Raw genomic sequence first — 51562 nt, 5'->3', positions numbered from 1 at the left:
CACTCTTTTATTTTAATTAAATTATTAGTATAATATGAAAATATTGTATTTTATACCTCATAATTTGTTATATTAAACCTACTTATAATTATTTTTTACATTTATAATTTTTTTTATATATGATGATGGTTATTTTTAATTTTATTTTAAAAAAAAAGTTTTCTCATTAACCTAGTGTCTTAAATTCGTCATTGCGTGCAGTATTTAAAAAAAAATCGCACGAATTGCCTTTTACTCACTGGTCATAATAAGATGTTCACTCTTAGATGGTTGAAAGGAAATTATACTTTGAAGTTATATCAAAAATTGACTTAATTATAATAAGGCATATTATACTAGTTGAAAATAAAAGTAAAAAAGAATTATGAGAAATTAAATATATATATATATATATATATACTAGCAATGAAAAAATCAATTGTCTAAATTATACTTTTGTTCTCTTTGTAATATCAAGTTTGTAATTTTAGTTCTTTTATTCTTAAATTTATGATTTTAGTCTTACAATTTTATAAAATTAGCAATTATAATCTCCACGTTAAATATTTATTCATTGATTGTTAAATATGTAATGTTCATTGTGAGTTAACATTATATAAATAACACAATAATTAATATTTAATAATATTTAAATTAAATTATACTTATAATTCACCTTTCCATATATTTATCACTTTTAATTATGTGATAAAAATGAGAATGAAAAGTAATATTTTGGTTTGAAAATATTGATTATTTATGTCATCTATTTAATGTTTAAAAATTTAATAATCAAATGAAAATGAAGAAATTGAAATTATGAATTTTATAAAATTGAAAGATTAAAATTGTAAATTTAAAATTAGAAGATTCAAAATTGATTTAATATTATACAAACAAATTATAATCAAGTCAAAAATGTAACAGGCAACTTTTTTTTAAGTAATTAGAAACACTGAGTAGAGTATATCTATCTGTCAAAAAAAAATATTTAATGCCTTTTTGCCCTTAAGGACACTACTTAGCAAAAGTTATAGTAAGAGTCATATGTTAATTAATCATGTAATTCATTGAAGAAATATTTTTTCTTTTTATAAAAAAATATAACATTTTAATGACTTGTACATATAAAAATAAATAAATATTTTCTTTATTTATAATAAAAAAAATGGTTTAATAATGATATATATTATGAGTGCAAAATAGTTTTACACTATCATCTAATCACAATTTATATAGATGAGCTGACTCTTATAATAATTAATTAAAATTCATAAAAATTGTAATTTTTTTATTAGTTGACTGTGAAAAAAAAATTATACTTACAAAGTATAATGATTAAAAAAAAATTCAAAAGAGATTAAACTCAATTGATTTTTTAAAGTTTTGTTTTTGACTGTTTTGCTAATAATAGAGAAGCTTCGGAGAATATTCCTAGTTTTGTTTGAGAAAGGAAAAAAATTGTAGAGAAAAAAAATAATAGTAGATCCTAAAAGAGTAAAAAGAAAAAAATTCTCCCCTCTTATCCCCAAAAATAAGGACAGAAATTATGCTCTATTATAAGGTTTAGAATATCTTCACAATAGAGTATCATTTCTTTTTTCTTCCTAACTAAACAAATTAAGGAAAAAAAATATGTTTTCTCTTCATTTTGTTATTTTTCTCAATCTAAAATTGTATTCATTTTTATTTGTTTTTCCATTATTCTTATTTCTTTACGCCTTACATTTTTCTTCCTCGTTTCTCACGTCCAACCGTAATAATATACCCAACTTTGTTTTTTGAGGGGTAGTATATCCAACTTAAACACGTCATATATATATATATATATATATATATATATATATATATATATATATGGGAATGCTAATATATTCCCACCTATTTTTTAGTTGGAGTATGTTAGTAATCTACACCAAAATTTTAGGACAAAAAAAATCACTCATTTTTTTTTATTTGGTTAATTCGTACAAAAGATATTATAGTAATTTAATTTAATTTTAAATGAAAATAAAATATTTTCTCTCTCTTATTAATTTCATTCTTCAATTCATTTATTTTTTCTATTAATTAATTTTTATTTATTCAGAGAGAAGGAGACATCATAAGAGAGAGAGAAATGAGTTAAGGAAAGAATTTAATAAGATAGAGATAAATAAGTTAGAGAAAGAATTTAATAGGAAAGATAAATGAGTCGAAGAAAAAATTTAATAGGAGAGAGAAATGTCTTAGAGAATGAAGTTAATAAGGGAGAGAAAATATTTTTATTTTCATTTAAAATGAAATAAAATTACTATAATATCCTTTATATAAATTACTCAAATAAAAGAAATGAGTGGTTTTTTTGTCTTAAAATTTTGGTACCTACACGTTTAAGAAGGTGAAAATCTCATAATCAAAAAAACTCCAAATAATATAATAAAATATAATTTAAAATAAGAGAATATAAAAAAATATAGGTAAGTATATAACGAAGTAATAAAAAAAAAATCATGAAATATAGATATATAAGATTGGATATATGGTCCAGCATAATAAAACCACTGCACATGCTCCCCAAAAGCTCTTCTAATTATCTTTTTCTAAAATTACTCTCCGAGTATTTAAGGTAATTAAATTTTGTTTAAGACAAATAAAATTACTTCAACAACAAAATTTCTTTTTATGAGTATTTAAGGCAATTAAATACCTAGAATTTGAAATCAAAACTACCATACCACTCCAAATATTTAATCCACCGTTTGAACCGATCAAATTAAATAAAATAAAAAGTCGCATTTAAACGGTTCTAGATATTTTTTTCTTGACTTTTTTTCTTCTTCTTCAGTTGGATAACAATGACAGAATCCGAATATATTTTCCAAAAATATTTTCAGAGTGCAAAATAGGAAGTAAAGATGGAATAAGTTTCCTTATAAGTTAAGTTATTTTATAGATTTTTTTTATTAGCTTCTTTAAAATTTTATTTTTAATTTATGTATAAGTTAATTTTAATTTATGAAAAAAATTATTTATTTATGTTTTTCTAAAAGTGTTATATAAAAATTTATCTAAACAAATTTTTGCAACCCTAATTCTCTAGCTTTAGACAGACTCTAATGAATTTATTTTTTCTGATTTAAATTCATATAAATGGCAAGTTATACAAGTCAGTCTATATATAAGTTTAGGTTCATAATGTTCATTTATCTAACTCCACCTGAAGTAAGATTTTTCTAGTAGGGTTGGTTTAGGGTTGAACTGAATGCACAACAAATCTGTTTGAAGGCCACCATAGAAAAATCTAGAAAAGAATGCACAACAAAAGAACAACCTCGGGAACCTGGTTTAATTTTTATATCCCCTTCGATCACAAATATAGAAAGCAAAAGCACGACATAATTATTCTCTCCCTTTGTGACTTCAAAGCATTTAGAAACATTAACTAGTAGTTTATTACAGGATATCCCTCTACACCTTTCACATAAAGTGGATTCAAATCTGTATTTGTCCAAATTGTCAAAAGTTTATCAACTGATTACGCAATGAAATTATTAAAATAACACAAAAGCACCTTTCACCTCGTGAAGTTGCACTGCTTTTGGCATAAATTTTAACCACGTTACATTCAACCTTATAAAAATAATTGATTTCATAATTTATCACCTACCTGTGGATATCGTGTCGTGTTATAAGTGTTTGAAAAAGATCAATTGAACAGTAGGAAAAATCGAATTGAATTAGAGCATTAGTTTGTGTAAATTGATTTGAAGTTTGGGCAAACTAATTTAAGATAATTTAATTTATTTTATATTATTTAAACTTTAACTAATAATTAACTATCAATTTGTAATAATACATTTTGTTTCTAATATAATTAAAACTTTTTTTATAATTAAATTATAAAAAAGACATGGTCCATTTTTATAAAGACATGATCAATGCTTGATATATTTAAGCTTCTCACCTATATATTGTCAATTCTCAACAAGACTGTCCTGTAACAAACAAACAATTGATGGAGAACCAAACAAGTCACCTCCCAAAACGTCTATATATACACCAATACATGGCTACTAGCAAATCACAATAGGGTGGATGTTCCAACCAAAATAGTGGATCAAGTGCAATATCGATGCATTTATATATAATGAAAGAGAAGGTTCATAAACTCTTTAGTATTGGTTGTATGACTATATGAGAAATTTAAGTTCATGGTGGCTTTACATAGTGCATGAGATAAGAGAATTATTAATTTTTTTTTAGATCGAATATGATTTGGTTATTGTTCATTTGATTTATCACGGTGTTCCTCCCATCTATTCTTAGAATTCAATTATATATTTTGAAGTGAAAAACTCAATTTAAAAATAAAGTAAGCGATCTTAGTTGTTTGAAAATCAGTAATTAATATTATATACATATACATAATAAATTATGAATGTGTTGATTTTGTTGAAATACTAATGGTTAATATTATCTTCGTTTTTTAAATGTTGTTAAGAAATTAAAAATCAATGTTAAAAAATACATTCAAGTATTTAACATGGTGCTCCCTAAGAAAGTAAATAGGAGGACTAATGGTCCTTTAGTTGATTTGTGTGAAATTATTAATTTTAGACATTTATATCATTTTTTTAAGTCTATAATGTGCTTAGTTAGGTGAGACGTTTCTTTCCTATAAAAAAAATAAACTAAAGTTAATAAAAAAAAGTCATTAAAAATTTAAATTTTATATATTGATTAGAGATAAGATCAAAATAAAGTGTATAAATAAATAACAACTCTCTTCTTAAAAATTAATTTTTTTTAAGAATGAGTTAGATCCAAAATTTATATTTTAAAATAATATTAAAGTCTAAAGATCTATTAAAAAGGTCTTACATCATATTCTTTATATATGTGTAAAGATATATGTAGTCTTTGAAAAATTCAAATTTACAATTATTAAAGATAAAACTAAAATTAAATTTATGAGAAAATATAACTCTTATCTTATAAATTAATTTTTCACTATTTAATCAAATATATAAATTCAAACCTATATTATTAGAAAATATAATAATTAATTTTTTTCATGATAAAAATTTCTAAATACATAAACTAGTATTGAGTCTCACCTTCTTAAAATAATGCATGCCTACTAGCAAATCATAATAAGATGTTTGTTATTCTCACGGAATAGTAGATCAATTGCAATACCTATGTATTTATATGGAATGAACAAAGTTTAAAAGTTTTTTGACTTGGTTGTATGGCTAGTTGAGAAACTTATGATGGCTTAACATAATATATTAGATAATAAAAAATCATTAATTTTTGAATTGAATGTGATTATATTATTTTTGTCATTTGATTTATCATGGTGATGCTACCTCCTATTCTTTGAATCAAATTATTTTAAAATATACAAGAGCCTCAATCTTAAAGATAAAGTTAGTGAGTGTGGTCATTTTTTTTATATAAAATATCTGTCAATATTTCATGCACATGCAGTACAAAATTATGTTAAAATTTAATGGTTAATTTTATTGTTAACAATTAATATTATTTATTGTACTATTGTCCACTTTAGAATACCTTGTTTTATATAATTAATTGCTGTAAAGTAATTAAAAATAAATGCAAAAAAATATTTAAGTATTAAATAGGTACTTTTTATAAGAATAGATCAAATCTTAAATGATTTGTTTAATGTTTATTTGATTTAATCTATTTAATGAAAATGTCAAATTTAAACTTTTAAAAAATTTATTTATTTTAAAAAAATTAAGTTTAAATTTATAAAATAATTTGGTAGGTATGATAGATTATTTTATTTATTTTTAATCATATAATAAAAAATAATATACATGTTACATTATTAATAATATAATTAATTAAATAAATAAATTTATAATAAAAAAATTCAAGTTATTAATATTTTTGGCATTTTTATTACATTTAAAAATTTAATATCTTATGTTGGTATAGAATTAATAAATCACAAAATAAAAATTCTAGTAACTACATATTAACTTTCTTTTTCCCTTCATCATTATAGTTGATTATTTAAAATATTATAAATAAAATATAAGAAATATTTTGAATTTTTTTTAATAAGCTTAATTTCTTTTATTATTGTCTGTGCATAAGTATACATTAGTATATAAAAGTATGAATGATTTGTCTCTTTTACTTTAATTTTATTTTTATTTGAAACTTTAAATTTCAATAGTAATAATAATAATATTATTATTATTATTAATTAATAAAATAAAATATTTTTTATCACATAAATTAAAAAATACTCACATACAAATAAAAAAAACTCATGATAAATAATATGTCAAATTTTGATTTTATATAATACACTTGATTTGTATGTTTAAAACTTAGCTTAACTTGATATATTTTCATCCGAATTCCATAAGAAGGTAAATAGGTTAACAAATTTGTCTTATTTCCATTTATTATACATTATTTTGTTAAATGATCCTCTTTTTGATTTGGTGGAAAATTATTATTTTGGACTTTTGTTGTTTTTATTTTTTTTCAAATTTATAATGTTAGTTTAATGAAATGTTTTCTCCTTATATAAAAAAATAAAAATATACAAAAAATTATTAAAATAATAATTTTATAATAATTTTTTTAAATCAATGAATAATATTTCATACACATGAATAACAAATTACAAACATGTTAAAATATTAACGATTAATTTTATTGTTAACAATTAATTTTATATATTTTAATATTATAATTTTGGAGTATTTAACACATGCTGTTTGAAAAAGTAATTATGATGATTAATAAGTTGACAATTTTTTCTTATAATCATTTATTATGAGTTATTTTGTTAGATAGTTCTCTTGTAGATTTGTAAGAAACTGTTGTTTTTGGACCTTTATGATAATTTATTGTTTTTTTAATTATATAAGTTTATAATGTGTTAGTTTAGTGAGAAGTTGACTCCCAATATATAAAAAAGAAAATTTAAAAAATTATTAAAAATAATAATTTTTTAAGTATATAGAATATGAACTATTACATCTCAATCTCAATAAATATTAGTTTTATAAATTTAAAATCTTGGTAGGTCAAATTTATGAATACTCTTTATCTCACTTTAACTCTTCAATAGGGTCATGCACCCAATCCATCATTGTAACTAACCTTCTTAAATTAGGTCTCTTAATCAAGCTATCACTTTGACTTACCAAAAATATGCAAACAGACTCGATTATAACTAAAGATATATGTAGCAATCTTCCTACCTTACTCTAACTCACCCCTATTTATTGTTACCTTTCTTATGCATGTTACCTTGGGCATAGTGGAACCCAACTAATTCATCACTCAAGTCTTGCCTAACTCTCATTGACTATATAACACATTTTAAATTTTTTCTTCTCCTTCAAACAGCACAGATGAAAAAGTCCCAGCATAGTAATTTCTTTTGCATATTAAATTAATTATTTATTATCGATGAAGCCCATAGCGGCCCAAAACCACCAACCTCGTGGTAAATGCAGTGAAATAAGGCTTGGAATCACGTTGCAGTCGCAGAAACACACGCACGTGCAGCCACGTACTTCAACAAATGGCATCACTTCGGTAAATCTTTCCAAATCTATGCCCAAATTCCACAAATCTCCATGCCGCGCTTCCATCTTAAAAAGAAAAAAGAAAAATAAATAAATAACATACACATTACACAGTAACCACTTTCATAGACAGTGGTAATTGCATCAGCGAGAGCCTGTGCCACGTGTTCGTATCTCATTCGCCTGTGCTCTTTATAAGTAACCCCTCGCTAACCCAATCTTCACCCGTTCACCACATAGGGTGTGAGTTGGGGGGTTAGCTTCGCGATTCTTTCTTCAACTCTCTCTTTCTCTACCTCTTTACTCTCAGTCGAGGAAGAGAGAGAGAAAGTATGAGAGGGAGAGCGGTTTTTGGTAGTTTTGGTTGGTGAAGACGATACGATTGCGTCGAGGATTTTGATTCTCTCACCGTGCGGTCTCTAATTCGCTTGGTGCAGGTCGGGAACCGGTTTTCTCGCACAATGGAGGAGCGGTCTCTGGCGGCGAATTGGATCCCGCCTTGCATCAACTGAATCGGAGGCCGCCGTGAATGTTTGCGTGGTTTTCCGGCGACTGTTGTTCAGATCTCCGCTTCAAGATTCTGCTACCAGTAATTTTTTCGGTTTTTTAAATTTATATTAATCTCTGTTTATCAGATCCGAAACTCCTTTAGATTTATTAGTATTTTTTCGTCTCTTTACGGAAAGTGTAATTGATGTTATAGATCCGTCTAGAATCTACATCTAGGAGAAACATTCTTTGTTGAGTTTTTGATGTGCTTTCCTTGTTTAGATTTTCAATCGGCCGGCGTCTTTTCATTGATTAAAATCGTGCTGAAATTTACATTGAAATTAAAATAATCATGAATTTATGAATTTATTGTATACTAATAGGTTAAGATTGGCATGAAAAAAAAATGTTTGAGGTTTTCCGGTACTGTTTGGGCCTTGGATGAATTAGATTGCATGCTACAGCTGCAAGTGTTTTAATGAGACTGCTGCGTTTGTGCTTATTCTAGTTCCTGTTATTTCAGATTGTTTGATATTACTTTAGAATGAAAGGCTCAAGTTTATGAAACAACAATTGTAAGGTGAATTGTGTAGGATGTTAAGCAGGAATGAAAGGAATGAAAGGCGTGTTTGGAGATTGATTTGAGTATTTGATGCTGTCAGTTTAACTAGTTTCTGGTCCTGGAAAGCCTAGGTGAAAGATTTCAAAATTGCATATTAACAGTGAGTGAAGGCTAGAGTATTGAAAAATGTTTTTGATCCATTGGATATAATAATTTTAAAATTAATGGTGCCGATCTTTTGTTTTGTTTTTTCCCCTTTCTTTCCCATTTTCTCTCTCAGTTCCCTCTTCCCATGTGACCCGACCCAACCTGACCCACTGCAGCCAACCACGCTACTCCTCCTCTGCCTAAAGTGGCCTCCAGATAATTCATTAGTCCAACCACCGTACTTCCCCCCTAGTTCTGGCGACCGTCATCAGCCTCACACCACCTCAACAACTCCTTTTGTGGTGCCCCTATGATGTCACTGTTTCTTTTAAGTCCCTGTGCTGACCTTGTTGAATTCTCTGCCTATGTCAACTGTCTTGGTCCACCTCTCCCAGCCATCCACCAATGTGGCTAAAAGCTTATCCTTGACTGCATAAACCTCAACATTCTCAAACGCAAGGGTATTGTCACCCCTTTGTCGCATGTTTGGACTTATTTTGGCAGAAATACTGTTTCAGAAATGGTATGGGCTGCTGCCAGAATGCTGGGGGTGCTGAAGGTTGGTAGGAAAATTGGACGAGAGAAACTGATGTTAGAGACAAATCTGAAAAAAGAAAAAAGAGAAACAAATTTGATCCATTCTTTATAAAATAAATATATCTAATGGGCAAAAATATTTTTCCACGGTGGGGAGATGTGTGATTTCCCACCCTAGCCTTCACTACTAGCTGTGTCAAAACAATTGATCTATTTTGTTTCCATTTGTCTTGAGATTGATTTGAATGTTTGATGCATCCAGCAGTAGGACTTTTCATATATCAAAATGCTTTGACTTCTATGGAAACTAACGGTTTATTTTAAAAATCATCATAAGATTAAAATACATTTTTAGTCCCTATAGTTACACTTATTTTATCTTTAAGTTCTTATAGTTTAAAATAGAACTTTTTAGTTTGTATACTTATCTTTTTTAATCTTTTTTGTTGTATAGTTTAAGATAAATCCTTTCACTCCTTATATTTGCCTTTTTTTTTATTTAAATCTTTTTAGTTCCTGTCATTAATTTTTTTTTTTATAATGTTATATTTCGTTAGTGTTGACGTAACATATATATTAATTTGACTTGTGTATCTTATTGTCGAATTTATATTGTTGTAGTTAATTTACATGTCTCTTTTGTACCCTCCTATGTGAGCCTCTTTACATTTATCATGTCAACACAAAAAAAAAAAAATAACGAGGGATTAAAAGAATTAAAAAACTTTATGTGTATAAGGGCTAAATACTAAATAGATTTATATGAAACTACATGACTAAAAATTATTAGAAAAGATAAGTATAGGGTCTAAAAATGTTTATTTTAAACTATAAAGACTGAAAAGTAAAATAAATGAAACTATAGTAACTGAGAAAGTATTTTAATCTAACAAGAATTTAGCCCATGCAGATACTATACTCTATTACACTGGTTCTAACTCTTATCTAATAAATATTCATCTTCAGCTTCTAAGGTCAAAATAAGGACTTTGAGAAACTCATTTTTTGTAACTGGGAATTCTTATCATTTCTGTATGGCGCAGTGGCCTCAATGATGTCTATAACTAATGACATGAGAGAAAGCTTGAAAGTCTAGATATCCATTTATAGTCTGTGTCTTGCAGAATTATGGTGCATTGTTTGTTTGTTTCTTTAATGGTAATCTTATACAGACTGCAAAGTTATAAATTCATTTACTTTGTAGTAAGTTAGCAGAAATTATGAATGCTTAGTTAACCAATATGTGCTGATGTATGATAAATTTCTGATTTACATTGGAGTTGGAGCTTAGAGTAATTAATTCTTCAATGATTCAGGCATAAAAATGTTATAACAGGCAGTGTGTTGACTGCTTTTGAAATACACATTACATAATTTATAGTCCACAATATATATATATAGATGCTAAAAATAAAAAAACACCCACACTTAAAAGACATTTATAATTAATGATTAAAAATCAGAAATTGAGGCTAAACTCATGTGAATAACATCAAAATCAAAGAGAACATAGTAGGGACCGAGACTAGAAAGAGAACAGAACAGGGCAGGTTGCAGAGGTCTTGGGTTGGCAGGTAAATGCTGAAAATACATGCTGGAGAGGTGGGCGTTAATCCGGAGAGAATGGTAGAAAGAATTGGAGAGAACTGAACAGAGCAGGTTGCAGAGGTGGGTAGGTAAATGCTGGACATTACTGGAGAAGAGCACGTGTTTGACTTGAGAGACAATATTATTAGGTCACTGAGTATCCCTAAATGATGCTGTTTAGTGCAGTAAAATTGGATTTCTGATGCTGTTCCCTGTTATGCCACCTGTGATCTTGTCATTCAAACCACAATAGCGGTCATCACCGCTGCATTGCCAAACTGTGGTGCAGATTCTATTATTTGGTGTCAAATGCTGTGATGCAATGCCATGATAGTGACACGATCAGGTACTATTGGCATCTGTGGATTGATGTCTTTATTTGGTTGTTAGAATAAGAATGTTTTATATTTGTGTATCTGATGGAAAATTGCCTAGATAGTGGATACATGAGTTTCCAAAGACTAGCTTGTTTGCTTGTATATGGTGGTGTTGTTTTTCAGTTACATATTACACTATGCAAAATACACACATGGTCTGCAGTAAGCCTGAATATCTATCTGTGCAAGAATGTTTTTGGTCTGATCTTTAAATATAAAATGGTTGTGGAAACAGTAATTTACTTTTATATGTCTAGCCAGTAATTGTAGCTTTTTCTTCCCCCAATTTTGTTGGTGCATACATAGATATGTGATTCTTTCCCCATAATTCTAAACACTGGTCTCTCAATGTACACCATTCTTTTTAGTAAATGCGTTTACACGATTTTTTTTAAGAGGGCGTTTACACAGAAATTTGAAACTGCTCAAAGTTTTAATAGCATATGAATATCAAATAACTTATTTTTTATCAGTTCCCTTTTGCTTATTGTAATAAATACAAATACAGCATATTTGGGCTCTGCCCATCTAAATTTGTGAAAGAACCAAGTGTCTTTGATGCAAAATAAGGTGTGTATAATTCATGAAATAAAAAATGTCCCTGTAGTTGTTTGGAGGGGAAGTGATTTAACTGTGTAATATCGAATTAGATGTGTTGTTCCGAAAAGGGTAATATATAAATTTTGTATAGTAGATTTATAACGGTGTTTGAACAGCTGAAACAAATTTATTAAAATTATATAATTAATAAGAATTAAAATTTTAAATTTAAGAGATTAAAAATAAATTTATTGTGATTAAGAACATATTTAAAGTTGATGAGTTTTTCTATATATTTGTTTTCGTAGTGTCCCAAAAAAACAATGGAATGGCAATTTTGAAATTCACTTGCTAGTTGCTAGGCATCTTGCACACTATGATTAGTTATGTCAAATAGGAATTCGATCGCTGTTTCATATAGGAACAGTCCACTAAAATAAAATTACTATATATATATATATATATAAATAAAGATGCTTATATTATATCATCAAAAAGAGCAGCAATACTGCATGAAGTAAACTATTACATTGTAGGACAACTTTTAAAAGAAGCTACTCTTAGTCCATTATCAAAGCACAAGCATCAACATTAGTTAACAAACTTAACACTAAAGTTAGAAAATTTGATCAGTTACATGTTGTACACCAAGGTTTCCACACAAATGTACATGTTTTCTACATTGTCTTGGTTACACATTTGTTGTGTTATCCATTTTCGAACATGTCTATATTATTATGATATTATTCATTTTAAATTTATATTTTTATGAGTTTATTTTTTTCCTCACTCAAAATGTCTCTATTCCATAAAGACATTTATATATATATAACCTCATAAATTTTCTTGTTATAACGATTCTAATCATATCTCATCAGTTAATTTTTACATCAAAATGATGTCTGATGTAGGCATTTTGTTCAGATGTTTTTGAGCCTACGAGCCTACATTGATGTGTGCCTAGTCTTTTTAGTACGTTTTCTGATTTCTTAGCCGAGTAACATTCGTTTCTCGGGTTACTATCTGGAATACGCTTGATACGAATTAAAGATTTGGAAGAGTTGAAATTTTTTTCTTTCTACTAAAGGATGCATTCAAGAGTTGAATTGTGCAAGATATTTCCTGTATCTTGTTTGTTTGCGAGGAAAGGTGGGCGGTAGAAAGAGTTATACAATTGTTTTACTAACATAAAATTATGCTGTCCTATATTTATGTTTGTGAAATTATGTGGCACTAAATTTTCAGGTCATATTTTAACCAAAGAACTAGCTTTGCTATTTACTGGGCAATATTCTATTATATGATGATAGCACAAGAGTTAATGCTTTCAGTTTTTTTTTTTTAAAAGACATAATTCACAGTGTTTTAAAACTAACAATTAACAATTAATATGTACTCAAGAGTATAATTTTCATTGTCGCGCATTATTTTTTAGGCTTACTTTGACTAACCTATAATTTGCTAACCGGGAAATCCTGTGCTCTGCTGAAAGAGAACTTATTGCTTTTGTAGCTGCTAAATTCTCCATTCTTAATTTTAAACTCTAAACCCTAAATTGGTTTAAATAATTAAACAGAAGAGTAAGCAAATCTAAGAAGAAGAAATCTAGGAGGTCAAGGCTTCGATTTAAGTCTATCACATCTAGTTTTATTAATGTAATTATTAATATATATCTTATAATTTATGTTCTTAACTAACTGTTAAATATTTCTTCTTTCACTAGAGTTTAATAGGTATATATTATCAATATAAAAGAAGATTTAAAGTTGTCACATTGGTTTTAGCAATATAATTGTTAATTTTTTTTTCAATTGAAGATAGTTTTTTTTTAATCAATAATTGAAGATTAATTAATTTCTTTCGAGGTGGAGAGATTACAGTAAATTTTGTTTCTCCTAACAAAGTTTTCTCGATAAGCATAATTAGAAATGAAATTGTAATGTACAATTCAAGTCTGCAGCTAAGCAAGAGAAAAGAAATTCAAGATCAACTACCAACAAATAACAAAAAAAAAAGTTAAAAGAAAGAGAGAGGTTGTATTTAATGGAGATGAAGTTAGGAATTATAATTCACAATGTAGGGCTAAAAAAAAAAGTTGATTTTAGTTGTATTCTAATTCCATGGAATTAGGTAAAAATGTGGCAAAGTTCTCTCAAATTCCTAAAATTGTGCGTGTCGGTGTGAACTTGTGCATGATATTATTCTTGGATATCCTAGTATCTTTTTTGGGCCGTGGTATTGCAGAGTTGGGTTAGAGACTGAGTTGGGCTTGGCTTCATATAGATGACCAAACAAAAGCGGTAGACAGAAACAGAGAAGTTGTATTTAAATGAGATGAAGTAAGGAGTTGTAATTCACAATATAAAGCTAAGAATTAAAAAAGTTTGATTTTATTTTTAGTAGTATACTAATTCCATGGAATTAGAGTTGTTAATTATAATTCCAAATTTGAAAGGACTCTCACATATTATAGACAAAATTTTCAGAACGAATTCTAATTTCAAATCTGAATCCCAAAACCAATTCCAGAAATAGGCATTGTTACACTTTGTTTAGATAAAGGATGAAATAAGGAGATAAGAAATAATAGGAAATTTTTTTAGAAAGAATATAAATAAAAAAATAGATTAGAAAAATGTGTTTTGTTTAATGAATAGAAATAAATGAAAAGAAGTGGAGAAAATTCTATCAGCTCATTTGGATGAGTACTGAAAGAGGGTGAAAAAGTAATTTGTATGAAAATGTTTTTTATACTAATTAAAAATAAATAAATTTTACCAAAGTTTTAATCTGTTTTCTTTATTATTTTTTAACATGAAATTTTGTAAAAAAAAATTAAACTTATGATATAAAATTTTACAAAAAAAGTTATAGACTTAGTTACTAAAAAAAATTAATTTAAAAATTTAATTATTGAATTTTATATACATAAGAAATTATTTAATAAAAAACAACTTTACTTTAAATTACGTTTGAAATAAGATGTCATTTTGTACAATTTTACTTTAATTTCAAGGGTGGAGGGAGGTGGGATTTGGAGGGGCCATAGTCCCCAGTTCCCATTATTTAAAATGTGTCAAAATTAATTTTAAATTATTTTTTGACCTCCATAAAATTTATATAAAAAAATTATAGATTGATAAATAAAAATTATTGTGTTAATTTACACTTATAAAAAGAAAAGGAGAGAAATATATGTAGATTGATATTAAATATGATAGAAAGAGAGATAAAAGAAGTATAAATAATGATAAATTATTTATGATGTTAGAATATTTAGGTATAAATTTATAAAAAAAAAATTACTCCCCATAAAATAATTTTCTAGCTTTGGCCCTGTTTAATTTATTCTTGAAAGTTGAAATAATATGGTCAAGTGTGCATAACTTTATTTTAAGTTACTCTCCATATAATACTAGTCATGAAAAAATAGATAAGGTATTTATCAAAGCAATAAACAAAAATTTGAATTTGTTTAGATAAATTTTTCTAAAAACACTTATAAAAGAGAGAAATAGGATAAAAATTTGAACTAAATTTCTTTATGAGCTAAAAGTAGCTTATTCATCAATTAAAAATACGATTTGGAGAAACTAATAGAATTTCTTTTTTTACAAACTAACTTATTTTTTCTTATTTTTCTCTCCTATAAATTCTTCTAAAATCAATTTGTTCAAACAAGTCCTTTGTCAACAGTTACTTAGGCTTTTGTTATATACACTTAACCTGTTTGCTAAGTACACTCCTCTTTCATTTTTTTTTTAAAAGCAAATTTTCTTAAAAAACCTTCCTTTATCAAACATTTTCTTCACCCTCAACACTTCCCTTTTCAAAGTCTTCTCTTTCACCATACTCTCTTTGTTCCCCCTTTTGGATCAATCTATTGCTCTAGCTGCTTTTGTCCCCTTCCTCACGTCTTACTAATACTAACATGAAAGAAAAAAATAAATCCCAAAAAATACTTTTTGAAACTCAATAAAATCACATTTTAAAAAGTTCTTTTTAGATTGAATTTCGGAAAGTCCTTTCCGATATATTATTTTGTTATTTATATTTCAGAAATAGAAAGTATTTTTTGGAATGCGGAGTTCGAAAAAGAACTTTATGTATATAATTTTTCTAACTTATTTTTTGCTTTTTTGTGATATGGAGGGACTAAAAGTCCAAAAGAAAACAACTAGTCCTGAATATCAGGCAAAGTGGCCAACCAGGAATCCAAATCCACAAATTGCAGAGAAGATTCAAAGAAACAAGCATCACCCTCCAAGGAAAGACCAAATTTAGCAATAAGCAATAGCAATAACTTTAGGCAATAGCAATACAACAAAATTTTTCAACACTTGGAACGAACGTATAAACTAGGCATGTCTACCATGTCTCTGTTTAAATTAAATAAGTTTTCTTTTAGGTGATTTTCATTTTATAAAAAATATTTTCAATTAAATAAATTTGAAATAAAAAACTTATGCTTGATAATTTTTTTTAAAAATATTTTTGAAATAAAAATTTAATAAAAAAATCACCAAACTAAATTTAGTTAAGCGTACATTTAAAATATTTTAAATTTGTTAGTACGAGTCGGTATATTTTTAATTAGAACAATTTATTTATTAAAAAATGCCCTAATACTTTAGACTCATACATTTCTTATTTATATTTTGTATTCGAACTTTATAACGACTCGACAAATTTTACATTTATTATAGTTCAGTCTCAACACAATAAAAAAAATAATATTCAACTAATTTAGAGTTATCGTGCACATTGATATATGTAATAGATAGAGAATAAATAAATAAAACATAACATGTACACGTATACAACTTATATCCACAATATACTAGAGTATATAACTAACTCGTCAATCAAAGTCTAAACCTTAAACCTAAATTATACAAGACCTAATTACAACAAAATAGTTTCAATGAAATGAGTCGCCACCAACGTGATTCACATCTCATAAAAAACCTTTTAACAACTTAATTTGATAACAACAAATTTGCATTTGACGCCATCTCATGAATGCCCAACACCATTAAGGTAGGGTTTTCTTGACTTGCCCATGCTTGACGCTAAACTACCCATGCTCAACATGGCTAGGTTCTCTTTAATTTTTCTTAAAACATGAATTTATGAGGTTCACATCTTAAATAAAAAGCCTTATATACCTTTATCTCAATTGATTCAACTAACTCTAATTATAATTGATTTAGAGACAACTTAACTTTGACTCAACTATCTTAGAGGCTAACTTAACTCTTTAGGTTCCCATTGACCACTAGAGTTCTCAATAACAACTAACGACTAAATATCATAAATCATATAATTAATTATATTAAACATCTAAATTTACATTGTTACAGTCTCTCTAAATAAAAATTTAGGGTTTATTTTGATAAATTAGTTTGTAAACGCTTATAGAAAAAGAAATAAAAAAAATTAGTTTTTTTATTAGCTAAATTTAATTTATACATAAATTAAAAATAATTTTAAAAAACTACTTTGAAAGAACATTTTCAAATTAATTTATGTATAAAATAATTCTAATTTCTAGAATATTTTATTTTTATTTTTTATTTTATTAAATTTATTTCTTGAGAAATTTATTCAAATAAATTATAATTTCCCCAACACTCCGAGGTCTTATGTTACTTTATCTTATTTTATTTATTTATTATTATTAGAAACATAAAAAGAAATAATAATGTTAAGAGAATTATAAGTCTATAAGAAAGGGGGACACAATTAAAATAAAAGAAAAGAAAAAAAATAATCAGTAAATTAAGACAAACCCATGAAAACTAAAAAAAAATAAAAAAAAGCCGAGTCTTGGCAATAAATGAAAATAAACCTGTAATATCCAAGGCCAAAACGTATATCACGAAATAATAAATTTCTTCATAAGTAATTTAAAAAAATAAAAAATAAAATTTTTTATAATTTTATTTTTTGACACCAATTTTTTTATTAGTTAAAATTAATTTTTTAAAGTGAATCTTAAAATCAACTTATACATAAATTAAAAACCATATTTTAGAAAAATTTAATATAAAATAAATTGTAAAATAATTTATACGTTAATTAATTTTAATTTTAAAAAATATTTAATTTTTATTTTTTTTTCTACAAATATTTATGCAAATAATTATCTAAACGAATCTTTTGAATTAGTCCAAGACAACTGGACTTGACGGGGTGTAGCAGTTAAAATGTCATGATTAGTTCATAAGAAGAGTAGAATAATTAGTTTATAAGGACCGTCATTATATAATAATTCATCAACGGATGCTGCTTCGGATAAAAATGCAAACTTATAGTCGTAGAAGTAAAAATAATGGCACAAAAAATAATATTATTTTGTAGGATCTAGAAACAGGTAGAGGGGCAGCAACAAAAGCACCTCTAATTCAGTAATCGAATATCATCCAAATTATATTATAAAATAATTATTTAATTTAATATTTTATAATTTAATTTAATGTTTTATAATTTAAATTAATATTTTATTCATTTGGAATGATTTTCTGAAAGTCCTTTCATATTATCTATCATTTTTCTAATTAGAAACAACTAGGATTACAAGTTACTATCAGTTAGGGATGTTGACCATATTTTGAGAAGACCAAATTATTGAAGGTTTCATACATTTACACCTACCTTCGTTTATTTTTTCTTAAATATATTTTTAATTATTTAAATTTAAGATAAATTTATCTTTAATATTTTAAATTTAAAACAATTTTTTAGTTCCCTATAATTCTAAAAAAAATATTTTAATTTTTATATTCAAATTTTATTAGAAAATTTATTAAATATTGTCGTATAAAATTTATCCATTGATAACTTTTTAGTGAATACATTACAATAAATTCAACTGATATTATATAATTGTCTTAATAAGTAATTTTTAAATATGTTATTGATAACATTAAACCCAATTAATATTACATCATTGTCTCAATAAATTATTTTCTTCATAAGTTATTTTTAAATATGTTATAAGTGGCCAAGAGAGTAAAAAAAGGAGAGTAGGCCAAATTTTATTCCTTAAAAAATAAAGAAAAATTCTTTGTATTTTTTTATTAATTGATTCAACTATTTAAATTTATGATAAATTGCTGTGGAATTATTTAAAAAATATAAATTTAATTTAGCTCCTGTGTAATGTATGCTATTTCAACAAATAGATCGATCTATTATTTGATTAGTGTAACATTTTTACTTCTGTGACAGCTCAAACTACAAGATGTTATTATGCTAGTGGGTAAATAACTTTTCTATGCATATCTACTATAATTTGGACATCATTCTTATATTAATCACCCCCATAATAAATTTAGATACTTTTCTACGATTTTCTTTCTCCAGCCTTTCTACTGCAACATTAATAGTTATTAGATATATCTAATGACTCAAATTTAATCACTTAAGAAGTTACATTAATTATAAGATTAAATTTGAGCCATTAAATATATTCCATGACTATTAATGTTGCAGGAGAGAGGTTGGAGAGAAAAATTATAGGAAAAGATCCAAATTCATTAATTACCCCATGTAAATACAGTAAAACACTTTTATTGTATTTATTAATTTAGGGCAAATTCTTAATAACAAATTGGGAATAAGAAGTAGCTTTGGTTATATACACTAATTTTATTATATTCTCGGAACTAGCTCCTACATTTCTTGGATTTATTTTCTTGCCGTGTGAATGATATGCAATTGCCAATTGGTTATTGTCTTACTCACTTGACTTGAACAACATGCGCTTCTTCCATATCCCATTCAATTTACCAAACTCTATATAAAGTTATCTGATAATAGATACACCACCATCTACCAGCTTCCAATTCCTTATCAAAAATGAAACATTTTTCTCCCACTTCGCTTGCATTTCGACCCACACATCTCCACTTATTTTCTCTCTTTGCATTGAACTTGCTATGCTTTACACCAAAAATATCTGCTTTTGCTTCAACAAATGAAATCGATAATTTGGCATTACTCAAATTCAAGGAATCTATATCCAGTGACCCATATGAAATTTTCCTTTCTTGGAATACTTCTACTCACTTTTGTAACTGGTTTGGAATCACATGCAATTCCAAGCACCAAAGAGTTACAGAATTGAATTTGGAAAGATACCGATTGAAGGGATCCATATCTCCCTACGTAGGCAATCTCTCTTATATGAGAAGCTTCAACCTCGGAAACAACAACTTCTATGGGATAATCCCACAAGAGTTGGGACGGTTGTCACAATTGCAATTCCTCTCTGTCTCAAATAACTCATTGGTAGGAAAAATTCCTACAAACTTGATTGGTTGCACTCATCTAAAAATCTTATTTTTAGGTGGGAATCATCTGATTGGCAACATACCATTTGAATTTGGCTCACTTTGGAAGCTTCAACAGTTGTACGTTTACAATAACAATTTAACTGGAGGAATCCCGTCATTCATAGGGAATCTTTCATCCTTGACCGATCTCTCGGTGAGTGCTAACAATTTAGAGGGAGATATTCCACAAGAAATTTGTCGTCTCAGAAGCTTGAGGTTTCTCTCATTGGATAACAATCAGTTGACTGGAACATTTCCTTCTTGTCTTTATAATATCTCATCTCTTCTTGTATTCTCAGCTTCAATAAATCAAATTAGTGGCTCTCTTCCACCCAACATGTTCCACACCCTCCCCAACCTCCAATATTTTCTTATTGGTAAGAATCATATCTCAGGTTCAATCCCACCTTCCATCTCAAATGCATCTATGCTTTCTAAACTTGATTTATGTTATAACAATTTCACGGGACAAGTTCCAAGTTTGAGGAAGCTACACCATCTTTATGGACTAGCTATGGGTTGGAACAATGTAGGTGAAAATTCAACTAATGATTTGGATTTTTTAAAATCATTGACAAACAGTAGTAAGTTGAAAACTTTATATATGCCCCACAATAATTTTGGAGGTCATTTGCCAAGTTCCTTGGGTAATTTATCCGTCCAAGTCAGTCAAATAATTCTCAGAGGTAATCAGATAACAGGTGAAATTCCTAAGACATTAGGAAATCTAATTGGCTTAACTGAATTAATGTTGGACTTTAACAACATTAATGGAATTATTCCAAAATTTTTTGGTAAGTTTCAGAAGATGCAATTCTTAGACTTAAGTGCAAACAAGTTGTCAGGAGAGATAGGAGCCTTCATGGGCAACCTTAGTCAATTGTTTTATTTGAATCTTGGAGAAAATATGTTACAAGGAAATATTCCTTCAAGTTTAGGAAACTGCAATCAATTACAACATCTAGATCTTCGGAAGAATAACCTTAGAGGAACTATACCCTTAGAGGTTTTTAATCTATCCTCCCTTACAACTATGTTGACTTTGTCATGGAACTCATTGAGTGGCAGTATACCGGAAGAAGTGGGCAACTTAAAAAACATTGATTTCCTAGATGTGTCTGAGAATTATTTGTCTGGTGATATTCCTAGAAGTATCGGAGGATGCATAATGTTGGGGCACCTCTTTTTGCAAGGGAATTCTTTACAAGGAATCATACCAACCTCTTGTTGCGGAAACGTCTAGCAAATTTTAAACCAAAAGCAAAACAAGAAAGAAAGAACACCAAGAATTTAACGAGGTTCAGCCAATTATGCCTACTTCCTCGGACACTACCAAATATATTTCACTAAGAAATATTACAATAGAGAGAGAAGAGAAAACTACAAGCCTTAGAAGTTACAAATGAACTTGTAGTTGGGATGATTTCAAAGTGAAGGGAAGGGTTTCTATATATAGAACCTAAGGCACTACACATTCCCAAACCTATCCAATGTGGGACTAATTTGGCCACATCAAAAAAAACTTATTCGATGTGGGACTAAATTTGCCACACCATATTCAACAAATCTCCACCTTGGCAAATTTCATATTTTCAAATCTCTCATCTTTGATAGTGTCTACCAATGCAGTCTTCAAATTTTGATAATATTAATCAAGTCCAAACAGTGTTGGAACTTGATTGAATCTACTACCTTTGTCAATATATCAGCTGGATTCTCTGTGGTCCTTATCTTCTGGATAGCCACTCCACCTTCTTCGATAATCTCTCTTATGAAGTGGTAACGAACATCAATATGCTTCGTCCTTGCATGGTAAGTTTGATTCTTTGCCAACATGATTGCACTTTGACTATCACAATGCACCTTCACATGCTTTTGTAGAATTCCTAATTCACCAAGCAACCCTTGAAGCCAAATTGCTTCCTTCACAGCCTCTGTCAAAGCCATATACTCTGCCTCTGTTGTAGACAAAGCTACAGTTGACTGTAAAGTAGATCTCCAACATACCGGTGCTTTTGCCAAAGTAAAAACATAGCCAGTAGTTGATCGACGATTATCCAGATCTCCAGCATAGTTGGAATCACAATATCCAACCACATTTTGACCATCTTGTTCCTGCTGAAATACCAAACCAACATCTACAGTGTTCAGAATGTACCGTAGAATCCATTTCACAGCTTGCCAATGCTCTTTTCCTGGATTATGCATGTACCTGCTCACAACCCCTACTGCATAAGAAATGTCAGGCCTTGTACACACCATAGCATACATTAAGCTTCCAACAGCGCTAGCATATGAAACTTTAGACATGTAGGCTTTCTCTGCTGCATCTCTTGGAGATAAATTTGCACTGAGTTTAAAATGAGAAGCAAGTGGTGTACTAACAGGTTTGGATTCATCAGATATGCCAAAACGTTTTAGTACCCTTTTCAAATACTCTTTCTGAGTTAAACAAAGTCTTCCCAATTTTCTGTCTCTACTTATCTCCATGCCAAGAATCTTCTTTGCTTCACCAAGATCCTTCATTTCAAATTCACCATTTAATTGAGTTTTTAACTTCTCAATTTCCTCTTTGTTCTTGGAAGCAATCAACATATCATCAACATAAAGAAGAAGATATATAAAAGATCCATCATGCAGCTTGCGCAAATACACACAGTGATCGTACTTGCTCCTTGTGTACTTTTGCCTCAACATAAACTTGTCAAATCGTTTGTACCATTGTCTTGGTGATTGCTTCAATCCGTACAACGATTTTTCAAGTTTACAAAACATATTTTCTTTTCCAGCAACCTTGAACCCTTCAGGCTGAGTCATATAGATTTCCTCCTCCAAGTCTCCATGTAAAAATGTCGTCTTTACATCCATTTGAACCAGCTCCATATCCAATTGTGCCACCAAAGCCAACAGAACACGGATGGAAGAGTGTTTTACAACTGGAGAAAACACCTCATTGTAGTCAATTCCTTCCTTCTGAGCATAACCTTTGGCTACTAACCTTGCTTTGTAGCGCACTTCTAACTTGTCAGGAAATCCATCTTTCTTTGCATATACCCATTTGCACCCAATTGCTTTCTTTCCCTTTGGAAGATTTGCTAACTTCCAAGTCTGGTTCCTTCTAAGGGACTCCATTTCTTCGGACATGGCACTTCTCCACTTATCTTCTTCTGAACCTTTGACTGCTTCAATATAAGTGGTAGGAATATCATCACTTGCAACTGGAGATGCATAGGACACCATATCAACATAACGAGCAGGCATTATGGTTGTCCTCTTTGGCTTTCTTAATGCAATTGATTCAAGTTGCTGTGGAGGTTCTTGGATATGAACCTCTTCTTCATCTGACTCCTCATCTACCATAGGAGTTTTTTCTTCATCATTTGCTGGAAAAACAATCTTCCTTTCAAACTCCACCTGTTTTGGAGTACCATTCTTCTTTTGTTCTGTTGTCACCTTTCCCAACATGGTAGATTCATCAAAGGTGACATCCCTGCTAATGATTGTCTTCTTGGTCTCTAGGCACCAAAGACGATATCCTTTTACACCAGATGCAATCCCCATGAAAATTGCTTTCTTTGCACGAGGATCCAATTTTGACTCCTTAACATGATAATAAGCAGTGCAGCCAAATACATGTAAGGAATCATAATCTGTAGCAGGTTTTCCGAACCATTTCTCTAGTGGTGTTTTGCCACCAATTGCACTTGATGGTAGGCGATTGATAAGATGACTCGCATATACAACAGCTTCAGCCCAAAACTGTTTGCCCAATCCAGCATTGGACAACATACACCGAACTTTCTCCAGCAATGTTCGATTCATGCGTTCTGCCACTCCATTTTGTTGTGGTGTGTGCTTGACTGTGAAGTGTCTGACAATGCCGCTTTCTTCGCAAGCCTTCTTAAATGGATCACTCGTGTACTCCCCACCATTGTCTGTTCGAAAATGCTTGATCTTTCGCCCAGTTTGGGTTTCCATCCTCTTTTTCCATTTAAGGAAAATTCCAAGCACCTCATCCTTAGTCTTTATTGCATACACCCAAATTCTCCGGGAAAAATCATCAACAAAGGTGACATAGTAGTGGTTTCCTGCCAATGATGCTGTTTTTGAAGGTCCCCACACATCAGAATGAACATAATCCAAAATACCTTTAGTATCATGGATAGCTGTTCCAAATTTCACCCTTGTCTTCTTCCCTTTGACACAATGCTCACAAAAGTCCAATTTGCAAGCCTGAATATTTTTCAACAATCCTTGTTTCATGAGTAAATTCAAGGATCTTTCACCAGCGTGTCCCAGCCGCATATGCCATAACTTGGCCGACTCCAACTCCTTCTCGTCACTGGATGCCACTGCTGCAGTTCCAATAATAGTAGTACCTTGGTAATAGTACAACCTATTATTTTTCCGAACTCCTTTCATTACCACCAGAGCTCCAGAGATTATCTTCATTACTCCACCTTCTGCGTGCACCATGAAACCCTTCTCTTCTAAGGCTCCCACAGAAATGAGATTTCTTGATAAACTCGGGACAAAACGAACATCCTTCAAAGTTCTGATTGCTCCATCACGATTCTTCAATCGAATAGAACCAATCCCATGTGTGGTAAGAGGAACATCATTTGCTGTATAAACAACTCCTTCTTCTAGTTCTCTGAAATCATAGAACCATTCTCGATTAGGACACATATGATTGCTGCATCCCGAATCAAGAATCCAAGCACTAGAAGAGCTGGTTGAACCAGAAACAGCAAGTGAATAATCTGAGTCATCAACATACTCAGCTACATTTGAATCTACAACAGTCTTAGATTGACCTTTGTTTTTTAGTTTAGGACAATCTTTCTTCCAATGCCCCTTTTCTCGACAAAAGGCACACTCATCTTTCCCAACTTTAGCCTTCGACTTCGATCGCTTCTTCTTTCCTTTCACCTGGATCACCGGACGTCCTCTTGCAACCAAAGCTTCATTAGCCTTCTCTGAGCTATCTTTTTTGTCTTTTCTCCTCAGTTCATAGCTGTATAGGGCTCCACAAACTTCATTTAGAGACACAGCAACCTTCCCATGGAGTAGAGTTGTTTCCAGAAACTCAAACTCTTCAGGAAGTGATCCCAACAACATTAGGGCAAGATCCTCATCTTCAAAAGTCACGTCCAGGTTTAACAAATCAGCAACAAGCTGATTAAAACTAGTGATGTGATCATTCATTGTGGCACCAGGAATGTAAGTGAACCGAAACAGCCTTTTCTTCATGTGAAGTTTATTCTGACTGCTTTTCTTCAAGAACTTTTCCTCCAACTCCGTCATCAACTTACTAGCAGAGGTCTCTTTGCAGAATGCATACTTCTGCTCTCTTGATAAGCATGACCTTATTGTACCACATGCCAATCGATTGAGGGTCTTCCAATCTTCCTCTCCCATACTTTCTGGTTTCTTTCCTTCAATTGTAATGTCTAGACCTTGCTGAAAAAGAGCATCTAGAACCTCACTTTGCCACATGCCGAAATGACCGCTGCCATCGAAAATCTCTACCATCAACCTTGGATTCCCACCAACAGCTCTTTGCAAAATGCTTGAAGAAGCATTCAAAGTTGATGATGTAATTCTAAGTGGATTTTCTTCGTTTGCCATCTCAGCTCAATTTGAACAGAGGTTTAAAATTTGCTAAATGTCAAATAATAAAAAAAATCCAGGATTAAGGAAAAATTTTCTGATGTGCCGACTATAGAATACCTACAGCGCACAGAGCATAGTGTTTTTTCCTTAAAATAACCTGGCTCTTGATACCAATTGTTGCGGAAACGTCTAGCAAATTTTAAACCAAAAGCAAAACAAGAAAGAAAGAACACCAAGAATTTAACGAGGTTCAGCCAATTATGCCTACTTCCTCGGACACTACCAAATATATTTCACTAAGAAATATTACAATAGAGAGAGAAGAGAAAACTACAAGCCTTAGAAGTTACAAATGAACTTGTAGTTGGGATGATTTCAAAGTGAAGGGAAGGGTTTCTATATATAGAACCTAAGGCACTACACATTCCCAAACCTATCCAATGTGGGACTAATTTGGCCACATCAAAAAAAACTTATTCGATGTGGGACTAAATTTGCCACACCATATTCAACACCTCTTTGGTATCAATCAAAGGTCTTCAACGGTTAGACTTGTCACGAAATCACTTGTCTGGATCAATTCCTCATGTTCTGCAGAATAATTCTTTCTTGCAATATTTCAATGTATCTTTTAACATGTTGGATGGTGAGGTTCCAACTGAAGGTGTCTTTCAAAATGCAAGTGAGTTTATAGTGACTGGAAATAATAAGCTTTGTGGAGGAATTTCAGAATTGTATCTACCACCATGCCCTGTCAACAGTAAAAAACATGAAAAATACCACAAGTTCAGGTTGATAATAGTGATAATTGGTGTGGTTTCTTTTCTTGTTATAATGTCAATTGTTCTGACTATTCTCTTAATGAAGAAAAGGAGTAAGAACCCATCTTTAGAATCACCAACAATTGACCAGCTGGCTAAAGTTTCGTACCAAAGCTTACACAATGGAACTGATGGGTTCTCAACTACAAACTTGATAGGGTCTGGAAACTTTAGCTCTGTCTACAAAGGATCTATCGAGTTAGAAGACAAAGTTGTTGCCATAAAGGTCTTAAAATTGCATAAAAAAGGAGCTCACAAAAGTTTCATTATTGAATGCAATGCACTTAAAAATATTAAACATCGAAATTTGGTTCAAATTTTGACATGTTGTTCGAGCACAGATTACAAAGGTCAAGAATTTAAAGCTTTAATTTTTGAGTACATGAGAAATGGAAGCTTAGAGCAATGGTTGCATCCCATGACACCAAGTGTAGAGCATCCAAGAACATTAAGCCTTGATCAAAGATTAAATATCATGATTGATGTTGCTTCTGCATTGCATTATCTTCATCACGAATGTGAGCAACCGATCATTCACTGTGATTTGAAGCCAAGCAATGTTCTTCTTGATGATGACATGATTGCTCATGTGAGTGATTTTGGCATAGCAAGACTTCTCTCAACCATTAATGGAACCACTTCTAAGCAAACAAGTACAATTGGAATAAAGGGGACTATTGGTTATGCTCCTCCAGGTATATTTTTATGTTTTCAAATTGTCAATGTTTCTTTTAACTCTCATTTTTTTAGTCAATATGCTATTTATTAGTATTGTATATTGACAAATTTTGATATATATTTTAGAGTATGGAGTGGGCTCTGAGGTATCAACTTATGGTGACATGTATAGCTTTGGGATTCTTATGTTAGAAATGCTCACTGGAAGAAGACCTATAGAGGAAATGTTTGAAGATGGTCAAAATCTCCATAACTTTGTTGCAATTTCTTTTCTTGATAATCTTTTGCAGATTTTGGACCCACAACTTATTCCAATTGATGAAGCTGCAATATTGGAAGGAAACAATTGGAGTCTTGATCCAAATGTTGAGAAGTGCTTAGTTTCACTTTTTAGGGTTGGACTTGCTTGTTCTATGGAATCACCAAAAGAAAGAATGGATGTGGTTGGTGTTACCGGAGAGCTTAATCGAATTAGAAAAGCCTTTACTGTTGGTGAGAGAATGTGAATCTACTTAATTCCCCCACATATAACTATAAGACTACATGCTTTCTAATAATACTTTTATGTTTCAATATTTTACCATATATTTTTTAGCCCTTTATTTTTTATGAATTATTCTACGATTTTTTCTCTTCAAAAATTGATGATATAGTAAATTGAGATTCTTCCATGTTTTATATGTACTTCTTGTGTTGTACTTTAAGGTTTTTAAATATAGATCAGAAATAATGATAAATATATTTTTTTATATACATTTTTACTATGATAATTCTACTCTTTTAATAGTAATGATTAGATAATTAATAAAGGTTTTTTCTTTAAAAAATAATATTACATTAAAGGATGAGAACATCAATTATTCCACAATTTCTAAATACTAAAATAGCTGTTAATTTGTGTAGGGAAAAAGTAGTTTGATAATTTTAATTAGAAATATATAACATAATGAATGTTCTTTTTGGCTGGAGGGAGTCCACAAACTCTTCAACAGAGTGCAGAAATAACTAGTTGATAAAAAAAAAAAATCTGCCTTTAATTAAGGAGGCATTAAATTTGTAATTTCCAAAAAAATACATTAATTAATGATTAACTAAAACAATTTCATTGAAGTAATTACTCTTATTTAATCCAATCTAGTCCAAAATAATAAAATCCAATATGTACACCTTGTTTCATATAATTCATGTTCTAGTGATTGGGTGGAGAGGGGTTAGGGATAGTTAGAAGCATGAGGACCTACGTTTAATCTTCATTGCGACCATCTTTGTAATCTTTCCTATCTTTACAAAAAAAAAAATATAACTTTTTAAAATACTTTTGAAATAAAAATCATGAATAATAATAGAATAAGTTTTTATGTAAATTTATTTTATAATTTTTTTAAAGAAGTCATATAAAATAACTTTTATAAATTAATTTATAATTAATTTAATTTAATTCAAATTTTATTCTAATGATATTGGGGTGTTTAGTATGTAAAATATTTTTATTTTGTTGAAAATCTTAAATTAAAAATTTTGATTTTACATATTTAATAGTCATTTAAAAAAATATTATTAAGAGATATAATTTTTCAATAACTATTTTTATTCAACTTTTTCAAAAAATATTTTCATAAAATTGAGAATCTAACTATATTGAATTAGGAAGAAAGTTTTATCCTTTTTAAAACAAAAAATATATATAGGGATTCATATTTTTAAAATATCTCTCTCATTCTATTTTTCTTTCTCTCTAGTAGTCTCTCTCACTCACACTGTCTCTCTCTGCTCTCTCTCACCCTCTCCCTCTCTCTTCTCCTCCCATATCTTTATTTTTCTCTCTTTCTTGTATCTTATTATTTTTTTACCTTATCAATTTAATAATATTATTAAAAAACTATTTCTATAGTTTAATGGTATTTATTAAAAAAAATTATTTTATTTTTTGAATGAAATGAAATAATATTTTTTTTATCCTTTTTAATTATAAGATAACATTTTTCTTTGTTTTATTATGTATTTAAATAATTTCAACTATAAGTTCTCAACCTTATAAAATAATTTGATGTCATATCTATAATAAGATTTGAGTAAATAAGTATATCTAAAGAGATTATTTTAATAAATGATATTTTCGTAAAAAATATTTATGTACCCAAAAATATACTATTGCAATCAAACATATTAAATGAATTTTTATATTTTCAAGAATTTTTATAAGTAACTAAACGAATTTTAGTCACTCAAGAATCATGATTTTTGAGATTTGTAATTTTTAGAAATCATGATTTATGTGAATTACAAATCCCGGAAATTATGATTCCTAAGAGTACTAAAATCCCTTTGATTACTTATAAAAATTTATGAAAATATTAATATAAGTTTTCAGAAAAATAAATATTTTTACGTTTGATTATAATATTATTTTCTTGACTATATAAATATTTTTTTCATAAAAATATCATTTACAAAAACTGAATTTCTTTCTCCTTATACTTATAGGATGTAACCGTGTCATAATTTAACATATGAAAAAAATATCAAATTTAGATTAAAATAATAAATCAATAATTTACATATAATTAAATTATATGTAAAATTACAATAAATCAAAGTGTAAAATACAACTTTCATAGTTTATCATAAGAAAGAAAAATTTAAATTAATAATCAAATTAGCCATTAAATTAAAATATAGGTAAGCTAAAAAATAATAATAAAAAAACATATATAATGTTATTTTGTTTAAATAATTTGTTAAATTTAGAAGTTAAAAATTGTAATAAGAAATTAACAATCTATTTTTATAATTTAAAATTTTTAAATAAATATAAATATCATATCTTATGAAAATTATATAATTATTTAATCTTATTATTAAATTAAGGAGAAAAGTGATAAAAAAATAATTTTTCTACCAAAATAACAATAAAATACTTTGTAATAAAAAATACAATATAAAATAATTTATTAAAATTTTATACATGAAACATTACACCAAATTTTTTCTTAAAATACAATATAATTAAAAGTGAAGTAATATGTATAATTAATTATTTAATTTAATTTAATTTATATTTTAACTAGTTAATAAATTAATATATTTTGGTTTTGTTGTTCAAGTGATAATGGATAAAAATATATTAATTAAGATTTCAATTTAAAAAAAATGATATTGTGGTCTTTTTTATATACATAATTTTTTTTCTTAACTTGAAAAGTTGGATTCTCACTTCTATGAAAATGTTTTTGTGAAAAAGTGGGATAAAAATAATTCTCAAAAAAATATATTTCTTGAAAATATTTTATTTTTAAATAGCTACCAAGCATGAGAAATTAAGACTCACAATTTAACTAAACAAGCAAAAGATTTTGCCTACCAAATATCTCCTTTATAGTTTGGAATTTTGGTATGCAATGCCTAATTTAGGATATTATTGGTGTAACCATATCATTGTCAATATGTTTAAAAGCACATTTTCGGTCGTAGTATATTAATAGTTAACCATCACTATCCAACTTTGGTGTAATTCGTCAAATTTGATAAATTATTTTTCAAAGTCAATCAAGGATGTAATAATCCCCTTCTCATCACATTTACGAATCTTAAACTAGTAGTGGAACTAAATTACTTAGAATTATACATTTACAACTACTTGAATAACATTCATAATGTAACACTCCAGTTTTCAAAAAGGTTATTGTTATTATTATTATATGATATTTGATCATAATTATTTTAATAATTATATAGAAATATTATTTTGTACGTTTTAAATAATTATTATTTTGGACAATTATTTTGTACGTATTAAATAAGTATTTTTATTAGTATTTTTAAATAAATATTTATATGTTTTAAGAGAAGATTGATTTTATATGATATTTTGTTATTGAAATTTATTATTATATTTTGGGTCAAAAATATATTATTATTATAGAAGAAAAATATTTTATAATATACATGTATTTATTTTATTTAATTATTTTGAGGAGAAAGAGAAGTGGGTTAGAAGAGACGGAAAATGGGTTGGTTTGACCCAGCCCAATAAATTAATTTTAAGAAAGGAATCAGGTAGTGTTAACCCTATCTGCCTCATTTGCATTCTGAGGGGTTAGAAAAAAAAAAGAGGAGAAACAAAGAGCTCTAAGGAAGAGTACTCAGGAACGATCTTAGATCACACCAAGACCATCTGTCTTCTGCTCATCCAGGTAAGGGGGAGTGAGAAACCTCGCTCTGGGTGTGGGATTGTATGCTGGGTAGTGGGATTGGCCCCCAATCCTGTGTTTGTTGTATTTTTGTATGCTCATGTATGAGGGATTTCTCCTAATTGTATCTGTTTTGCTATCTGATTGCTCTATTGTATTCCTTGTTGAATGTAATGTGTAAGTATGTGATTAATTTTGAGGATAAATATGAATATTTTCTGTTTTGCTTTTTGAATGTTCTGTTACGTTCCTTGTGTGATGTATAATGTAAATATGTATTTAATTTTATAAATAAACGAGTTTTGATATGATTTAGAGTGCTCTATGGGTTTCTATGAGAAATCCTGTGAGAAAACAGGCAAAATATAAATGTTTTCTGTTTTGCTTTTTGAATGTTCTGTTACGTTCCTTGTGTGATGTATAATGTAAATATGTATGTAATTTTATAAATAAACGAGTTTTGATATAAATTAAAGTGGTCTGTGGAGGCTTTGTGAATATGATGAGATAATATGAAATGTGATGAAGAAATGTGATGATGTGAAATGACCATGGGAAATGATAATGAGATATGAGAATGCATAGAGTCGTGATTGACATGCATCATTTGCATAAGTGTTTTAAGGGTACGATATGGAATACACCGCCAGAAAAGGCCCCTAGTGTAAAAGCTTTGGGGATTAGTCCTTGGGGATAGCTCGGTTTGGAAGTCCCAGTCTCGCCCATTGTGTGCATGGGATGTATCTTGCGCGGCTTAGCTATCCCGACGAGACTTGGTAGTATATCCTTCTAATGAGAGTGCGTAGAGGGTGTGACCCGGCATGTACTCCTAGACTACTCTTCGTGTATTGCTAGCGGCAATATGCCATGTGATGTTTTACTGGCGCCACATGCATGATAATATGTAGTCCGTGTCCATGCATATGCATTCTTAATGTTATATGATAAAGTGATGGTTTATGTCTTGGATGAGTGTGATGTTATTATTAATTTATCTATGTTATACTTGTTTTTGTTTGTGTTTGGCTATTTGGCATATATTTCTACACTGTGAGTCAGAGTGAGATGTTTCTCACTCCCTTTTCTCTTGTGTTGTTTTCTCTAACTGTCATACAGGTTATTATCAGCATGAGGCTGAGGATGTTGGTGATGAAGCTTAGGCTTCTATGTTGGGATTTTGTTGAGATTTCCGTTGAAGTACTTTTGTTATAATTGAAATTTAGTTTAATTCTATCAACGGTCTCAAACACGGCAAGTATACCGGCCGTTCAAGTAGTAAAAATATCGTATCCACAGGGATTAGAAGGTAAAATAAGCATTTAATGACTATTCGTGACTAAAGAATGATTCCAAATTGTAGTTCGTCATGTATATGAATCGAAGAGCATAACTACTGGAATGAAAGCTATAAATAAATAATGGTTTGTGAGTGGAAAAGGGTAGAAATGGTAATGGTTTTGTGAGGTTGTGGGGTCAGATTTCACCAAACGTCAAACTAATGAATCCTTAATCTCTTGTTAAATTCATTGCTTAGTCAACCCAATAGTTTACTCAAACCTAATCCCTTAGAGCAAGAGCCTAGATGTGGATATTGAATATCAATCCCTTGAGTACCCAATATCTACATCCGCATTACGGGCTAGGGTTTAAGACTACTAATGGGCTAAGCTCCATTCCTAGATACATTTCCCACTAGGCATTTGTTTCAGAGCTAGTTTCAAGGGTTATTTTCCAATACCCAATGGAACCTATATCATGCAATGAGATTAAATCCAAAGCAAGCATTAAGAATAGAAACATAAACAACAATGAATGAAACAACATGTATATATATCATAAAAACCGTAAGGATTACAATAGAATTCGTTGGTTACATCTAACCCCACAAAAATGGGTGAAACCACTCAACAAAGAGGGTAAATACAAAATAGAGATGAAGGGAGAAATGAAGAACCGAAGGAAAGACCCACACACGAACGGCTCCAAGCTCCGGGAATCCCTTCCACAGCTCCCAAAACGCGCCCAATGTGTGAATGGAGAGAAAGATCCCCGAAAATGGCTTCAAATACGAGCTTGGGAGATCAGATTAGGGTTCCGCGCCCGGCGCACAATTCTTCGCGCCCGGCGCAAGTTCTTCCAGAGAAGTCAAGCACTCTCTGTCTCAACACAAGCCCGGCGCAATTCCTTTTGCGCCCGGCGCAATATAACTGGCAGAGATGAAATACTCTGTTTTTGTCACGCCCAGCGCAGGTTATATTGAGCCCGGCGCAGAACCTCTTCTCTGCTCCTTAGCTTCTTAGGTTTCCAATCCTAAGAGTCTTCAATCCTCAAGTCACTAGCTCAATACCTGCACAAAAAATGAGGTGTATTAAGGTATTGTTAGCTGAATTTGGGTTAGTTATATCTGCACACAAAATGAACCAAAAAGAGAACAATTATATTGCAATGGTTCAAAGGATGAGTGGAATTTGTTCAATAAGTCTCATCCAAAAAGAGGTAAAATTGAGACTTAACAACTCCCCCAAACTTAGAACCTTGCTTGTCCTCAAGCAAAAGGTAATTAATCTAGCAGATAACAAGCAATGCAAGTGAGTCAATTTCTACATCCTAGTTTACTTGTATCTTCTTTTCGCAAGCATGAACCTCAGATGAATTTCCAATCACAATTATTGCAATAGAACATGACAAGGTGCAAACAAAGGTTTCAAAAGAGATCAAAGAGCTGAGAAGAGTAATGACTATCTGTGTATGCATCCTCACTAGGAAAATGTTTCTCTCTATGCACACTAGTGTATCAGGGTGAGTGTTTCTCTCTAGTCTACTACTCACGCCACATAATTCAACTTTGCTCTTCGTTTCCAAATGAAACCAGTGGTAAAACAAATGCAGACACTTATCACAAGGTCTTTATTAGGGCAATCTGGGTCAAGCAGGGTCAAGCGGTAGCAGTTTTATGGTTTTTCAAGGATTGAAGGTGCTATAGCTTAAGAGAGCAAATAAGATTTTACAATGGTGTCCCTCTCCATACCCCATTACAACAATTTGGCACATGCCCTTTACCTGATCCAAGCCATTAGCCTTTATGAGATGCATATTTACATTTTTGCATCTTAATATTTTTGTTTTTGTTTTGCTTTTTTTTTTCTCTTTTTTATTTTTTTTATTTTTTATTTTGTTTTGTAATGGCTGACCACATACTTTCTTCTTCCCAAAATTCCCCATTCTTCAACTCCCCCAAACTTATTTGATGTCATCAGTTTGCTCTCTTAACCAAAGCAAGGGTTATGATTAATTTTTCATGGTTTGGGACAAGTGGAAGGTGTGGTGTTTAGGCTTAGAAAGGTATGGGTCAAGTGAAGAGTGGAGATGGCTTTTTGGCTTAGATGGTTAACAAAAGATGGAAATGTGAATGCCTTGATCATATAAGTGCACAACATAAGCAAACCACCAGGGAAACTCAAGCAAAGTCTATCATGCAACCTAAGCGTAGTTCACTCATCAGTGTTTAGGCTCAAACCTCACCCGGCTATGCATGCACAACTATCAAACTCAACTCAGTTCTATGATCAACATTGAAACCCGTATGCAACTAGTTATGAACTAAAGATCTAATGTGACTTGAAAATGTCTAGGGTACATGCACCATAACATCAAGCAAACTACAATCCAGAATTGACCACAAGCAACGCAAGTATCAACAAGATTAAAACCTGTGCTAAAGCAGAATATTCACAAAAAGAACCAACAGTGTAATCACCAAAAGAGATAGATATAAAAATAGTTAAAATACTGAAAATAAAAGACAGAAAAATAAATTGCAAGAAACAAAGGCAAACTAAGGTGAGCTCCATCTGCTTCCATCTATGGGGTCTGGTCATCATCATCTTTAGGGGCTGCTCCACCATCAACGGCTCCGTCTGCATCAGCAGCTCCACTCCCCCAAACTTAGGAGCCTGGTCCCCAGGCCAACCAGTATATGCCTGAAGGTCCTAGAAACCAAGAGTGGTCGCGGAGTATAAGCATGAAAAAGAATGGTGAGCACAAAAATGTATACATAGTGATGACCAAGCGACTATAACACAATGGAGAATATCCTTAGACCAAAATTAAGCACAAAATGCATGTACATAGAAATGGACTAAGACAATGCAACACAAACAGAATACAAAGAAACATGAATGAAAAGTAGTTAAATACAAGGTATCAGGAATGCTTTTGCGCCGGGCGCAAAACAGATGCGCCGGGCTTCATATCAGTAAAACTCAACGAGGTCCAAAATCTGATATCGCGCCGGGCATGCATTAAACGCGCCCGGCGTGGTGGTTCCAGAGACCAAAAATTGAGTACTAGGCCGGGCGCAAAAGAGTCACGCCCGGCGCGTAGTCACTTTAAAAGGTCAATTTGCCCAGGTTTTAAATTAGGATCAGGCCTTATTTCCACCTAGACACAGAATTGCCTCATTCCTCACATTCCAAACAAAATGTACCCTATATTTACCCATTCAAACATGATTCTAACAACTAACACATAACACAAACAACATATACCACAAAACATATAACACAAAACACAACACATAATACAAAACAACACTTATAACACAGAACAACATGCAACAAAAATCTAAAACACAGTTCAGATCTCTGGGTTGCCTCCCAGGAAGCGCTTGTTTACTGTCCCGAGCCTGACAGTGACCAACTTGAAGTGCTCTACTCTCCTTCTCCTCGTAAACACGCCAAAAACTTTTTTTTTTTTTTTTTTTTTTTTTTAAAACAACATATATATATATATATCATTAAAACCGTAAAGATTACAATAGAGTACGTTGGTTACATCTAACCCCACAAAATGGGTGAAACCACTCAACAAAGAGGGCAAATACAAAATAGAAATGAAAGGAGGATGAAGAACCGAAGGAAAGATCCGCACACGGACGATCCCAAGCCCTGGGAATCCCTTCCGCAGCTCCTGGAGACGCCCAATGTGAGAATGGGGGGAAAGAACCCCGAAAATGGCTTCAAATACGAGCCTGGGAGATCAGATTAGGGTTCCGCGCCCGGCGCACAATTCTTCGCGCCCGGCGCAAGTTCTTCCAGAGAAGTCAAGCACTCTCTGTCTCAACACAAGCCCGGCGCAATTCCTTTTGCGCCCGGCTTAATTCCTTTTGCGCCCGGCTTAATTCCTTTTGCGCCCGGCGCAATATAACTGGCAGAGATGAAATACTCTGTTTTTGTCACGCCCAGCGCAGGTTATATTGAGCCCGGCGCAAAACCTCTTCTCTGCTCCTTAGCTTCTTAGGTTTCCAATCCTAAGAGTCTTCAATCCTCAAGTCACTAGCTCAATACCTGCACAAAAAATGAGGTGTATTAAGGTATTGTTAGCTGAATTTGGGTTAGTTATATCTGCACACAAAATGAACCAAAAAGAGAACAATTATATTGCAATGGTTCAAAGGATGAGTGGAATTTGTTCAATAAGTCTCATCCAAAAAGAGGTAAAATTGAGACTTAACAACTCCCCCAAACTTAGAACCTTGCTTGTCCTCAAGCAAAAGGTAATTAATCTAGCAGATAACAAGCAATGCAAGTGAGTCAATTTCTACATCCTAGTTTACTTGTATCTTCTTTTCGCAAGCATGAACCTCAGATGAATTTCCAATCACAATTATTGCAATAGAACATGACAAGGTGCAAACAAAGGTTTCAAAAGAGATCAAAGAGCTGAGAAGAGTAATGACTATCTGTGTATGCATCCTCACTAGGAAAATGTTTCTCTCTATGCACACTAGTGTATCAGGGTGAGTGTTTCTCTCTAGTCTACTACTCACGCCACATAATTCAACTTTGCTCTTCGTTTCCAAATGAAACCAGTGGTAAAACAAATGCAGACACTTATCACAAGGTCTTTATTAGGGCAATCTGGGTCAAGCAGGGTCAAGCGGTAGCAGTTTTATGGTTTTTCAAGGATTGAAGGTGCTATAGCTTAAGAGAGCAAATAAGATTTTACAATGGTGTCCCTCTCCATACCCCATTACAACAATTAAGCACATGCCCCTAACCGGATCCAAGCCATTAGCCTTATTGTTTTTGTTTTGCTTTTTGTTTTTTTGTTTTTTGTTTTTTGTTTTTTTTGTTTTTTGTTTTTTTTGTTTTTTTGTAATGGCTGACCACATACTTTCTTCTTCCCAAATTTCCTCATTCTTCAACTCTCCCAAACTTATTTGATGTCATCATTTTGCTCTCTTAACCAAGGCAAAGGTTATGGTTAATTTTCTATGGTTTGGGACAAGTGGAAGGTGTGGTGTTTAGGCTTAGGAAGGTATGGGTCAAGTGGAAAGTGGATATGGCTTTTTGGCTTAGATGATTAACAAAATATGGAAATGTAAATGCCTTGATCATATAAGTGCACAACATAAGCAAACCACTAGGGAAACTCAAGCAAAGTCTATCATGCAACCTAAGTGTAGTTCACTCATAGGTATTTAGGCTCACACCTCACCCGGCTATGCATGCACAACTATCAAACTCAGCTCAGTTCTATGATCAACATTGAAACCCGTATGCAACTAGTCATGAACTAAAGATCTAATGTGACTTGAAAATGTCTAGGGTACAAGCACTATAAACATCAAGCAAACTACAATCCAGAATCAACCACAAGCAAAGCAAGTATCAACAAGATTAAAAACCATGCTAAAGCAGAATATTCACAAAATGAACCAACAAAGTAATCACAAAAAAAAACTATATATAAAAACAGTTAAATACTGAAAATAAAAGACAGAAGAATAAATTGCAATAGACAAAGGTAAACTAAGGTAGGCTCCATCTGCTTCCATCTATGGGGTCTGGTCATCATCATCTCCAAGAGCTGCTCTACCATCATCAACTCCATCAGCATCAGCAGCTCCACTCCCCCAAACTTAGGAGCCTGGTCCCCAGGCCAACCAGTATACGCCTGAAAGTCCTGGTAACCAGAAGTGATTGCAGAGTGTACTCATGAAAGAACATGGTGAGCACAAAAATTATACACAGTGATGACCAAGCAAATATAGCAAAATGGAGAATATCCTTAGACCAAAATTAAGCACAACATGCATGCACACGGAAATGAACTATAACAATGCAACATAAAGCACACAAACATACAACATACAACAGAACATAAAGAAACATGATTGAAAACAGATAAATATGGGCTGTCAGGAATGTGGTGCGCCGGGCTTAACACAGATGCGCCGGGCTTAATATCAGTAAAAATCAACGAGGTTTCAAAATCTGATATCGCGCCGGGCGTGCGTTAAACGCGCCCGGCGTGGTGGTTCCAGAGACCAAAAATTGAGTACTAGGCCGGGCACAAAAGAGTCACGCCCGGCGCGTAGTCACTTTAAAAGGTCAATTTGCCCAGGTTTTAAATTAGGATCAGGCCTTATTTCCACCTAGACACAGAATTGCCTCATTCCTCACATTCCAAACAAAATGTACCTATATTTACCCATTCAAACATGATTCTAACAACTAACACATAACACAAACAACATATACCACAAAAAATATAAAACAAAACACAACACATAATACAAAACAACACTTATAACACAGGACAACATGCAAAAAAAAAAAAATCTAAAACACAGTTCAGATCTCTGGGTTGCCTCCCAGGAAGCGCTTGTTTACTGTCCCGAGCCTGACAGTGACCAACTTGAAGTGCTCTACTCTCCTTCTCCTCCTGTTGCTCTTGTTCCTCCTTGCTTTGTGCTCAATCTGAGGATTGCTCAGCAACTGCTCAGAGGAATTGGTCAATCTAGTTCACAGTTCATTGCATACAAGAGAAAGCAGAGGACTAGAGCGCACAGGTTAGCTTCAACAATTCATTACCAACACACAAATAAAAATAACAATAAAAACAAAGAATAAGTCACAAATAGCTACAAATACTAAATCGCCATTCTAATCCCCGGCAACGGCGCCAAAAACTTGTTGAGATTTCCGTTGAAGTACTTTTGTTATAATTGAAATTTAGTTTAATTCTATCAACGGTCTCAAACACGGCAAGTATACCGGCCGTTCAAGTAGTAAAAATATCGTATCCACAGGGATTAGAAGGTAAAATAAGCATTTAATGACTATTCGTGACTAAAGAATGATTCCAAATTGTAGTTCGTCATGTATATGAATCGAAGAGCATAACTACTGGAATGAAAGCTATAAATAAATAATGGTTTGTGAGTGGAAAAGGGTAGAAATGGTAATGGTTTTGTGAGGTTGTGGGGTCAGATTTCACCAAACGTCAAACTAATGAATCCTTAATCTCTTGTTAAATTCATTGCTTAGTCAACCCAATAGTTTACTCAAACCTAATCCCTTAGAGCAAGAGCCTAGATGTGGATATTGAATATCAATCCCTTGAGTACCCAATATCTACATCCGCATTACGGGCTAGGGTTTAAGACTACTAATGGGCTAAGCTCCATTCCTAGATACATTTCCCACTAGGCATTTGTTTCAGAGCTAGTTTCAAGGGTTATTTTCCAATACCCAATGGAACCTATATCATGCAATGAGATTAAATCCAAAGCAAGCATTAAGAATAGAAACATAAACAACAATGAATGAAACAACATGTATATATATCATAAAAACCGTAAGGATTACAATAGAATTCGTTGGTTACATCTAACCCCACAAAAATGGGTGAAACCACTCAACAAAGAGGGTAAATACAAAATAGAGATGAAGGGAGAAATGAAGAACCGAAGGAAAGACCCACACACGAACGGCTCCAAGCTCCGGGAATCCCTTCCACAGCTCCCAAAACGCGCCCAATGTGTGAATGGAGAGAAAGATCCCCGAAAATGGCTTCAAATACGAGCTTGGGAGATCAGATTAGGGTTCCGCGCCCGGCGCACAATTCTTCGCGCCCGGCGCAAGTTCTTCCAGAGAAGTCAAGCACTCTCTGTCTCAACACAAGCCCGGCGCAATTCCTTTTGCGCCCGGCGCAATATAACTGGCAGAGATGAAATACTCTGTTTTTGTCACGCCCAGCGCAGGTTATATTGAGCCCGGCGCAGAACCTCTTCTCTGCTCCTTAGCTTCTTAGGTTTCCAATCCTAAGAGTCTTCAATCCTCAAGTCACTAGCTCAATACCTGCACAAAAAATGAGGTGTATTAAGGTATTGTTAGCTGAATTTGGGTTAGTTATATCTGCACACAAAATGAACCAAAAAGAGAACAATTATATTGCAATGGTTCAAAGGATGAGTGGAATTTGTTCAATAAGTCTCATCCAAAAAGAGGTAAAATTGAGACTTAACAGATTTGCTCTGATAGGACATGTGACATCGATGCTTAAATAAGATTAGATTGGAATGTTATTTTTATTAAATCATTTTGAAAAAAAACTCAGTTTCATTTCCTTGTAATTTCTCTACATGTTATTTGGATTAAGTTTATGAATGTGAACTCTTTACCCTTATGTCGTTGGAGATTTGATCGTCTTATGTTGAAGAATTGTATTTTATTTTATTTATTTTATACAATTACTATATATGTATGTTGGGGTAGAGGGTGTCACACATAACAACATGAAATACGACTATTCAAATATGAACATGATATATATACAATAATTTTGCAATTACCAAATATATAACCTAAGTGTTGATCAATCACAACTATACAAAAGCTACTCAAAAGTAGCACCAAAATACAACAAGTACCATCTGTCCAATGGTCTCCATTAGTACACCTCAATAAAATCTATCCTTTATTTACTCTCATAACAAATATGATTATTGTAGTTTCAAACTTCATGAAAAACATGTAAGGGTAAACATATAAAATAAAAACAACATATTGTTATAACACCATCATACATTTAAGCAACATGAATAACAATTTCACATCCAACTTGCTAACAATACTATGCATATAATTTGCACATAAAACAACTCAACAACTTCATTACAACAACATGATCATCATATAACAATATTCAACTAATGCATCGTCATATATATCCCCTACGAAAATCTCTTACAATGGAGATAAACAGTTTAAGTGGTTAGATTCTACCAAATCACAATATTTGACCTATCTCAACCAGGTTAGGTATACATAATGTAGGCTTCATAGAGTGCCAAGTATAGAAAACTTGTAACATCTTTTTTTTTTTTTTGTAATTATTTATCTTTATAATTTATGTAAATTATTATATGTTTTATTGTGATAAATATGCATTAAATATTACGTAAGTTTATTGTGAAAGCAATTTATGTTGTATCATTGAGGAAAATTTCTAAAATTAGTGACACACATTTTTATTATCTAATTTGACTCTTTCTCGAACAATATTGCGACCATGTTATAAAATATAAAAAACTTGATTTAAGAAAATTTAAGTAATTTATAACTTAAATGATAGTTTATTGAGAATAGATTAAGAATATATACATTTAAGGAATAACATCTCTAAATTAGAATTTATAGAAATTTTGTAAGGATTTAACTTAAGAAATTTATTCTACTAAAGTATTAACTTAGAAAATTATTAAAAAAAATTTCAAGATGACATATAGGATTTTGTCTTAATTGTAGTATATTTAAGATAATTAATAAAATTTTCTAACTTAAAAAAAAAGTCTCAATCAATCAAATTATGACACATAAATAAATTCTAATTAATTTAATTAATATTAATTAGCATAATTTAGAGATGATCTCAGATCAAATTTTATGTTTTTAATGGTGAAGATTCTAATGATGATATTAGTGAGTTTTTTACTCAAATAATATATTTTTTTAAAAAATTTACCCAAATAACAATTGTGCAAATTTATTTTCCCAACTAGCACCATTTATTGTTTACATATTTTTTAAATTTTTTTCGTTTTAGGTCCAAGTCATCTGGGAATTTTGCAACTGGAACGGCTCATTCTGCAACCAGAACATCCATTCTGCATGCATTCTCGTCATGTTTTTTTTTTTGCATATGGAACGACCCGTTCTTAAACCAGAACGGGTCGTTCTAGAGTTGAGTTTTTTTACATAACCTCAATGTTGGAACAGCCTGTTCTAAATTAGGGATTTTAGCCCTTTTTAGTAGTTTGGAACGGACCGTTTTGCTTTTGGAACGGTCCATTCTGGCCAATTCTATACACTATGCCTTTTTTTTTATCAATGTAATATGAATTTTAATGTTTAGCTTATAAACTATTATAATTATACATTATTTGGACATGTTTTCGTCGTGTGATGTGCATGTTATTTAAATTTTTCATTATTAGCCACAGTTTGACTCGTACAAGTTTTGAATCTATTAAGCCAAGGTCCCATTATTATCATCTCGTGTTTTTAAGTTTAAGACACTATAGTTTCATACTTCAAAGGTGTTTCCTTTAAATCTAGCTTCAAACTTAACATTGCAGCGAACACAATTTACCCTTTCAACACAAACACAACTTAGTCTCAAAGAGTAACATCAAGTAATTAAATTTATTGAATATTAACATTATAAATATAACTAAATAAATTTATTAAAACTCATTACAACAATAAAATCAATGGTGACGGGAACTAAATTCATGACCAATATTTGGACATGTCTTCCTAGTGTGACTAGAGGTGTGACAATAAGAACAATTTTTTACACGATTATGTTGTTCTCTAATATCTATCTCTGTTCTAATCTTGCTAGACTTTGGCCGAACCTTGGAATTCCTCTTGAGTTCTGGATTTGGCCACATAGTTGGACCAATGTAAGTAGGCCAATAATCTTTATGTCGAAGCTCTCTAAACTGTCGTTCGTATATCTTTGCAACTTGTTGTAAGGTATATATGGGAGATATGTAGGTTTGATAGTTGTGATGTGCATGTAAGCATGAAGCGAGTACATGCGAGCAAGGGATATGAACTTTCTGAAACTTGCCACAATCACACCACATTTCATCTAGCCTTATTGTAAATCTCCAAACGGGTCAAACTTCTTTCGGATGTTGCGTTTCTTTCACTAGAAATCTTGTGTTTGATCTGTCAAAGGTGATAACACTATAGTATTTGCCTTGGACTGTGCATCTTGAATAGTTTTACTTGCAATTTTCGAGTAGACATGTCTAGCATTAATCATTGCATCCATTACCATGCTAGGTTTTCTTTAATACAGAATTAATAGACTTAGCTAGGTTTGTTGTCATGTGTTCCCAAAGTCGTCCATTATCCCATGCTATACTAGAAAAATGGAAATTAGAGACGAAAAAATCCGTCACAAAATTAAAGAAAATCCATCACAAAATTATTAGTGACGGAATTTGTGACGGATTTTGGGTCGCCACAAAAAATGGCGTCACAAAATATTTAGTGACGGAAAAATTCAGTCCGTCACAATTAGTGATGGAAATATGTCGTCACTAATAAATTTTCCGTCGCAATTTGTGAGAGAACGCATTCGTCACAAACTATGAGGGATTCAAAATCCGTCACAAATTGTGAGGGATTCAAAATCCGTCACAAAATCCTAATTTTTTATTTTTACGAATTTTTAAATAAAAAATAATTAAATTATTCCAGATTTATTAGTTATACAATATATATTATTTTCACTTTTTATTTCTAATCTACAAGTATTAATTATTAATTTTTAGATAATTGGCAGTGGTAAGATTCAAACCCCTTACCTTCTACTCATTCTAACCTTAACACTCCTTCTCCAGCCATCTGAGCTACCCTATCAGTTCAGTACTTATTTAACAATATATATAAATATGAAAGAATATCAATTTTTATCACAATAATATCAAACATCATTAAACATCAAACTAATAAATTTAAAATAGATTCATAATTAAAATCATAATATAATTTATTTTAGAATTTTTATTTTATTAAATTAATCGAAAATTAATTATATTTTATCACTTTTTAATCAAGTGAATGAATGATAATGAATTAACAAAATTTTTAAAATATATTTTAATTGAAAGTATATTTTTAGTAAATATTTGAATATAAAAGTATTTTTATAAATAATTAAATGAAAAATATTTTAAAATTTATTTCTCTCATAACACCACTTAAGTAAAAATTTTCAAAAAAAACTAAACTAATATTTTTTTGCGTTATTTTTCCAAAAAAATAAAATAAAAAGAAAAGATCAAACCTTTTGATAATTAAGTCATCCAAAAATTAAGAACAAAAAATAATGTTGATTGGACCAAACTACCCAATACGTACGGACTGAGTTCAGTGTGATATCCTCCACCAAAAAGAAAAGGACAATAGACTCCGAAACTGTAATGCATAAATAGAATTTGAAAATTAAAACAATTTATTTTCCGTCGCAATTTGTGAGGGAACGCATTCGTCACAAATTATGAGGGATTCAAAATCCATCACAAATTGTGAGGGATTCAAAATCCGTCACAAAATCCTAATTTTTTATTTTTATGAATTTTTAAATACAAAATAATTAAATTATTCCAGATTTATTAATTATATAATATATATTATTTTCACCTTTTTTTCTAATATACAAGTGTTAATTATAAAGTGTATTATATAATATATATATAATACACTTTAAAATTAATTATATATATATTTTTACCTTTTATTAATTATATAATATATATTAAATTATTCCATTTAAGTGTATTATAAAGTATGATGATAATATGTTTATATATTTATTGATAGACTTAATTGTACTTTTTATTAAATGATCAAGCACAATGAATTTTCTAGCATCAACCATTATATATATATATATATAGTTATATATAATTATATATAATTTATAAATATACTTTTATATATTTATTTTTAGCTTTTTAGTTAAAATGCAAATTAATATTGTCTTTTTATAATTTCATAAGTATTTTTAAATTAAAAGTTTTTTCCTAATTCATATTTTAATTTTTAATCTTTTGATGAAAAAAATATTTTAGTTTCATAATCTTTTAATTATTTTTTTAGCAAAATATTTTTTATTTATACATAATTCTTAAATATAATAATTGTACAATAAAATTTTCTATTTTGAGAGGGATACATAATCCCTCACAGATTGTGACGAAATTTGTGACGGAATACAATTTTTAAAAATTTTCCGTCACAAAATTATTCATTACATTTTGTGACGAATTTTTGTGACGAAATATTTAGAGAGGAATCAAAATCCGTCACTAAATTCGTCGAAATTTTTTTTTTTATTAGTGACCCTGTTTGTGACGGAATTGGTAGAGACGGAAATTTTCCGTTACAAAATCCGTCACAAACTCTAAAAATAAGTAGTCCGTCACAAAAATAAAATTTTCATCACAAAAGTCGTCACTATTAGTGACGACATTTTATCCGTCACAAATTTTCGTCACAAATTTTAATTTTTTTAGTAGTCCATTTTTTCCTAGGAATGTTGTCTAACCATTGGGCTGCTTCAACATTATTATCTCTTACTATGTTGTAATAATATAAGAATCTAGGTTCAGTCATCCCATAGGTTAAAAAAAAATTAAATAATGAAAACCAATTATTAAATGTTTTAAAAAAAATAATGATAAAATTACCCATGTTGACGACATCGTTCTTCAGTGCTGCATTTTTGAATCGTCGCATGAAGTTTTGTGCAATGTGTTGAATACAATAGACATGGACAAAATTATTTTCTGTCCAACCACTTCCATTTCTTGAGTATACATTTCGAATAGCCTCATAAAGATCAGAAATTAGGCACAATCCGTCTTGCGGTGTTACATACCGCCTTAAGTTCTTAAGAAAAAAAATCATGCATTGCTAGTTTCACCTTCAACAACAGCAAATGCAATAGGAATTATGTTGTTGCGACCATCTTGTGCAACTACGACCAATAACGTACCTTTGTATTTGCCGTATAAAAAGGTTCCATGAACTTGAACAATTGGTTTGCAGAAGGCAAAACCATCAATGCATGGTTTAAAGGTCCAAAATAACCTTTTGAATATAACATTCCCCTCTTCCAATAAGTCACCTTGGCAAGCCGGTTGCGTATTAAATTTCCAAATAAAGCCTGGAACATACATTTGCATTGCTTGCAACATACCTGGTACGACTCCTCCTAGTTTCCAAAGATGTTTTCAATGGCATGTTGTTTGGCTAGCCATCCCTTTTTGTAACTAATTGTATAACCCATGGTCAACTTGATGTGGGCTATGATGGTTGAAATGGGTGTAGATGGATTAGCCTTAATAATTTCACGAATAGTTTGAGAAATCATTTGTGATCCTAATTTATTATGATCTTGGGAGATGAGTGAAGAAACACGTGTGTGAAGGCCTTTAAGGATCATGATTTCCCAATGTTGTTCTCTAGTGCGCAATATAGCACGACATCTCCAGGCATAATCATGGTGAATGTGACACCCTTACTACCCCAACACATACATTGTAATAATGTAATTAAATTAAGAAAAATCAACTTTCAAAGTTGATAAAAGGGTTCACATAAAAACCTTTAGAAACATTCTTCGATATCCAAAATAATTTGAAAATGAAACTTGGAAAATAAAACGTAAGAGGTTATAAAATGTTTTCAAAATAATAAGTACGGCTCCATTTACAAATAAATTCTATGTCCTAGAAGTCCTCTGCCCCGATGTCACAATATCAGAGCATACCCATAACTCAACTGTTGGCATTCTAGATGCCACTCATAGCCGAATCTTCCTCACCTAAAACATCCCCAAATTATACGGTGAGAAAAGAAAACATCTATATGAAAAGCACACAAGAAAAATCCACAATATTGTCTCATCATAACTCATTACTTATTAAAGTATTTACAAGCATTTCTATTCATCCTAATTCTATCAATCACGCAACATCTTCACATCACAATTCACAATCACACCAATCCATCACAAATCTTGCAATTAACCCTATGCCAAGGTCACGCCTGTAGCATCTCTCGCTCGAGGTCGTGCCACCCCCGACATAAGCATTAATTGTCTCACACATCCCACCCTATGCCAAGGTCATGCCTGTAGCATCTCTTGCCCAAGGTCGTGCCACCCCCGACATAAGCATGAGAAATCACACATCTTACACTGTGCCAAGGTCACGCCTGCAATATCTCTTGCTCGAGGTCGTGCCACCCCCGACATAAGCATGAGGAATCAACCATCCCATACTATGCCTAGGTCACGCTTGTAGCATTTCTTGCCTAAGGTCGTGCCACCCCTGGTCACAAGTGTGAGGAACCACAATCACATTCTCATTCACATCCACGTTCACATCTACATCCACATCCACATCCACGTCCACATCTCAATTCCACAATACATACACAATCCACACAAAATGGTGGTTCACATACCCCTCAAGTAATTCACCATGAATCCTCACCTAGATCATCAATTTTATCAAATAATATAACAATAACATTCATAAATTAATATAATAATCAATAGAATTAGCAATTTAATATAATCTTAACATAAACGGTAAAATCCCCAATTATTCCAAAACCTAACTCACAGACACTTTTCTACAATTTCGTGCTCTCTCCCAGATCATCATTCTTACAAATTAAATATATATTTCTCATCCTCAACATATACCGAATCTAATGGGATCATCAATTTCTCATACATAAATAATCCAATTTTTCCAAAACCTAGCCTACAGGCACTTTTCTATAATTTCGTTCTCTCTCCCAAATCATCATTCTTACAAACTAAATATATATTCATAATCCTAAATATATACAGAATCACATAAGACCAATAATTCTCCAAACAGAAGTAATTATAAAACTACTCATAATCCTACGAGCTTCCTTTTCTACCCAATTCCCTCATGTAACTTTGCATACAAATAATCCCCTTTTCTCCCGTACCTTGATAAGTAGTAGCTGATCCTATGCAAGATCTGGTTGATCTCCCTTGTTGGATTCCCCTCGGTCTGAAGCAGAAAGTAGAGGGAAAGAAGAGAGAGCAGAAGAAAAGAAATCAGAAAATGAGAGGTGTGTTTTTTGGGAGTGGCAGAGCGCTCTATTTATAGGCATCAGGCTTCGCCGGAATGGCGTGTTCTGGACCCTTAACTCACAACTAAAAATCACATCCAGAACAACCCGTTCTGGGGTGCATTTAATACTCACAACGGTCATATTTTGGAACGGCCCGTTCTCAACTTTGGAACGGCCCGTTCTCAATTTGGGAACGCCACGTTCCAATTTGGGAACGCCCCGTTCCCATCTAAAATTTGTAGACAATTTTTGTATTTTGGAACGGCCCGTTCCAGTTTGGAAACGGCCCGTTCCAGTTTGGAAACGGCCCGTTCCAGTTTGGAAACGGCCCGTTCTGGGATACAAAATCACTCTCGTTTTAGTTGTTTGGAACGGTCCATTCCGATTTGGGAACAGCCCGTTCTGGGCTACTAAATCACCTCTATTGGGCCTTTGGACCCTCAAACAATCTGTGAAAATTGGGCTGTTACAGTGAACGCATTCCACGAGAAGCCTAGTAGTGTTTTAGTGCTTAACCTTGTAAGTGCAATGGTTGACAATGTGAAATCTGTTAATGACATCTTGTACTTGTTCTTTTGTTTGGAAGTGTTGGCCAACAAAGAGTGTTCCAGGTGGATACACAACCATTTCACGTTCCAACAGATGGTTATACTCAATGTCTTATTGTTGGATTTCATTGGAAAAGTCTAAAAAGTGTGGAGGTGGGTTGTATATGGCAATTGGTTCTAGTGGTGGATTATTTGGAACTGGAAGGATTTCTTTTTCATCATCATCTTGATGTTCAAAGAGGATTTCATCTTCGTCCTCACTAAAAGGATCAAAGACATTTTCTGTTGGGAGACCAACAAGAAGATGATCTTCAATGTTGGTTTGAATATTGGGTTGAGAGGCAGAAGTTGTAGCTTGGTCAAATGGCTGAGAAGGTATTTGATTAAGGTCCATGACTAGACCAGTTAAAAGCTGTGTGTATGACTCAACGTCGTGGTTGGAGGGAATATCATAAGAAGGGTGGGTTACTGTTTTGATAACTTTGATAAATTTGGTATGGTGAAAGTGAAGGTATTTATAATGGAAAGTTTTGACACCTAGAACGGCTCGTTCCAAACTTCTAAAAATGCCTAAAACCCTAGTTTAGAACAGACCGTTCTGGTTTTAGAACGCCCGATTCTAGGTGTAAGAACGCCCCGTTCTGACTTTAGAAAGGGTCGTTTCAGATGCAAAATTAACGCATGTTCAAGCAGAACGGCCCGTTCTGTTTGCAGAATGGACCGTTCCAAAATGCAAAAAGAATTAAAAAATAAGTGAAAATTAAATGGTGCTAGCTGGGGAAATAAATTTACAAAGTTGCTATTTGGGTAATTTTTTTTTAAAATGTATTATTTGAGTAAAAAATTCAATATTAGTTCCTCAAAATTATAATTAATTTGTAAGATATTTTAATACTTCTACAATATTCTAGAAAGTTCTCTAAAATTCTATAAAGTAATACCTAATCACCAAATGATTAAATGGGTTGGAAGCTTAACTCTTAAGATACTTAAAAAAATTCTAGAAATTCTTATAAAATTCTACAAAATAAAAATCTAGAATAGATTGAAAGCCTAATCATTAAGATATTTAAATAATTCTACAAAATTCTAGGATGATCTATAAAATTCTACAAAAAAAAGGACACCCAATAGCACCATGTGATTAAATAATTGAAAATTTAACCATATATTAAGATAACTAAATAACTACAAAATTCTAGAAAGCGGACACCTCATCACCATGTGATTAAATAGATTGGAAGCTTAATCATTAAAATACTTATATAATTAAAAAAAATATAGAAAGTACTATAAATATCTACAACACTCAATCACCATGTGATAAAAATATCTTAAGAAATATCTACAAATCTAAAAGATTTGAGGATAGGGGTGGAGACTAATATAAATAGTATAAACCATACTAAAAAGCTCACCAACAAACCTTAATAATAAGACATAAATCAAGGCAAAGAAACACCAAAAAATATTCCATCTTTGCCACAATCAAGGAAGAAAACAAGGAGTAAACAACTAAAATATCAAGAAGAGAGGAAGAAAGGAGAAAGATAGGAGGAAGAAAAAGAAGAAATCAAGGAAATTAGGAAAAAACTAACAAGCTTGCAAAAATAGGTATGAGTTAGATGTTTAATTTTATTCATGTCTATATAGTTGTAGAGTAAGTTTCGGTCATTATTTATAAGTTTTGATGCATGAAACCTTAGATTAATTGATATTGTTTTTTATTGTACTTATTGATAAATTTGATGTTTTAAGGTTGAATCTTGAAGTAGTTGATTATTTATGATTGGATATTGTTATTGAAATTGTTTGAATTGTATTTAAAAAGTTTGATTGAGAATATTTTTCAAGTGATATATTAATAGTAATACATTGTATGTTGCATATTACATAATGTAATTTTTAAGTCAAAAGATTTTGGGAAGAAAGAAAAGAGTTTAATAACTTCCTTTAATCTTTATTTTCTTATAGACATTTTTACCTTTAATTCCACTTTTTATATACTCATTCATTCTTTTGAAAAACCAACATTATTACCTTTTTACTGTTTTTTCTATAGTGTCATAATTTTTTTTATCTTTTATTTTTATTTTATTTTTCACTAATAAAAAAGGTATATACTTAAAAAATAAGAAGAGTGTAAATAGCAAACGATTTCATTTACTAGAGACATATTAAATTGGCCTGAGTAAAATACAATCGACTTATATTTTAATTATTATAAAGAGAGTAAATTTTAATTTTGTTTTCCTTTAAAATCTTTTGATTTTATTTTAAGATAGATAAATAATTTTTATTTTAACGACCTAAATTTATTTTTAAAAATATTACATATTAATATAATATTACTAATAATTATGCATAACTAACGATGGGCAAGAAGATAACCTTGGGATGGGAGGGAATTTTCAAAATTAAAATTTATGAATAAACTTATAAAATATAATTATTAAATTTTAAGTAATATGTTTATAATTATGCATTTTTAAAATAATTTAAGAATAACATTAATGAATCAGAAATATAATTATATGTCATTATTTTCATTGTAAATGTTATAAAAATAGGGGTGGAAAAATTATTTGTAATT

General features: G+C 30.9%; 2 protein-coding genes across 2 annotated transcripts; both read left to right on the top strand.

The window, feature by feature from the left end:
• The first annotated feature begins 7367 nt into the window (after nucleotides 1–7367).
• Nucleotides 7368–21697, top strand: LOC145953152 (LRR receptor-like serine/threonine-protein kinase EFR). The gene has a single exon (XM_083066869.1). The coding sequence runs from the start codon at nucleotides 19650–19652 to the stop codon at nucleotides 21366–21368; it is 1719 nt and encodes a 572-aa protein (XP_082922995.1). The 5' UTR covers nucleotides 7368–19649; the 3' UTR covers nucleotides 21369–21697.
• A 4550-nt stretch (nucleotides 21698–26247) lies between these two features.
• LOC109792361 (putative LRR receptor-like serine/threonine-protein kinase At3g47570) lies at nucleotides 26248–27827 on the top strand. Its single transcript, XM_083066870.1, has 2 exons — nucleotides 26248–27257; nucleotides 27367–27827. The coding sequence occupies exons 1-2, from the start codon at nucleotides 26378–26380 to the stop codon at nucleotides 27744–27746; spliced, it is 1260 nt and encodes a 419-aa protein (XP_082922996.1). The 5' UTR covers nucleotides 26248–26377; the 3' UTR covers nucleotides 27747–27827.
• Nucleotides 27828–51562: the final 23735 nt, after the last annotated feature.

This window comes from Cajanus cajan, chromosome 11, assembly GCF_000230855.2.
Source record: "Cajanus cajan strain Asha chromosome 11, NIPB_CcT2T_4, whole genome shotgun sequence".
Taxonomy (NCBI): Eukaryota; Viridiplantae; Streptophyta; class Magnoliopsida; order Fabales; family Fabaceae; genus Cajanus; species Cajanus cajan.
This window is presented reverse-complemented; position numbering and strand designations above follow the sequence as displayed.

Bases quoted from the DNA above. Each gene is read 5' to 3' on its own strand.
- LOC145953152 (XM_083066869.1), top strand. From the start codon at position 19,650: ATGAAACATTTTTCTCCCACTTCGCTTGCATTTCGACCCACACATCTC.
- LOC109792361 (XM_083066870.1), top strand. From the start codon at position 26,378: ATGTTGGATGGTGAGGTTCCAACTGAAGGTGTCTTTCAAAATGCAAGT. The intron at 27,258-27,366 runs GTATATTTTTAT...TATATATTTTAG, and splicing joins TATTGGTTATGCTCCTCCAG to AGTATGGAGTGGGCTCTGAG.